Here is a 72,089-nt window from a genome sequence, read left to right as displayed (position 1 = left end):
AGTATGAATTCTGGCGGAATGAAGTATAATTTTTAGGACATGTGATCAATAAAGAAGGAGTATTGGTCAACCCCTCCAAGATAGAGGCGGTCTCAAATTGGGAAAGGCCAACCACACCCACAGAGGTAAGGAGTTTCATAGGATTGGCCGGCTACTATCGTAGATTTGTACAGGACTTTGCGAAGATCGCAGCTCCTTTGACACGACTTACTCATAAGACAGAGAAGTTTGAATGGACGGAAAAATACGAGAATAGTTTTCAAGAATCAAAGAAAAGGTTGGTAACGGCCCCGGTGTTGGCATTGCCAGACGGAAAAGGAGATTTTGTGATATATAGTGACGCGTCACACAAAGGATTAGGGTGTGTGCTTATGCAGCACGGTAAAGTGATTGCGTATGCGTCGAGATAACTGAAGGAATACGAGATTAGATATCCGACTCATGACCTTGAGCTCGCAGCAATAGTTTTTGCCCTAAAAATTTGGAGGCACTACTTGTATGGAGAGAAGTGCGAGATTTTCACAGACCATAAGAGCCTCAAGTACATATTTACGCAGAAAGAGCTCAACATGCGCCAGATGAGATGGTTAGAGCTAATCAAGGACTATGATTGTGAGATTCTCTATCATCTGGGGAAAGCCAAAGTGGTGGTTGATGCCCTTAGTAGAAAGGAAAGACTCAGAATGATAATTACTTCGGAAGAATTGATAAAGGATTTCGAGAGGATGGAAATAGAAGTAAAGGTAACCAGAACTAGAACTGAAAAGCTGTTTGAGATCTCAATGCATCCAGAGTTATTGGAAAAGATCAGATTGTGCCAAGAGAAAATAATGAATGAAGGCAGAGAGTCAATGACTGGAGAAGAGATCCATACTGAGAAAGATGATAAAGGGATAATGAGGTACTCCTACCGGATTTGGATTCCGAACATTCAAGAGCTTAAAGATGAGATTTTGGATGAAAGCCATAGTTCAAGATATTCCATCCACCCGGGAAGCACCAAGATGTATAGGGACTTGAAGGAATATTATTGGTGGCCCAACATGAAGAGGGATGTAGCAGAATGGGTAAGCAAATGTTTGACTTGCCAAAGAGTGAAGGCAGAGCACCAGAGACCCAGTGGACTCTTACGACCCCGGGAGATTCCCGAATGGAAATGGGAACAGATAGCCATGGATTTTGTTGTCGGTTTACCAAGGACGAAAGCCAACCATGATGCCATATGGGTGATTATAGACCAACTGACAAAGTCAGCTCATTTCATTCCTATCAATGAGAGATACACAGTCGATAGACTGGTGGACATTTACCTTAAGGAAATAGTGACGCGACATGGAGTCCCAGCGTCCATTGTCTCAGACCGAGACCCCAGGTTCAACTCCAGATTTTGGAGGAGCTTTCAAGAATGTGCGGGGACCAAGTTAAATATGAGTACCGCTTACCATCCCGAGACGGATGGGCAGAGTGAAAGGACCATCCAGACACTAGAGGATATGTTGAGAGTCTATGTAATAGACTTTAAAGGAAGTTGGGATGATCACTTATCGTTGATCGAATTTTCTTATAACAATAGCTTTCATGCTAGCATCAGAATGCCGCCTTATGAGGCCCTGTACGGAAGAAGGTGTCGATCTCCCTTATACTGGGATGAAGTAGGAGAGCGGAAGATGCTCGGACCTGAAGTGGTCCAAAGGACCAAAGACATAGTGGATCTCATCAGAGGACGGCTGGTAGGAGCCCAAGACAGACAGAAGAAATATGCAGACCTAGCCCGAAAGGACAAGGAGTATGGAGTAGGGGACTTAGTACTACTAAAAGTATCCCCTTGGAAGGGGTTAATGAGATTTGGAAAGAAAGGAAAACTAAGCCCAAGATACATTGGACCTTTTGAGATACTAAGACAGATTGAGAAGTTGGCTTACGAGCTAGCCTTACCCCCGAACCTACAACAAGTTCATAATGTGTTTCATGTGTCAATACTAAGGAAGTATCATCGGGATGCCAGACATATAGTGGAGTACGAGCATGTGGATATGCAACCAGATCTGACTTACGTGGAGAAACCAGTAAAGATTATGGATAAGAAGGAGCAGGTGCTTCGGAATAAAGTGATCAAGCTAGTCAGAGTGCTATGGCAGAATCATAATATGGAAGAATCAACTTGGGAACTAGAGAGCGTAATGCTAGAAAAGTACCCCCATTTGTTTTCTATTTGATTCCGGGACGGAATCCTTTTAAGGAGGGGAGACTGTAATAACCCCAAAAATTTGAACTTTTTGTAACCCTTATGAATAGTGTTTTTGCTGATATTGCTGAATAAGAAAACTGTTCATGCCACACTATGTGGGGGTTCTTTTATGGATATTCTGAGATTTTATTGGTACTCTATATGATATATAAGTGTATGTAAAGATCGTCAGAATCCAAATTTTAACCTTTTGATTTTTCCCGAAAATCCACCAGATATCGAAAGAATTGAGTATAAGGTAATAGGATAAAAAGGATTTAAATTCAAGGATTTTAATAGAGGATCATAAAAAGGAATATAATGTATTGAGAAAGGTTAAGGGAACCTAAGTAATAAGATCCCGGGTATGATCCCTCAAACGATAAACGAAAACGAAAGTTAAGCGAACCGTATAACAGATCAGCGGTCATTAGCCAAATAATTAAAAGCTAATCAAAGAGATTAGTGGGGATGATGTCATCAAACCAATGAGAAGAGGACAAAGGAGAGAGGGTGACATCACATGGTGACATAAGCATGACCAAGCAAAGTGTGTTGTTGGTTGAATTAGAACCACACAAAAAATTACCATGGTAAAAAGGTAACAAAACAAAATAAATCAAAAATCAACCAACCAAAACAAATCAAAACAAAACACAAAAACACAAAAGCTCTTCCCTTTCTTCAAAGAAAAGCTCTCGGCTTTTTTCTCATTTCAAGAAAAGAATTTTCAAAAATCAAGTTCCAAGCTTTGTTAAATTGCAAGGTAATTATCTAAGACTCCTTATGCATAGTTATGGATATCCTATAAGTTTGAGCTCCTAAATCATTCACAATCTCTTCCTAAAAATCATGGAAGAAGATGGTGAATAGTGTTTTTCAAGAACTAAATTTTTTATTCTTGAAGTTTTGTTTAGATTAAGCTTGGATAAGGACTTTAAGGGTGATTCCAAGCTATTCACTTGATTCTCCACTTTCCAAGGAAGGTATAACCCCTCCAAACCCTAACTTTATTTGAGTAATTAGGTTTAGTTTTGTTGTTATAATTCATGAGAGGCTTGCTAGTTGTAAATGTAGAGATTAGTTGATTTTGTGAAGTTTTTGGAGTGGTAGTTCTTGGATTGTTGATTAATGAACTTAAGTGTAGTTTAAATTCAAGTTTAAGAATAGTATAAATTGATAATATGGAGTTTTTGCGGCTGTTATGGTGATTTATGGATGGAATTTTGATTGGGTTGTGATTGTGGATTGATTGTGGGTTGATTTGGAGTGGTTTAAATTTGGGTAATCGCGTAAACATAGCCGTCGTAATGTCCGATTTACTTTAGGCTGTTTTTGTTCTTAACATTAGGACCCTTGAACTCACTGCTAGGTTTTGACCATTGCCATGATTAGATAGTTCATGTTACGAGCTTTGTTTTGATATGTAGTTCGTTTGATTTCGAAGTACGGTTTAGGAGAAACGGCCGTTTTAAGTAACGACGTTTCGCGAACGAATCATTACCCCTCGCCTTACTTTGAAACATAGGTTAAAGACCTAAAAGGACTAATTGGAGTATGAAACATTTATGTAAATTGTATTAGGCAGTTGGTAAGACACTCGCAAAAGAATCGCCTTAAAACTCGTAATGGTTAATTTATTAAAAATGGTGGAACCGAGGGTACTCGAGCGACTTAAGAGAATCATTGAGCGCAAAGCGAGCGTTAGAGTCTAAATTGGTTAAAGTATAGATTTATAAGTGACTTTGGTTTAATTCCAACTTATATGTTGTTTATAGGTTACCAGACTCATCCCAAGCCATTTATAACCCCCAGTCGCTCAGGCAAGTTTTCTATCCGTTATACTGTTGTTGTGATGTATATATTGTATATGCATTATCTTGTGATAGATGCATGATGGTTATTTAGCAAATTCTTGCGATATATTGTAGCATGTGATTTGGTATATATGCATGCCTGTTTCGTATTCTTGATACATATATCTGTTGATTTAGTTGATAATACATATGCTAGAGATAAGCGGTAATTTGCATATACCCTTAGTATAGGGGACCCAAAGGTGAACTTTTTCTAAAACCGGGAGTCGAGGCTCCCGAGTATAATATATATATTAATATATATATATATATATATGAATAGTTTTCAAACTATTATTCGAATAAGGTTTATTCGATAACTTTATTTTATTAATGAATATTATTTTGAATATTCATTCAAGGGCTCGTGACTCCGTATATTTTATTAATGAATATTATTTTGAATATTCATTCGAGGACTTATGACTCCGATTAATTACTAATTATTATTCTTTATTTTATTAAGAAATAATGTGTCGATAATCAAACTTACTTTTGATTATTCAAATAAAGATATTACTTTCGTATAAGTACATCTTTGATTATTTAAGATTCATTTCAAGTATAAGTTTTACAACTTCTACTTCAATTATTTTTATAAAGATTATTCTTTATGGGAATATTATTTAAATAATAATATTCAGATATTTTCTAACATATTGGGACTGATTTATTTTATTAAATCAGCATTACTCCAAACATTCTTAAAAATGTTTGCGAGCCTTCAAAATGATTTTTAAAAGTTAGAGTGGATCCCAAAAACTCATTTTTATATATTTAAGATCTTCCTTTCAAAGGGGATTTAAATATTCACTCCAAACCTGAGGGATCCGGCTCTGTGGTATGTTTTATATTCGCAACAAGGTTGCTATTTTGATAAAGAGTTTTTGATTACTTACCCAATACTCGGGAAGTAAAATTTTTAGAACAAGTTAATCCATTAACAGGCATCGCCTGGGAAATATCGGTGAATTTTCTTTTCCAACTAGATACGACTTCTTGGTGAAGCCGTATCAACAAGTTTCTACTTGGGGAAAGTGGGGACGAGCTTTACGTTTCAGAGTCATGGATTTTATCTGAACTAGGAGTGGCGTAAGTGGTCGAGTGGCGCCGGCCCAGCCTAATTATATTGGCCCAAATGGCCTGGAAGTTCCGCTAAGACGGTCCATTCCTTAGGAGTCCAGTGTTCGGTTGACAAGTAAATCCGACAGGTTCTCCCCTACATGTAGAAAATGGTGGGGTTGCACTACTACGACTGATCATCGTAAGTGGTCTTCCTGGCGCGACAAAACTCCCGTAATGAGTTCATCATCCAGTTGGACAATTCTGCAACACTACCCAGAGCATTTCGATCGAAAGGCTAGGAATGGGTGGTTGCCGAAGCTTTGACAAAGTCAAATAATTTTAAGGGTGTTCCCATTGAATGAAGTATCTCGTAACTTCATTTCCTTTAAAAAATATTTCAAAGATTGAATCTATTCAAGTCTTAACTTGTGGTCTCATCTATGGGATGACCTTTTGAAACTTATTATACTTTGAATAGTAATAGTTCAAGTAGATTTTTAAAAATGGTATAAGTATAATGAAGTAATTGGTAACTTCATCTTCCTTAAAACTTATATCCAGTAAGTAATTACCTTACACTTGATAAAGGATTCTAGTAAGTTATCCATTTTAGATACTTGCATTATTGTTTACACTATATATTATCTTGCGAGCTGTAATGCTCACTCTTGCTTCATTTCTTCATCACACAACAACAGTTAGGAAAGATGGCCAGACTCAAGCAGACCCAGCGCAAGCGCGTGGGAAGCGTCCCGCGTCTTCCCGTTGATGTTGTAGCTGCTATAGCTGCAGAGGTAGATCTATTGGTAGATCAGGCATTCTACTTTTGGGAACCAAATATTGTATAATTATAACTTGTGGCAGATATTGGCAATTAACTGTAAATTTATCAAGTAATCATTTTGGGTTGTAATAACTTTTAAATTGTGGATTCAAGGACTTGTACTTATTTCAATTTCATCTCTGAGACTATAACGGGTTGTGGTGTGTGTGTTAGTGTGGGGTCACAGCATAAGGTTATTTATTATTAATTAAGTGAAGTGATATTGTGGAAAGAAAGACCGTGACGACCCAGATCCCTGACCCCGGATCTGGGGGTGCTACAGAAATGGTATCAGAGCTAAGCGTTATAAACCTCAGAGATGATGCGACGATGTAATAATAAACTCACAAAGATAATAAGAACTCTTGCCAAGTTCAAGGTCGGACTACTTAAAGTAGCGCTGACAGTTAAAACCCTTACGGGAACCCTTATAAGTATCATGATAGTAACTTAGCTCGTTTAATATGTAGGCGCATGAGATAGAGGACCCTGAGATGTTCGAGCGTGAGCTTGATGAGGCACTGCTAGATGTCGAGGATCAGGAGGAGCCCGAGATGGAGGAGGATGAGGAGGACCCCTCAGAGGAGTCAGAGACAGAGGTTGTTACTATTTCAGATGAGGTGGACCCGGATGAGGTCCCAGTGGCTGAGGAGCGTGTCGGAGCTATGGTAGTGTACACTGGTACCCTTTTACCCACTTTCTCCTCTTTTCAGCTAGCAAAGCTCTATGCTCATCTCTCATCTCCTCTCTGTTAATCACAAACACTGCCAATACTGTTCTCCATGCCTTAGTGGCTGAATCTTTACCATTCATCAAGCTTAGTACCCTTTTCAGTTCAACAATTGAGAGAGAATCCATTACTCTATTTCCAAGCTGTTCAAAGGACCCATCACAGTAGTAGATTCTAACTTATTTGATGTTAACAACCCAAACTCTGACCATTCTTTCAGCTAGCTGTTGGAAGTAGTCTTCATCTGACTCAACAACATTTAGAGGTTGGAAATCATCTTGATCATATCTGTTCCAGATGGTCTTTTTACCAAATCCATGATCATTGAGAAATTCAGCTATCAGTTGTCTTCTTCTTTGTCTTCTTTGTCTTCTGAATCTTCTCTTGACCTTGGCTTCTTTTGGACCTATTCCAACTGTTTTGAAGTGTGTTTTATGGGGTGGCTTGAATGAAGGTACAGTTTTGAGTCTTTTCAGAGAAGTATGGCTGTGAGTGATTTGAGTTTTGATGAGAGAGTTTGCAGCGAGCTTGTAGAAATATTTAGACTTAAAGATTTGAGGTTGAGCAATTTTTGATGAGGTTGAATGTGAAGGTTTATCAATTGGTATTTGGATATTTAGGGTTTGGAGGGGTTGTGAGGTATCATTCTTTTATCTTTGTCTCCTTCCACCCCTCCTTTGAGTCTCAGATCCACTTTTCTTCTCCTTCTCTTTCTTACTATCACTTTTTCCACCAATTGCCTAGCTAGATTGACTTGAGTTTGAGCCAGAAGGGTTTTGACCATCTTTCTTCTGCTCATCATCACCCAAGTCATCTTTGTTGATTTGAGTTTTAGGCAAATTGGCTTCAGGGTTATCAATGTATCTCCTCAGAATCTTGATCATAGCTTCATCTTCACTAGTCTTCAATTTCTTACTTTTCAGCCCAGACTCAAGCACCATTATCAGTCTTCTGTTGGACATGACACAGTTTTTAGGTACTTGGAAATGTTTCAGTTGCTTGGTTGTAGAGCAGATATAGTGCACCCCTTTGCTTGGATGTAGATAGGCTTCTAGGAATGCAGCTTCATGAGCCTTCTTCAACTCTGCTAGTAGCATTTTCTCTTCATTGGTGATTATCCTGACCTTGTTAATCAAAATATCCACCTCAGATGCTCTTCTAGATATTAGATAATTGATATTGACTTGCATACATCTGTCTACACTAGAATCATTAAGATTGATCACTATCCTTTTCTCCAAAAACTGGTCCTTGACTGGGATCTGCAGCACCTGATGTAATTGATAGTCTTTTCCAAGGCCTTTTTGTAAGTGAAGAAGTTGTTGTTGAGAGAGTTCCTTAGTCCAGTGAGCAAATTGTCAAACTCTTGTGTCATTCCTGGACCTTGGGCAGCCATAAGGAGTCTCTCTTATTCTAGACCTTGTACTTGACTTTTGAGTTTTGATTGTGCTAGCCTTGCATCTATCTCCCCTTAGTCTTGGTGACAGGCATGGGTAGGGGAGTAGGAATCTCAGGTCTTATAGCTTCAGGCAATGCTGGCAGTGGTATGTTGAGTTTTCCCATAATGGCTCCCAAAGCAACTGTATTCTGTATCTGTAAATGCTTATGGGACTCCACTAGGGCCTGAATATCATGTTGTTGATTCTCAACCAATGTGGTTAGAGCTCTGACTTGTGAAGATAAATCTGAGTTGGAAGCTTGAAGTGAAGAAATTTTATCTTGAAGTTCTTTTATTTGAGGAGTAGAGGTAATGGAGACTGTTGTAGCTGAGAAGGACCCAAAGTGTTCATCAACAGCTTTTCTGACACCCTCCATGAGAAGAAATGAAGCCTCATACCTAGCAGTATGCATTTGATTTAGCTTGACCCTTGTATCATTTGAATTTGTGATATGAGCTTGAACTTGTTCACATAGGGCCTTGAAAGAACTCTTCATATTTGACACTTCCTTCTACATGGAGGCCAGATTCATCCTTGACATTTGCTCAGTAAAAGACTGGAATTTATTCTTGATGTCCTTTTGAGAAGGCACAATGTTATCTATCTTTTCCTTGATCAGCTTCCTGATTTTATCTTCATGTCCAGTCAATTTTACTTCAAGGGCCTTTCCAAAGAGATGGAAAGCCTTGAGTTGAGCTTTGTGCACATCCATGATGGCATCATAGACTTCAGGAGGAGTGAGAGATTTAGCATTGCTTCCCATGATAGTTATGTACTCCCTCCTGAATCTAGCTAAAACTTCATCCATTTCTGCCACGGTCATCAGACAACCAGGCATCTACATTGCCATCCTCTTCAGCCTCATCTACTATCTTCTCATTCTCTTATTCAACCTCTTCATTGAATCATAACAGTATAGCTTGATAGTCCTGGTTCCCCATGTCTGAAGTGAGCAATTGCTGAGAGAGATTGGCCAAGCCTGAGATTTGATCTACCAAAATGTCATCAACTGTAGAAGGCAAAGCTTCTATATCTTGTAGTCATTGAGCCATGACATGTGGTTGGCTGGATTGAGATGTGGATGGTTGTTGAGAAATGTCCAGATTACCACCTGTGACTGAAGTCACAGTTTGACTCACAGATAAATCTGTGGTTTGACAGTTTGTTGTTCACCACATGTAGTGGGAACCTCCATTGGAATTGGAGAGGATTTGACTAGGTTATTGTCATGGACACCAGCCTCAAACCTTTGTGCACCTTGCAGAGCACTGTCACATAAATGTGATGAACTTGCCTCTCCCATAACAGGGTCATTGGCAATTGTACTCCTAGCTTCAACTGCCAAGGCAATTTCAGCTAGGGTTTTGAGGGGAGTTATCCCTTCTAGAGGAACCTCCAATTGAATTGGAGAGGATTTAGATAGCTCTCCCTCAAGAGTACTACCCTCAAACCTATTCATCTGTGAAGATGATTGTGCACATGAAGGTGCAAGAGTGACCATGGGGTCTTCAGTAAAAACTGATGAAACCCCCATGTTTTTTATGGTGTCATCAAGGTCTACCCCAACTAGTAGCCTATCACCATCTAGATGTTGGTTCTGGGTGGTGATCACAGTTTCATGAACCATGTCACTTGAGTGTTGGTGCCCTTGAGAATCAGATTCAAGTGCTCTATATGATGAAAAAATTTGAGAGATTAGAGAAGTTTTCTCAGTTGTGAGTGTTGGCAGCTCCCCCTGAATGGATGAGGGAGCTTCAAATGATGTTCCCTCAATGTGTGTGCCATCCTTATTTCTTCTACCATACACTCTAAGTGCAGGTTGTGCTGACTCAGTACAGGATGCATTGGGGTGAATGCTCTTTTCAATAGATACACCCTGTTGAGAGGATGTATCTAGTAACTATTTACTCCCCATTTGTTCAACTGTGCCCTTTTGATAGGATACAGAGGTGTTTTGAGTGGTCAACTCAGGTATCTTACTCTTCTTTGGTCTCTTGACCAAGGGTGACTCTGGTTCAGTTTGAACTGTTTCACTCTCATTTACAACAATAAGGGTTGGTTCCTTTCTCTTCTTTTTACTCACTTCAGTCTTTTGAGAGACTAAAGTGGTTGATTTGCTAACATCTAGTGGTTTAGAAGATGGGGTTGCAACTTTGGAAGGTCCATGTTGGTGTGCCTGTGTTTGTACTTCCATAGGCTCAGGAACCATAGCTGAACTAGCAAATTAAGGAGCCCTCATGTCTCATGTCTGGCATAGGGTAAAGATAAGTCCTGAATCTCTCCAACATAAATGGAGTGATTCTAAGACTTACACTCACCTTATTCTTTGTAGTAAGTGAGCCAAATATTATTTTGGACACTTGCTTACAATTGCCAATTCTACTACTATCAATACAGCTAACAAATGTATATCATTTACTTTATGAGCTAAAGTAGACATACTAAACCTTGGCAAAAAGATTTCTTTACCTCTATTCTTTAAAGGCATAGTAAGCCTGGTAGCCAGCTCCTCCAGAATTAGAGCCCCAACATTCAGATGCCTGTTGTGAGCTATTGAGAACACCAGCTTCTGCACCACACTTGAGATATTGTCAAAGCCAGTTTTTCTGCAAGTGAAAGCCCTCACTACAGAATCAAACACAAAGGACCATTCCTTCCTAAGGTTTGTCATATTCAGGCTTGCCAAGTTGATTGAGCCACTATAGTTGATGAAGTCCATGAATTCACTCAGCTCATCTGCAGTTGGCATATCTCCATAGTTCTCAGTTGGCAATCCCAGGGCTGTATTCACATCAGCAGCTGAAAACTCAATTTCTTGGCCTCCAATTGTGCAGGTGACCACCATAGAAGTGACATTCTCTAGAACAATTGTCCTAGGTATAGATGATGTCCAAAATTCATGAAGAACGTCCAAATACAGCACAGGACTTGCAGTTAAAGCACCTGCAATATAGGATTCAGAAAGAAACTTCATAAACCCCTTGAAACTATCAGGGGTTTGGTTAGCATCAAGAAAAGCAATAAAGTTGGTTCCCTTCTCTGGAATGATAGCTCTAACAATGTTTTGTGCCATTTTAGTGTTTAGAAGGAGTGGGTAAGAAAAGGTTTTGAGAAAGGAGCAAAAACGAGAGAGAAATCGCCTTTTGTCTGAAAGCTAGGTCACTTGAGATCTCAAAAAAGTGTAAGTACAGTGTATGTATCGAGAAGTCTGGGTATTTATAGAAAAAGTAAAATACTTATCGAGAAGTCAAATAAACATTTGATATTAAACTTATCGAGAAGTAATTTTGAATTTGAAAAGGGTACATTCGATAAGTCATTTTATTAATTCTTTTCGAGAACTAAGAAATGATTTATCGAGAACTCTGATAAATGCCCAGTTTGTCCGAAAATGGACTAAAAATGATTCTAATTTATTTGAATTGAATCAAATTGAAATCAGAATAAATTTCCAAAAGTATTTGTCTAAAATAATTCATTGAATTAAATTATTTTAATTCCGAGTTATTGATAAGTCTCAAAATATCCTTGTCGAGAACTCTGTGAATTAACACTATTAGAGAACTCTACATGGTCTTATCGATAAGTCATAATAGAGCTTATCGAGAAGTCATTCGAGAAGTCTGTAAATAGACTTATCGAGGACTCACTCGAGAACTCTAAAATGACTTGTCGATAAGTCATTTTGACTTATCGATAACTCAGTTCTCGGTACCTTTGAGTATTGTTATTCTGCCTTGTGTTAATTTTACACATTTAAGATGTAAATTAACAACTACGCAGTTTACTTAGAATTTAAAATATTCTAAGTTAATTTTTGAGTTTTTTAAAAAAAAAAAAAATATACAGAGATTCTGAAATATTTATAATTCATATTTCAGTTAATTTCCAATTAAATCAAACTAGGTTGATTTATTAGAAATTAATCTGCTGCAACACATTAGTTGAGTTCTTGCCTTAGGATGAAGAATTGAGCATTCCAATTTCACTCACAAGTCTAGTGAAGGTTGCTTCATCCAAAGGTTTAGTAAAAATGTCAGCTAATTGTTTCTCTGTTGGAACAAAAATGAGCTCAATGGTACCATTTGCAGCATATTCCCTGATAAAATGGTACCTAACATCAATGTGCTTTGTTCTAGAATGATTAACTGGATTAGCTACTATATATATGGCACTAGTATTGTCACACATAATAGAAATTTTGTGTAACACTAGACCATAGCCCATTAGCTGATTTCTAATCCAAAGCACCTGAGCACAACAACTTCCAGCAGTTATATATTCAGCCTCAGCTGTGGAAGTTGACACATATTGTTATTTCTTACTATACCAGGATACAAGTCTTTGACCAAGAAATTGACAGCTTCCACTAGTACTTTTCCTATCAACCCTGCATCCAGCAAAATCTGCATATGTGTATCCAACAGCTTCAAAACCGGTTCCCTTAGGGTACCATAATCCCAAGTTTGGAGTTTCCTTTAAGTATCTGAAAATCCTTTTCACAACCATCAAATGTGATTCCTTTGAATTGGCTTGAAATCTAGCACATAGACAAGTAGCAAACATGATGTATGGTCTACTAGCAGTCAAATAAAGCAATGATCCAATCATCCCTCTGTAGCTTGAAATATCCACACTCTTGCCTTTCTTGTCTTCATCCAACTTGGTTGTAGTAGACATTGGTATAGATGCAGGTGAGCTATCCACCATACCAAATTTCTTCAATAAGTCATTCACATATTTGGTTTGGCTGATGAAAATACCATCACTTCTTTGACTAACTTGAAGGCCAAGTAAGTAACTCAATTCTCCCATCATGCTCATTTCATACTCACTCTGCATTAGCCTAGAGAATCTTTGACAAAGCTTTTCATTTGTAGATCCAAAGATGATATCATCCACATAGATTTGAACTAGGATCATATCTTTACCATGCTTCTTGTAGAAAAGAGTCTTATCAATAGTACCTCTGGTAAAACCATATTTGAGTAGAAATTCTGACAGTGTGTCATACCAGGCTCTAGGTGCCTGTTTCAATCCATATAGAGTCTTGAGTAATTTGTAAACAAAGTTAGGAAATTCGGGATCTTCAAAGCCAGGTGGCTGTTGCACATAAACTTCTTCTTCTAGTTCACCATTAAGAAAAACACTCTTGAAATCCATTTGATACACCTTGAAATTTGAGTGTGCAGCAAATGCCAGAAAATTTCTTATTGCTTCTAGTCTTGCAACAGGAGCAAAAGTCTCATCATAGTCAATTCCCTCTTCTTGTGAGTAGCCTTTAGCAACCAGCCTTGCTTTGTTTCTAGTAGCAATTCCATTTTCATCCATTTTGTTCCTGTACACCCACTTAGTTCCAATTATACTTCTGTTCTTTGGTGCAGGGACTAATTTCCAAACTTTGTTTCTCTCAAACTGATTCAGCTCCTCCTGCATAGCACATATCCAATCAGGATCCAATAGGGCTTCTTCAGTTTTCTTGGGCTCTACTTGAGATAGAAAACATGCATGTAGGCATTCATTAGCAGTTGCACTTCTAGTTCTCACACCACATGAGGGATCACCAATAATAGCTTCTACTGTGTGACTCTTATACCACTTTCTAGTGTGTGTCTGTTGACTAGTGCCTTCATCATTTTATTCAGTATTACCATGACTGTCATTTCCATTCTCTCCTTCTCCCCCTGAGTTTGTGCCATCAAATTCAGGTGTCTGAAGAGAGCTTTCATTCCCATGATTTTGTTCAGAGGTCTCTTCATTTGTCATTTGTTGTGCCACAATTTCATCTTCCTCATCAGAATCACTATCAATGGTTAGATTCTCAAATGCAAGGGCTTCAACATCATTTACATCAAGGCATTCCAAGCATGGACACTTGTCATCATCAAAAGTCACATTTGTGCTTTCCATAATTTTCTTTTGATCAATCACACAAACTTTGTAGGTTGTTCTTTCCAATGAATATCCCGGAAAAATTGCTTCAAAAACTATAGAGTCAAATTTTCCCACATATTCAGAGTTGTCTTTTAGAATATAACACTTGCTTCCAAACACATGTAGATGCTTCACTGTAGGCTTCCTGTTAGACATGATTGAGTAAGGTGATTTGCCATGAGCTTTGTTGATGAGATATATGTTTTGAGTGTAGCATGCAGTATTAACAGCCTCTTCCCAAAAACTAGTTGGCAACTGAGCATCTTATAGCAAGGTTCTAGCAGCTTCAACCAATGTTCTATTTTTCCTCTCAACTACTCCATTCTGTTGAGGTGTTCTAGCTGCTGAAAATTCTTGAACAATGCCTTTGCCTTTGAGAATTCACTTAATGTTGAGTTTCTGAATTTTGTTCCATTATCACTCCTCAATCTTTTCACACTAACTTTTCCTTCAACTTGCTTCTCAATTTTCTTGATGTGCTCAATTATAATGTTTGGAGTTTCATCTTTAGAGTACATAAACTCAACCCAAGTGTATCTTGAAAAATTATCAACCATGACAAGGGCATATTTGTTCCTTGAAATGGACAAGACATTTACTGGCCCAGACAAGTCCATGTGAATAAGTTACAGATGTGCACTTATAGAATTCACAGATTTTGACTTGTGACTTGATCTTTTCATTTTTCCTTTCTGACAAGCTTCACAAACTTCCAGTTGAGCAAATTCCAGACTGGGCATGTCTCTCACAAGCTCCTTCTTGACTAAGGTATTGCTTGCTTTGAAATTCAAGTGAGATAGCTTCTTATGCCATAATTTGCTTTGCTCTTCTGATGCCTTGGTGTAGAAATAACACACTTCATCCTTATTTGTTGAGTCTAAGTCTGCAACAAATAAGCTTCCCTTTCTTACTCCTTTAAGAGCAATTTCACCTGTCTTTTTGCTAATAAAAGCACAATCTTCTTTGTTGAAAACAACTTGAAAACCTTTGTTTGCAAATTGACTAACACTTAGAAGATTTACTTCTAATCCAGTAACTAGTGCTACATCTTCAATGACAATATTTCCAGAAACAATCTTGCCATATCCCATTGTGAATCATTTGCTGTTATCTCCAAAGGTCACCAAAGGGCCAACCATCTCCTCAAATTGTGATAGCAGAGCCTTATCACCTGTCATATGCCTGGAACATCCACTATCAATGATCCATATGACCTTCTTTCCTTTGCCCTGCACACAATGAGGATTAAGTGTGTTTAGCTACCCAAGCTGTGTTGGGCACTTTCTTCTTATTAACTGATTTTGCAGAAGTAGAATGAGAATTTTCAGATAAAATGGAATTCATAGACTATTGAGCATTTTCCCTTTCAGATATAGAACCAACTTTTGATTCTATGAGATCAATTCTCAATTTATGGTAACTCTTCATCACTTTCATGTTGCAGGGAATGTTGTCAAACTTGTCACAGAATGAATAGGGATCATTAGCCTTAGCTTCATTGTACTTGTAGACTCCTTCAGGTGGATTGCTAACAATATTTTTACAATGGTGAGTTAGGTGATTCATTGATCCACAATTCTCACACCTCTTTCTAGGAGCATCTGCAATATAAGCAAAATTATTGCTTTTATTTATCCCAATCTTTCCATTTCTATTCTTCTTTTTCTTTTTGACCTCTTCAGCTTTAATCTCCTTCACGGGCTCCTTAGTTTCTTGATTGGCTTTTAGTGTTTCAACAGAGATGGAAGACTGAGTTGTCTCATCATTTTTCTTTTCCTTGTCCTCATCAGCTATCTCCTGTTTGATGATCAACTCTTTTTCACTGAAGTTCACCTCACATGCCTTGAACAAAGGTGATTCAACTTTCTTCAAAATAATTGGAACATTCTCAGTTTCAGTTGATTTTCCTTTGTCACTGAAAGACTTCTTTTTTTTGTTCAAACCCTCATAATCAAGACCAATGGCAATGTTTGCACATGGCTTGTTCTTTTCATGATATTGGCCAATCAACTCAGAAGCATTTTTGAAGGATTTCAGCTTCACTTCATTCTTCTCCAGCCTTTCTCTCAATATTGCTTCAATTTCACTTGCACACTTTAATTTGTTCTTTAAGTATGCATTTTCTTGCTTAGCAGCATCAAGCTCAACCAGCAACAATTCAGTCTCTTGTTTTTCACTCTCAAGTTTTTCATTGATCTTTTTCAATCTGCTAACTTCCTCATTTGCAGCAACCATGCTTGTATGAATGTGGAACATTTCTGTGCTCATCTTTTCAACAGTTTCCTTATATTGACTCACATTTAAATCAATTGTGGTAAGAGTTGGTACCCGTGATTTAGATGATGAAGAATCTCCTTGCTTCAAGGCCATGAGTGCATAGTTTCCAACTTCTTCATCTTCATCATTATCTGAATCATCCCAGCTTTTGCCCTCAGCAATGTAAGCTTTCCCTTGTTGCTTCTTTAGAAGAGCATCATACTTTGCTTCCAATTCAAGATAGGCTTTGTCTTTCTTTGCCTTCTTGGGTTTCCTACATTCTGTAGCAAAATGGCCCAACTTATCACAGTTAAAGCACCTTATGTTTGATCTATCAACAGATCCAGTTTTGTAGCCAGTTTTGCTATCAGGAGTGTACTTCCCTTTTCCTTTCCAGCTGCTGTCTTTGTTGAAGGACTGTCCTTTGCTCTTGAAAAATCTTGGTTTCTTCACTCTAATGTTAGAGAATTTTCTAGCCAAGTAAGCCATTGATTTGTCTAGCTCATCAAGAGTGTAGAACTCATCTTCTTCATCCAATTCCAGTATGACTTGCTCTTTAGTGCCATTGACTCTTTTCTCACTTGTAGAAATTACTGGAGTTTGGGATCTTTGTTCATCATTAGAGGTCTGGCCATCATTCACAATCAGTGCACTTGAGCCATCCATTACATATCCTTGACCAGCCCTTAATGATTTCTTTTGAATCATTTCAAGTTCATAAGTTTTCAGAACCCTATAGAGCACTTCCAGTGTGATTCTACTCAAATCCCTTCCTTCTCTGATTGCAGAGATCTTTTGTTCCAAATGATCAGGGAGAGTAAGCAAGAACTTCAAATTCACTTCTTCAACATCATAAAATTTATCATGAAGCTGCAAGTCATTTATCAGCTTATTAAACCTTTCAAACACATCAGTAATACCTTCCTTTGGTTTAGCCATAAAACCCGCATACTGAGAAATCAATATCCTTCTTTGATTTGACCTAACCTCCTCAGTTCCTTCACAGAGTATCTCAATCTTTTCCCATATCTGTTTAGCAGTGTCACAGTTGACAATGTTATTATACATTACATTGTCAAGTGACTCAATTAGTATCAGTTGCAAAGCACTGTCTAGGGAAACTTTCTCTCTTTCAGTTTCGGTATACTCAGAGGCATCCTTGGGAGCATAATGAGCTGGAATAACCATGTCTCCATCTGTGGTTTCCTCAACTCTAACCATAGGAGTGAAGGGCCCATTCTTGAGGATCTGGATGTAAAAGTGATTGGCCATTCTTATAAACAACAATATTTTCTTTTTCCATAAAGTGTAGTTGGCCTTATCAAAGGGAGGAATCTTGATACTACTGATTTTATGTGTATTCATTTTTCCAAGATCTAATATGTTTACTTTCAGATTTTGCTCTGACACCACTTGTTAGATATGAATACAACACAGAGGGAGGGGGTGAATGTGTTTTGGCTTAAATGTTTACTTTTTGATCGACTTTGGGTTTAGCAGTTGGTTGTTATCAATGATTTTTTAGAATAGATGTTAAACATAAATAACAATGCAAATATGTAAAACAAAGATCTTCAAAACTCACTTAATTTTATATTAAAAATCAAGCAGTGTTTTGCTACAAAATCTCTAAGTTCTTGGTTTAGAACTTAGCTTCTTTCTTGAGAGAGAATATAATTTCTAATCTGTTCAGTCCTTATCTTAAACAAAGGACCTCAGTTAACTTTATATGATAGTTAACTTTGGTTTACACAGTGAACAATAAGAAGTGCTAATCGCTTTTCTAACCTGTCACTAATCACTTCTATGTAAGGGAAAAGTGAGATTTCCATATCTAGATTAGCATATCTTCATCCAATGTGTATTGGTTGATCCTCTTTTGTTTAATCTTCACTATTAATCTTGCACATCTCTCAAGCTGCTTTTTGTAGACTTGGCAATCCAGCTATGTGAATTGTTTGTTGATTTGCAACCTTGGATATTGAACTGTTCTGCAATTCTGTACTTAGAGAAATTTCTTCACTTCGAGATCTCCAATTAAGCTGTAGAGAACTCGACATCTCGATAGGCATGTTGGCTTGTCGATATCTCTGAAACTTCATTGTTGACTTAACTTATCGACAACTCTGAGTTCTCTAGTGAATTTTGGTTTATCGATAACTCAGAGTTCTCTAATGGACTTTGGCTTATCGATAAGTCAGAGTTCTCTAATGAATGTATACTTGTCGATATCTCTGATTTCTCGAATGGGCATCTGACTTATCGATATCTCCAATAGCATTTCCTGAGTTCTCGATAGACAATTCCTGAGTTCTCAATAGGTCTTTCTGAGTTCTCTAATGACTTCTCTATAACACTAATTCTGTGATTTGTAGAGATCTTGACTTAGAATGTTTTTCACCAAACAGAATTATTCAACTCCAAGCTTCTTCATAATTCTTCTGAGGCATGACCTTCTTGATCTTCTTCCAGATAGAATTCTTAGGCTTGACACTGTTTAGGGAAAAATGCTCCAGTCTGCTCCACTTACATTTTACAGACATTAAGTGTTACAAGTATAAATTACAGATTAAGGTTACAATACAACTAATCTTAGGGTTGTCAATATGACTTAGTCTTATTATGATACAGGCATGTCTTGCACAACACCAGCAATGCACTGGGGTCTTCCCTTTCACATATTTACTCTAGATCTCAAAGGAGTACCTGACTTCAATTTTCTTTTCTTTTCTTTTCTTCGAGTAAGTGAGGCTTATCAAGCATGTAGTTCATCCTTAAGATTTACTGACATCAGAATTTGACAGATAAGAAGCAAGAATCTAGTTTGTGACTTAGTAATAAGATACACAAAGTAAATTTGACTAAGCTCAAAATTAGAATTTGCTTGTGTTAATGAAATTCCACATAAACAACTAATTCAAACATGGGGTAACAGTTTGTCAAAGACTACTAAGTCAGCATCTTACAATTAATCCTCATTGGAGTGAATAGTCACAGAACATTCAAAACACTATCAGAGTATATAGAATCACATCAGATCACAATCATTATTTAATATATTACAGTTTAAGTACAAATTACATGGAGATAAGACAATCTGTAAACACTGATCATAAAGTCTGATGCATGAGAACAAAAACTAAGCAGATTTTGAGAAAGAACCTGAAACCATTCCAAGTTTATTTACCAGTCTTGTAAAAGTAGCTTCACATAGTGGTTTTGTGAAGATATCTGCTAGTTGTTGATCTATTGGAACAAAATGCAATTACATTGTACCTTTCATCACATGTTCCCTTATGAAATGGTACCTAATGCTGAGGTGCTTTGTCATTGAGTGTTGAACTGGATTACCTGTCATAGCAATAGCACTTTGATTGTCATGGTAAATAGGTATTTTAGAAAATTCTAACCCATGTTCCATTCTGTAGTTGATGTGGAAATTGATTTATGTTTCTTGCTAAACCAAGAAACCAATCTGCCTCCAAGAAATTGGCAGCTTACACTAGTGTTTTTCCTATCTATTTTGCATCCTGCAAAATCTGCATCTGAGTAACCTATTAGCTTAAAATATGATTCTCTAGGATACCACAATCCTAGATCAGCTGTACCTTTGAGGTACTTGAAAATTCTTTTCATAGCTATTGGATGAGGTTCTCTTGGATCAGCCTGAAATCTTGCACAAAGACAGGTAGCATACATGATATCAGGTCTACTTGCAGTTAAATAGAGTAAAGAGCCAATCATACCTCTGTAGTTAGTAATATCTACTGATGCTCAAGTATCTTTATCTAACTTGGTTGCAGTGGCCATGGGAGTGGATGCAGTTGAACAGTCTTGCATTCCAAATTTCTTGAGTAAATTTCTGGTGCACTTGGATTGATTTATGAAAGAACCTTCTTCATTTTGCTTAACTTGAAGTCCCAAAAAATAGCTAAGTTTTCCCATCATACTCATTTGATATCTTGACTGCATTAGCTTTGCAAACCTTTCACAAAGTTTGGCATTTATAGAACCAAAGATGATATCATCAACATATATATGTACCAAAAGTAAGTCCTTTCCATGGTTGAGGTAGAACAATATTTTATCAATTGTGCCTCTATTAAATCCACTTTCCAGAAGAAATTGAGCTAAAGTCTCATACCATGCTCTTGGAGCTTGCTTAAGGCCATAAAGTGTTTTGTCAAGTCTATAGGCATGATTTGGAAATTTTGGATTACAAATCCTGGAGGTTGTTCAACATATACGTCTTCTTCCAATTCTCCATTAAGAAAAGTACTTTTCACATCCATTTGAAAGACCTTAAACTTCTTGTGAGCAGCATAAGCCAAAAAGATTCTTATGGCTTCCAATCTAGCAACTGGAGCAAATGTTTCATCATAGTCAATACCCTCATATTGAGAGTAACCTTTAGCAACCAGCCTTGCTTTGTTCCTTGTAATTATGCCATCACTGTCAGTTTTGTTTCTGAACACCCATTTTGTGCCAACAATTGATCTGTTCTTTGGTCTTGGCACTAGGGTCCAGACTTTATTTCTTTCAAATTCATTTAACTCTTCCTGCATTGCTTACACCCAATCAGCATCTTGAAGAGCTTCTTCCACTTTCTTTGGTTCAGCCTGAGATATAAAGGAATGATAGAGACATTTATTTGATGTTGCTGTTCTAGTTCTGACACCTGCTTCAGGATCTCCAATTATTAAGTCAGGTGTATGTGCTTTAGTCCACTTTCATACAGATGAAAGTTGTTCTCTAGAATTGGATCCTCCCCCATGATCCATGATGTCTCCATCAGCATTTTCTGATACTCCCCCTGAAGTTATGCTCTCTGAAATTTCAGAATTTGAGTTGGATCCTTCAGGAATTGAAGAATCAGAGTTTCCAGAATTATCAGAATTTGGCTCATCAGAACTTGATAAATCAGAACTTGAAGTGCCAGTGAAAGGTTCGGATGCTTCTTGAGAGTCTTGAGTTGTGGTAGGATCATCAGCTTGCTCCCCCTGAACAGGTGCATTTTCCCTTGGAGTAGTTACCACAGTTTCAAAGACATCAGAATTTAACCCGTCAGAACTTACAGGATCAGGATTTAAGTCATCAGAATTTACTGAATTAGAATTTAAATCTTCATTTTCAAATCTCAGCTGATCATGATCATTGAAATCTTCAAGTCCAGTAATCTTTTTATCATCAAAATATACATTGATAGATTCCATGACAACCCTTGTTCTTAAATTGTAGACTCTGAAGGCTTTTGTGGAAAGTGGATATCCAACAAAAATTCCTTCATCAACTTTTAGATCAAATTTTGACAGCTGTTCAGGATGAGTCTTAAGAACAAAAAACTTACATCCAAATACATGAAAATATTTCAGATTTGGCTTCTTTTTCTTCACCATCTCATATGGTGTTTTTCCATGCGTGTTTATGAGTGTAGCATTATGTGTAAAATAAGCAGTCTGCACAGCTTCAGCCCAAAAGTAGGTTGGTAGCTTTGCTTCATCAAGCGTAGTTGGTGCAACTTCAATGAGAGTCCTGTTATTTCTTTCTATAACTCCATTTTACTTTGGAGTTCCAGGTGCAGAAAATTTATACTTTATTCTATGCGCTTTGCAGAACTCTTCCATGATAGAATTCTTGAACTCAGTTCCATTATCACTTCTTATGATTTTAATAGAGTCTTTGACCAATTTATCCAGCTGTCTGACATGATTAGTTGGAATAGATGCAGTTTCATTCTTCTTGTGCAAGAAATACACCCAAGTGTATCTTGTAAAATTCATCCACTATAACCATAACATATTTCTTCTTTGCAATAGACATGACATTGAATGGACCAAATAGATCAACATGCAGTAAGTGATAAGGCTCAAGAATTGAGGATTCAGTTTTGCTCTTGAAAGAAGATTTTCTTTGTTTTGCCTTTTGACATGAATTACAAAGGCCATCAGGAGCAAATACTGATTTTAGAAGTCCTCTCACAAGATCTTTCTTTACCAGCTTATTTATATTGTTGAAAATTAAATGAGAGAGTCTCTTGTACCAATTCCAACTTTCTTCAATTGATGCTCTACTCAACGGACATATTGCAGAACCATCAGAATTTGTTGAAAGTCTGGCTTCATATATGTTACCATGTCTGTAACCTTTTAGAACCACTTTGCCTGTAGAATTACTTACAACTTCACAGTGTTCTTCAAAGAAATCCACATGATAACCTCTGTCACATATTTGACTCACACTTAGCAGATTGTGTTTAAGTCCTGAGACAAGAGCTACTGTTTCAATGATGACATTCCGAAGATTGATATTGTCATATCCCAGAGTTTTTCCCATATTTCCATCTCCATAAGAAACTCCTGGGCCAGCTTTCTTCACAAAGTCTAATAACAGGGCTTTATTTCTAGTCATATATCATGAACATCCACTGTCCAGAACTAAGATGTTTTTTCTGTTTCCCTGCAATCACAAAGACCACTATTGGTTAGTTTTAAGGATCCACACTTGCTTGGATCCTTTGGCCTTTTTAAGTTTGTTAGCATTTGCAGCGCATTTAGTTTCAGAGTTTATGCTAACATGTTGTTTATCAGACTTTATATCAGACCTTGCATCAGACTTTACACTAGAAGGAATTACACTAACTTTCTTCAAAGAAGGTTTTATTTGATAATAATCATAGTACAAACTATGATATTCCTTACAAGTATAAATGGAATGTCATAAACTACCACAATGAAAACAAGGATTTGGTGGTTTAAACCTAACAGACCGACTCTTAACTCCCGATCTAGGAGGTAAAGAGTTTATATCTTTATTTTTCTTGCAAAAAGAAGCAAGATTGTTAGAGTATCCACAGTTATAGCATTTCTTTCTAGGAGCATTAGTAACAGGCATATAATTATTGCTTTTATTCACACCTTCCTTTTGATTCCTATTTTTCCTAGATTCCTTTACCTTGTTCACATTTTTAATCTCTTTCAGCTTATGTTTAAGCTGCTTCTTAGTCATTAAAACTATGTTTACTGAAGCTGGTTTGTCCTATTTTAATTTGTCAGAAGTTGACTTTTCTTTGACTTCTATTCTAGAATCTTTCATCTTTTTAGAATCAGACATTACAGTATTTGCTACAAACTTAACAAGATTAACTTTAGGCTTTTCAGCTTTCTTGATAAAGTTTGGTTTAGATGACATATTTTCCTTTTCTACTTTATCATCTTCATAACCTAAGTCCTCTTTCCAGTTTCCACTACTTAGTATATTCTGAGTTGTTCTTCCAGAGTTAGTCCAAGTTTTGATGATTTCTCTTTCTTTTCTAATTCAGATTTAAGAGATTTATTCAGTTTTAGCACTTCATCTCTAACATACAAAACATCATCTCTTTCTTTCTGAGTTTGATGGAACATAACTAACTCTTTTTCTAAATAGTCATTTCTGTTTCTAAGAGAAAGACTTTCAAATGTTAATCTTTTATTTGTTAAAGTCTGATCTCTAAAACTAATGAATATGGTTTTAAGATATAATCTCAACTCAGTAATATCATCAGTATGAAAAGCAAAAGTTGTTTGAGGTACCTTCAATTCAGCAGTTTCAGGACTGCTATCAGTATTTTCCATCAAGGCATAGTTCACCTCATCTTCAGAATCTGAAGTGTCTGTCCAGCTTTTCTTTTTTGTGACAAGTGCCTTGCCTTTATCACTTTTTCCTTTCTTGCAGTCAGGAGATATGTGGCCTCTTTCACCACAATTGTAGCATTTGACATTTGAGTTGTCTCCTCTGTCAGACTTTCCTCCTTTGCCTTCAGACTTTCTGAATCCTTTTTTTTCAGAACTTCCACCTTTCCTGGAAAACTTCTTGCCCTTTCTGAATTTCCTGTAGGCTATCTTTGTGATACCCTTCACCATAAGAGCACACAGTTGCATCATCTCTGTATCAACATCCACTTCAGATAAATTTTCAGTTTCTGAATCATCATCATCAGAATCTGATGATTCTGAATCAGACTTTATGATGAGAGCCTTTTCTTTGCCCCTCTTTGAGACAACCACTTTAGGAGATTCCTCCTCAGCTTTAAGAGCAATTGTCCTTGACTTTCTTCCATGCCTCTTGCTCCTTTGATTCATCTCAATTTCATGAGTCTTGAGCATACCATAAATTTCATCAAGAGTAGTTTCAGTAAGGTCATAGTTGTCTCTTATGGTAGTAGACTTCAAATCCCAATTTTCAGGAAGAGCTAAAAGGAATTTTAGATTTGAATCTTCAAGATCATATTCCTTGTCCACCAGTGACAGATCATTCAAGAGTTTGGCAAACCTGTCATATAAATTAGTTAATGACTCATCAGCTTTTGAGTCAAAGTGTTCATACTCTTGAGTGAGTATAGTCTTCCTGTTCTTTTTGATTGCATCAATTCCCTGACATCTTGTCTCCAAAGCATCTCATATCTCCTTTGCAGTTTTGCATCCAATTACCCTGTTTGACATGACATTATCAATTGCACTATGCAGCAAATGCCTTACCCTTGCATCCTTGGCAATAAATGAGATATCTTTAGGTGTGTATTCATATTTCTCCTTTGGTATGGTCTTTGCTGGTTGATCAACAACTGCAACAGAGAGCTTTGTAGGCTTATATGGTCATTCATTAATTCTATCAAGGTATTCTGGATCTGTAGCTTCCAGAAACATAACCATCTTTACTTTCCATATAGGATACTCAGATGGTCTCAGTATGGGAACCCTAATAGTCTCACATCGACTGTGGGTTTGAGTGTTTTGAGTATCTTGAGTTTTGGTGGGCTTAGTTGGAGTTTTTGTTTCTTCAGACATGATTGATTATTTGGATCTTACTGTATGTGTGTTAATAGAAAGGCTCTGATACCACTTGTTAGGTCACACAACACTATAAAAGGGGGTTGAATATAGTGTTTATACAATCAAATCGATTTCGAACACAAGTATGTAACAGTAATCAAGTATATTCAATAAATTTTGTTATAATAGAACAATTGTTCTCTCTCAGTGATGAACAATATCACTAAGAGCTGCTAAGTTACAATGTATAATCTTTCTCGTGAATGATAACACTTATAGTGTAAACCCTAAGATGTGTTTATATAGTATACAGTTACAAGATATCTTCTAATTGATATAGAATATAATTATGTCTCCTAAAATATATCAATCAAATATCTTCTACATGTCTTCTAGTCTTCTAACTCTTCATGCATATCTTCAATTGTTTTAGTCACGATCACTTCCTGTTAATCAGCTGATTTCCTTATCTGAAGTATCCGCACTTAAGTCCTCATATAAATCATGACAGCCTTAAGTTCTGATATATGTTCTGACTTCAGCAAGTTCTGATTTCCAGTAAGTCCTAATATTAAGTTCTGAAAACTAAATACAACAGATTAGACATGACATCTCAAATATATCTAACAGAAATAAAAGTTATAAAATAGGTGAAAAAACCGCGCTTCGCACGATCCCATTACATGTTTATAAAAAAATTAAGATCACATGTAAAATATGTAGATTGTATTTTGTGATTACTTTTAAAATCCTAATAGCAATCATAAAAATAATATTTCCTGATTTTTTATATATATTATAAAAAATGAGTTTTAGAACGTTCATGTTTGCATGATTTTCAACAAAAACAAAGCAGTTTTAAAGAGAAAAAAAAATTGTTACTAATTTGTTAAAGTTATTTTTGCAAAATATGATTTTAAGTTTCTATTTGCAAAAAGAAAGAATAACCGAAATATTTCAATTTTCAACTAAACTACCCAGAATGCCTAAAGTTGTTGGACACATCTCAAATCCGCTATGTCTACATCTGTGAGATGTGTATTGATGTTTCTTCAAATTTTTAAAAAGTGCCAAATACGTATTCCTTTTTTTACTTATAAGTAACACGCATTAAAACTATGCGTATATGGAAGTTCACAAAGTGGAATGCGAATGAACCTAATACGCACTCTTTACAAATTTTAATGAAATCTCAAATCCGCTATATCTACATATGTGAGATATGTATTGATGTTTCTTCAAATTTTTAAAAAGTGCCAAATGTGTACGCACTCTTTACAAATTTTAATGAAATCTCAAATCCGCTATATCTACATCTGTGAGATGTGTATTGATGTTTTTTCAATTTTTTAAAAAGTACCAAATGCGTATTCCTTTTTTTACTTATAAGTAACACGCATTAAAATAATACGTATATGGAAGTTCACAAAGTGGAATGCGAATGAACCTACTACGCACTCTTTACAAATTTTAATGAAACTTAATTAGCATCTCCTCTATGTGCATTCCATGAATATTTAGGATGGGTCGACCCTCACATATATAATAATACCCCATGCGAAATTATTTTTTGTGGCCTGAAATTATATCCTATATATAATTATAATTAGAGTAAAGGAGTTTTTGCGGTATGGTTTGGTCGTCAGGGATAAAATAGTAATTTACCTAAAAAAATAAAGACGGGCAGAGTGGTACACAATAGCCAATACATATGTTGATAAACCTAAAACTAATATGATAGAATGTACAAATAAAATATATAAATATTCAATACATTTCTAAATAATTAAAAAAACTTAAGAATAAGTAATAACAATTGTTTTGGTCGTCATGCCTAACAATATCATTCATATGTGTTAAAATCATATAAGACTCTCCCGCCCCTACTTTCAAGTTTCACCACAGTGTGAAAAAGTAATTTCACAATAAACTGTAATTATTTCAAATATATTTATAATTAGTAGGTATTGATAATATAGAAAAAATAATTAACATTAAAATATTATAATATATCAAAATATTATTATAATTAAAATATATAATACATAAATAAATATAAATTCAAAAAAATACTAATATGTAGATAATCCAATGTTTAATTTAAAAAGATATAAATAAGATAAAATACTAATAACAAATATTTAAAAATAAATTTTAATATATCGTTTTTAGTAAAATAATAATCACCACATAGACATGTTATTAAAAAAATTAAGCAGACTTTAAACTTTTAGTTACAAATTTCAGTTACACATATATTTCCAATCTTTATGCTAAAAAAATTAACAAATAAAATATAAAATTCTACAAAAATTACAATTAGATATTTAGATTTATTGAAATTAATATTTTTTAAAAATATAGTTGTAAATAAGTTAACAAATATAAAAAAACTTGAAAATACATTATATATTACTTGGCATGTTTAAAAATATATTTTATACAATATAATTTAGAAATATATGAATAAGAGAAAATAACAATAACAAACATGTAAAGATTAATTTTATTACACCATTTTTTGGTGAAATAATAATTAACAAATAGACATGTTATTAAAAAAAACTTTTAAGGCGACTTTAAATTTTTAGTTACAAATTTCACTTACAAATATACTCCCAATGTTTATGCTTAAAAATTAAAAATAAATTTGCAAATATAATGTAAAATTATACAAAAAGTAGATATTGAGATTTATTGAAATTCTTTTTTTGCAACAAAATAGTTGTAAATAATTTAAAAAGGGTGAAAAACCAAAATAACCACCATTTGGGGAGATTTGCCCAAAATACCCACCCCGAGAAAACCGCCCAAAATACCCACTGAATACGCATTACCATCAAACGTATTCTATTTTTTTTTTAAAAATACAAATAATACGTATGTGAGACATGCATATTTATTCATAGAATACGCATGTCTCACATGCGTATTCTTCATATTTTTTTTAAAAAATAGAATACGTATTTGTAACATGCGTATTCGGTGGGTATTTTGGATAGTTTTACCGCTAGTGGGTATTCTGGGAAAGTGGTGTATTTTGAGTATTCTTTCATTGTAAAAAAAATATAGTTTATACAATATAATTTAAAAATATAAATAAGAGAAAATAATAATTATATATATATAAATTTTACCACACTTGATAAAATAATAATCACCACATAGACATGCTATAAAAAAAACTTTTAAGGTGATTTTGAATTTTTAGTTACAAATTTCAGTATAAAAATATTCCCAATATTTTTACTAAAAATTTAAACACAAATCAACAAATATAATGTAAAATTATACAAAAACTATATATTTAAATTTACTGAAGTTAATATTTTGCAAAAATATAGGTTTAAATAATTTAAAAAATAATAATTTCACCAAAATAAACGGAAAAAATATTGTATAATATATGACAATGATACTAAAAAAATATATTAAAAAACTACAAACATCGTTAATTTTAAAATTACAAAAACACAGAAATACATCAAAAACAAATTCTTAAAATTAACTAAAACTATATACATATATATATATATATCATCATATATCTATTACTACAAATATAAGTAAATAAAATCAAATTATAAATCTAAATTAACTAACATAATAATTATTAAAAGAAAATTAAAAATTATAAAAATATTTATAAATCATCTCGTGCATCGCACGAGTATAAAATTAGTATACATAATGTTTATATAGGTACAACTTAGTGCAAAAAAATAGTAAGTGGTATTTTAGAATAAATATATGATTTTACAGCACGATATATTCACATGTAAAACTCGAATGCATCAAAAAAAATAATTATTTTTAGTAAAATAAGTTGCCTACCTCGGTGTCTTTAGTTACAACCTGTATTTTTGTAAAATATTGTAAAATCATGATTTTTTTTATAAATTTTATTTTTGATAATTTCTCATTTTTTTATAAAATAAATAATGATTTCTTGAAAAATGATATTTATAAAAATAAATATTGATTTTCTGAAAAATGGCATACCTAGGAGAAATTATTTTCTAAGATAAATATTTCACATATTTTTTTTGTAACTTCTTTTATAATATAAAAGTAGCTATATTTCACTAACTACATTTTTTGAAAAACATATTCTAAAAAAATATTTGTCAAAAGAAATAATTTCCTAGAAAAAAATGAAGATTAAAATAATAAATATATCATATTAGTTGGATCTATAAAATTCAATTTTAAACACTCCATCTTTAAACACTTCATCTCTTATGTAACAAATAAAAACTGACATGTTATAAAACTTTAAAATTAAACTAATGCAGTTTTCATTCGATAATTAATAAATATTATTAAGGTAAATATAAAAAAAATATGCAAAAAAAATATCATTGAATCATAAATTCATGAAATTTATTATTTTAACTTAAAATTTTGTGTTTTCCAAGTAATCAATCCAATTTTCTCTTGCACTTGATTTTTCTTCTTTCAATTTTAAGTTTGAGAATTTATTTTTGTTAGTTTGAACACGATGACTTTGAATATACATTTTTAAATACAAAAATTTGTGGTGCATATAACCTCTATGGATATATGTGCCTCTTGTCCCTAGATAGGAAAATATTTATTAACTTTTTGTTAGTATTTGTGAATAAATAAATTCAATTTAATAAATATTGTCTTTTTTTTGATAAATAAATAAACAAATTTTGTTATTAATAATGTCAATTGTTCTTATATTGCTATTAATTTTATCATATTTTGAACTATATTATATTTCACTTATATTTTTATGTTATTCAAAATGAGATAAAATAATTGAATAATTTTTTTTTCACACTTGTAGATTGAAAAAATATAAATCTATGTTTCAAAAAGCAAAGAAATTTTGAACTTCATAACATAAGTCTATTAAGTATATTGTGCTCCTGGGTTAAATATCCCTGACTGTTGTGGAAGTCTCATTTTATACAATAAGAATTATTGTACCCGCATGCGCTGCTAAGCTTAAGTCTCATTTTATATCATATGATTTCTCTCTAGACTTGAACATTGATTACAGTGGTTCAGTTTTGAAAATTACAAAATGTTAACTTAAGATCTTATTAAATATACGATATTAAATTATTTCCCTCTTTTGTATTATCTTTTACATTTTTTTAGTTTTATACACAATTATGTTTTACATTTTTTTAGTTTTGTAGTGTTTGTTTTTTTCCATGTTACGCGTTTGGATTACTTACTCCCCAGGGCTGTAAACAATATTTTAAAGGCCTTCCACAATTTTTTTTAAAAACAAAAACTTAAATGATTTTAGAAATCCTCAAAATCACAATATACCAACAATCAAATGTGTGATAAACTAATTTACTACTTAACTATTTAATTATCTAAAATTCCTTGAATTTCGAACCAACTCATCTACGTGAAATGTCAAGATATTTGGTAAACAAAAAAATATTTTACATACCAAATATATGTCATGATATCACTGTAAATCTTAATCTGAGACCAGAAACAAACTTTTGCCCCGAAATTTAAATACTTTTGTGCCTGTAATTCATATCTCAAATTTTAAGGTACTCACGTCCATGACTGCAACTATTATAGTCATTGTACACATGAATATGTGAATTAATGTTTTTGCTTCAAAATTGTGGAAGATGTGACCCAAAGACTGAGGGAATTTGTCCGTAAAACCATTAAAAATTAGTAAAACCAATTATATATTAAATGACATGTTAATCAAAATTCAAGACCTGTTATAGTTAACAATTGACTATGCATAACCTTTAGCTTACAGAGGTCATGTCCGAGAAATCTTGATGCCATAATGGTTAAAAAAGCCAATCACAACGACTTGCTTTTGAGTTCAAAAAATTAAAAAGAAGTTTTCAAAATTAGGATATAACAATCACATTTTAATCCTAATTTAGCCAAAAATTTATTATTTATATTTTTATAACATGTTTAAGGTTTAAATATATAATATTATAATATGAAAATGATGTATATATTTTCATAATTATTATATATATAGATGTATAGATGTACTGCTTGTATTTTTCTTTGTAAGTTTATCTGGTATCTGTAACTCCTTAGTTTTGATGATCACAACACAGCAAGCCATCATGTTGTTATTTGAGAATGTTTGCAGGATATAACAGCTTGATATCAGTGCTGTTTAAGTATCATGACAGCAAGCTATCATAAGACAGTAATCTATTTCAGCAAGCTATGATCACGATTGTCAGAATAACAGCAAGCCAAGATGCACAGTCCAGATTCAACAAGGAAGTCGAATTTCTTGGAGATTTTATAGGATCTTCATATATATCAGTTGTAAGGACTTCTCTAATATAATAAACGTGCATGATATATAGAGAGCTCATTTATAAAACGTTTTTACTTATTCAAATTGATTTCCTAAAGAATAGGAGTTTGTTTCTCTTTCAAACTCTTTCTTCTATCTTCTGATTAAAACGTTTTATCCTCTACAAAATAGAAGAGATATTTTCTGTACGTTGGACATCTTTCTTTCTCTTCTATCTAACGTACACATGAACGTTGGAAACCATCCCAACGATCTTAAACGGTAGAATTGGATTCTAGCCGTTGTAAGTTGTTGAGAATGTTTCAAACGTTAATGTGTGGTTATATATGTGGTTTCTTGCAGTTTTATGACTGACGATTTTGCAAGCAAGAACACATACAACTCCTGATCTTTATTGTTTCTAAAATACTCTCGAGCTCTAAATATATACACGTGTTTTATCTTAGAGAGAGTCTATAGTTTGAGTTGTAAACTTTATCACTGATTTGTATTGTTCAAATTGTATTGATTAGTTACTGGATAAGTTGGCTGGGGAAACAAGGGTTTAGTGGTACTTGCTAGAGGAGTTTGTACTACGGGATAGTATAGTACTTAGAGAGCAGGTTCTTAAACAGGGTTTCAGCAAGCCATTATCAGCAGTTGGGATAAAGGGAGATATATTGTTGTATCTTGTAGTTGTAACCTTCATTGATCAATAATATATTCTCTTACCAAGTTGGTAAGGGACCAGGACGTAGACCATAGGGGCTTAGGGGTCGAATTTGGCTAAAATTCTTGTGTGTTCTATTTACTTTCATGCACATTATTTTCTGCATTGCATTTAGTCATATCAGCTTACTATCATTGTTAGATTATAGTTCTGTTGGTAAAATCTCAATAAGCTATTTTTGGGTAAAATTTAAAAGTAATTCTAATTAGCCATAATCACCTATTCACCCCCTCTAGGTGTAATTTCAGTATCCATTTTTGTACTTTATAAATATGATTTAAAATGGATTAATTTTGTTGTCTGTTTAAATATGAAATATGATAGTCAGACCTTATATCAGGAGATGATTGGTGTATGAACCATTGTTTCTCTTAAAGCTAGCCTTCTACTCCCTCTGTTTTTTTATTCGTCAGCTTCAACTTTTGCACACATTTTAGTGTGTTTTAATCGGCTAATTAAAATTATCATTTTTAAAATTTTCTTTTTGTAAATAAAAATAGGTAACTTATATTTTAATTCACAAAAATAATAATTTAAAATCATATTTTTAAATAGTCGATCAAAACACATTGAAATACGCAAAACGACAAATAAAAAAAACTGGGGAATACTTTTTAATGTTTCCTTCAGCTGGTGACTTCTGTCCTCTTCGTAAACCTGTCTTTTTATCAGATTTCAGTTGGCTTTTTGTTGAAGACAATAATTATGTATAATTTCTACTTGATTTTTATAATCAATACTAATCCTTGCTTGACTATGACGTTGTTAATTAGAATTTTAATCGTTTGTCCGTGACATTGTAGATTAGAATTATAATTGCATGATGATACTGGCTATGATGGTGAATCAAAGATGATGATGATAAGTTTTTTTTTTGCTGTAAATGGAAGCGCAAGAAAGAGAGATGAATGTCTTTAGCATCTTGCAGATATGCGTGTCATGATCTAAATGCTTGTGGTTGTTTGGTTGAGTTCACCTCGTAGGAACTTGACTTGTTACATTTTTTCCTTTTGGGAAAACAATAACCCAGTTTTCGGTAAAGAACAACTAATAAAAGAAAAGGACCATTCTAATGGGTGGCCAAACACTACCCTCCTCACTGTCAAGCATTATGTTATTGAATTCATGGTTATGTTATGTTAACTTTGACTTGGGAGTAATTTGAATTTAAACGGGAACAAATAGCTAGGAAGTTGCAGTGTGAATTTAAGAGTTAGGACTAGGACTCCAGGAGTATCTTTAAGAGCAATTCTAACAAGTTAGCTATTTAATATCCTAAACTAAAATATTTAAGGAATTTTGTATAAAATAGAGCTCCACAGCATCCAGTGTTTTCTTAAAAAGTTAGTATCCTCCACTCATGTCTTATTTATAAGTAATCATTAGTGATTTCTTATCTTCATTTTAATAATAAAAAAATCATTTCTCTCTACTTCTCCGTATCAAATGCATAACTTGAGTTTAAAAATAATATTAAAATATTACTAGGATACATTTATAAGAAATGTTGTTGAAGTTGACATACAAATAAAAATTCTAAAACATTATAATTCATTTTTATAATAATATTTTTAAGAAAAATGTTAGGACTCTATTGGAATTGATCCCAAGAAAATTAATCTTTCTGAAATCTTGCTTTATTGTGCATGTTTGGCTCATCATTCTTGGGGCTCATTTGAGTCCAAAACCCATTATACTATTTGCTTACCTGTTTGGCAGATTAACTAATGGGTCACACAGAATTCATTTTGAGCCATAAATGGAATGTCAGAAATCATAACATTTTCTTTTCATTCTTCATTTTCATTTTATCACAACTCATGATTTACTCTGTCTCCTAGTTTCTTCTTTTTAAATTTATATTAGTTTAAAACTTGTATGATATATTAAATATTTTTAATAATATTAATTTTTCTAAAATTAATTTGATGAATTTTTTTGGATATGAAATTTGTACATTTAAAATTTTAAATGATAGTTAGTTATCTTTGATTTTAATTTTATTTTAAAACTCATTCCAATCGTATAATTTTATTACTTGTTTTTAGATTTTAGATTTTAGATTTTTTATATTCATGTATTAAAATTATTAATTTATGTAATTTATAATTTAAATTTTATTTTCTTTTTAAAAAATTATAACTTTTAAGTTACAATTTACCAAACACATTATCAACTTATAAGTAACTTATACAATGAAATTATCCAAACACTTAAATAATTTATAAGTTATCAAGTTCATATCACTTATACGACACTTTCCAATTTTAAGTCATTAGTTTTATTTTTTAAGAAACCTCAAACGGGCCCATTATTACTCTTTTTACTTGGACTTTTATCCTCCGATTCCACGTTTAAAAAATTAAACATTCTCCTGACAAAAAAATTTAAACATACTAAGAAAATTTAATGTAAACAATAAATTTTCATACGCATCAAAATTTATTTCATATTAAACTCCCTCTTGTTTCTTTTTAATAGTCGAGTTTTTTGCACTATTTTCAAAGTTCTTTGACTGCATAGTTCAAATAATATTTTTTAATTTTTTTCTAAATAAAAATATATAACTTAAATTTTATTTATAAAATAAAAATTTTAAAAATGATAATTTTAATATGCGGTCAATACATTTTAAGAAGTGGTTAGAAAAGTCAATAAAAAGTTAAAATGAAAAAGTGAAAAAGAGGGAGTACGTGAAATACTGTATCCGACAAAAAAGTAAGCCAAATAACATCGGTCTTTCTAATGTGTGCCAAAAGCACACAATAAATACTAAATTTTATGAGTTTGGTGTATTTTTATTGGTAGAGTTCTAGTAAATGCAGGGTCCATCAATATTTATGACGACAGAACCAATCAAAATACACCAAACTCATGGTAGTGAGTACTTATTGTGTGCACTTGAGGACACATTAGAAAACAGGAAATAACATAGTGAGTACTTATTGTGTGCACTTGAGGACACATTAGAAAACAGGAAATAACATATGTGAGAAATAGTTGACTTTGAAAATACTATACACTAGAGGGTAGTTAATAAAATTATTTGAAAAAATTACATTGAAATTTGAAATGTACACCTAATTTGAACAATCCTTTAAAAAAACTGGACAAATATTTTGAAATGATTTATTTTTTCGCATTAACACTTGTACTAACAAAATAAACAAGTATTACATAAAAGTATCACAGGAATTCCTATATAATAAAATAAATAAATTGCTAATATAACAAAAATATAATTGCACGTTAAAAGAAAGTCAAAACTAAAGACATAATTTCCATATAAAAAATCTCCTCTGTTCCTACTTTTGGGGGGAAGCTACAAAATTCACAAATCCTGTCCAAAAACCCTAACTCCACTTCTCAATCACCTCACTAATTCTCCAATTAAACCATCTATTAATCCAATTCAACACTTTCAAACTCACCTTCTCCTATCACAAAACCCTAATTTGATGTTCATATAGCTTGATGTCAACATGAATTTCACCGAAAACAACAAGGACGACGACGACAAGGCGGTATCGGAGTCTCCACGGCTTGATTCTACTCACGAGGTAGTTGAATTTTACATTTCTCAGAGTTTTTAGTGATGATTTTTTTGGTTGATGATATAAGGTTTGATTTTGTTAGGATGAGTCTGTTGATCGTGTTGGTGATGGTACTCGGTCTTCTTCGGATATCAGAAATGCTGATGGTATAGTCTTATACTCTTTATTGTTGCGTATTATTTGTTTGTTGTGTGGCGCATCACTGCACATCTTGGTGGCTAACTAAAATTTTGCGCAATGTGGCATTTGTTTTGTGTTTTGACTACATTATTAGTGGTAATGTCGGTGATGTTTTTGTTATACCTAGAGAATGTAATTTTTGTTGTTCTTATACTCTTTATTTTTCTAGTAACTAATTGCTCATTGCATATGCATATCATCTGTTGGCTGTTGCATTGTGTATTTTCGTGCCACATGCACATCTTGGTCTAACAGTTATGGCAATGTGCGGTTTGTTGTGTTGTGCTGGTAATTTGGGCCAATTTTTTGTGAAACGTGACATTTTGGAATTTTTGTTAATACCTAGAGAGTAATTACAATGTACAATTTATCTCAGTTTTCTTTTCTTACGCGTTGTGTCATTATTTCAGATTCTCTTGATGAAACAGTATCAGATCATTCCTTTGATGATTGGAAAACGGTAAACAGTCGATATTGTTTTTTTGTTTTGCTTTATTTTGCGCCTAAACGGGTTCTGCATTTTTTAGTTAGTATGAGTGAGTTTCGAAAGTAATCAGGATACCTTTGTGCAATTAATGCATGTTTATTTGTCATATCACATAATCATTGTTTCCTCTATGTTGTTATCTCATGTTGTACACATTTTTTGTTATTGAGAACACTGATGCTTTAGAAATTTTCTCATAGGTACTTATTCATTATTTTTGTTTTGCATTTTTTATACATGTTTGATGATTTGTGTGGTATTGTCCATTATGTTAGAAATTGCATTTGTATTAAAGGGGGATAAATTTTTAATCTAGTTTGGTGTACTATTGGAAATTTACTTACCTTTTATGTGGCCTCCACGCTGTACACCCACATATGGTTAAAAATCATTCTTTTACCTGCTGGGTCCTTCATTATTACTCTGGCTCATGTATATTGTTGGTATACCATATTTTATATATTTTATGTTGCATTTGGGTGCCTAGGGCAGAAAATTGTTTGATGTGGTGAACACATCTTAAAATAAAATGTTATGGAGGGACAATTATCTAACTCTGGTTAACTAAATAAGCTAGTGCACTGTATTGCCAAAACAAAATAAAGCACTTCTTCCAAAATTTGACATCATTTGCATTTTACCCACATGGCCACATCTTTTTGCAGTATAAGGTTATTTCATGATTAGAATGTTGTTTTAGCAAGTGTTTTATGGTTTATTAATAGGACTTCTCTTCAGTATCCAATTCGAATTACTCGAATAGAGTAAGGATGTAGCCGATGTTCTAGAAAAAAATCTTTACATATTAATAAATTAATAATAGTTGGGTAGAGGGAGGCTACTATTTTTTTTCATTAATTTAGACAAAATTTAGTGGCAAGGACATAATCTCTATTCTACTACCAGTGTCTTTATTTACAAAGACTTGCTCTAAAGAACTTCTAGCTAGGTAGTTTTAAATATATATTTGACCTAGTATGGTGGCCAGAATAGGCCTCCTTCTGATAAGAGACTTATTTTATATCTTCTATTTTTTTAGGATAAAAGCCATATCCCAGAAAATACAATTTCGAGTTGTGCTTTTTTTTGGTTAAGAAAGATTCAGTAATGCAATATAATGGATTGAGATTGTTTCCAAACAAAAAAAATTGCAAAGTTTGTTGTCGTGAGTTTCTACAAATTTTGAAGGCAACAAGTGGATTTTGGTTAATGAGAAATGATAGAGGTACCAAAAACTTGTCCCAAATAACACATGTCAAGAGTTGATTGGTAATAACTTTTATAGAATGATGGGTCCATCATGCATACCTATGCGCCCACAAATGCTAATTCGCCATGTGTCATTCGGGATAAATTTTGGGACCTCTAGCATTACTCTTAGTTAATATTCCTTTAGACTCGACTCGACTAATTCTTACCCATTAGTGATATGTTGGTTTAGTTAGATGTTATAAAACCATTCTGTTGAGCTGAGAGTTTGAAAAGAGGCTTGGATGAGTTTAATCCTTAAAACTTAATGTTCGTTTGTGTTTTTAGTGGAGCCATTTACTCCTGTTCAATACTCCCTCCGCCCTATCTATTTTTTTAACATTTACCTTTCTAGGGTGTTCCTCCTGATTCTCTACATCACTGTAAGCGGAAAAGTTTTCTGTGTTATTTTGATGGAGCCCACCAATTTATCTCCCTTTCTTCGTTTTTTTGTTCACCGTGTCGTATGTAAGGAAATGTGTGGAATGGAGGGAGTACGGAGCATTCTATTTCCTTTTAGTTTGTCGCAAGTACATTATTTTGAAAAAACAGGTAGATATTTATTATACTAATTTTTGTTTCTAGTAGCATTCTCCAATTGGTTATGAAAAATCATTTGATATAAATGCACATGAAATTGATCAATCTCTCTTTTTTGCTCATCCCATAAAATTAAGACTCTTTCTGGTGAAAATCTGATTAAAAATTTCATTCTTAGAGAAGAGAGACTTTTTCAGTTGTAATTTAATGGACAATGAATACATTTTAGACAGAAATTCATGATTGATTCAAATTAAGCACAATAGTTAATTGCAAATCTAATAAGAGGAGAAATACAATAATATGATGATTTCTCAAAAAAGATTTTGAAATGCAATAATGAGGCAGTATTTATTCCAGAACTAATAAAAAATATTAAAATTTTCTGTTTCTAGAAAGATACATTAATACTACCAATAATTTTGGGGGTCATAAATTAGGTATGGTAGATAGTGCCAATCTTATTGCAATACTAATTATACTGAATGCAGTTGCATTGTTGTAGAATTTGCTAGGTAGACCTACGTCTTTGAGTGTGAGCCAAAGGGCTAGCTCATTTTGGTCCAGTCCAAGAAGGTGGTATTATTCGTTATCTTTTTGCGATATATGTATTAGAATGTAATAGGTTATAAGTAGACCTTCTAACTGTCATAGAGTTTCGGTATCTTTGATAAATGAGCGACGGATAATTTATTACAGGCAAGAGACTCGGCACTAAGTGAAATCATGTCATTACAATCAGAGCCTAGGCAAGCTTAAGCTTAAGCTTAAGCAGACACGACACTCTCTAGTCTCTGTAGAATCATTATTTTGTAAATATATTATTATAGTACAAACATACCCGAATGATATAAATAATTAATTCAAGATTTTTATTAATACATTTTGTAGTTTTGTAAGTGGTTCTATCTTTTGTTTATAATCTGTTCAAGTCCAAATGCATAGTTGTCCTCCAAAAGTCTTTTTTGGCAGCTTGTGGCAGCTGCTATAATCTTAATCTGTTTTTTAAATTATCAAAGAAATCCTTGGCTAGTCAGCTAATATTCAGCAAAGTTCATCTCTTAGGTTCAGTTTTGGGATTTTACATTCCAAAGTTTTTTTCTTTGTAAAGGTTAATTACGAAAATTGAGAAACACTACTGGGGTTCAAAACCTTGACCTCTTATTACAAACAGGATGTGTGTGTGGATGAGTCCTTAAGAACAATTTTAATAGGGGTGCCAAGAAAAGTGCCAATATCTGGGTGGCATGGCTCCCTCGAGTAAATTCTTATTGGAGTTACAAAAGTGCCCAAAAAACTGAGAGAAGGTTGCCAACTCCCCCCCCCCCTCAAAATGGATAAAAACAAACCTCCGTTTTAAAAGCATGCCTTCATTTAAATCCATTTTTACTTTTTTTGTGGGACCATGTAGGCACTTATTTAGGGTGTCAACTATTGGAGCATATTCTTACTAGAAGTTGCCAATATGACATTGATGAAAGAGAATATAAAAAATATCATATATAATGATTGGCACCCATAAAGGATGGTGCTTCTGTTGAGTTTACTTTATGTGAAGAGATTATGTTATCCGGGGATCCCATTTATATATTTATTTTGTCTAGATTATGCAAAAATGTCCTACCTAGTTTTTGTATGTGCATTTCCTTTTTGGAATTTTAGCGCTGTGATATCTTTACTTGTTTTTTATGGTCTGTGTGGCATTGCTTGTTCTTGTATTGTGAACTCTTTTTATACGTGATCGCAGGTCAGTCGGGATACTATTGTTGAATGTCTCCCTGATTATATTGTATATCGTGATAAATATTCTACAGACTCCGTAGTGACCTTTTCAAGCAGTTGCATCAAGATTGAGGGATATTGGCAAGCTGAAATGTTTGAATTTCAGTGGGGAGTTGATCATATCATGAATATTGAATGTCACTGGTGTGAGAGAGTAAGTTACTTCTCATATTCTATATATTTGGTTTATTTTTATCTTTTTTGACACCAAAATTTTACACTCTCGGTATTATGATCTTTGTTAGCTTGAGCTGGCAACTGTAAAAATTATAGTCAATTCAAAAGGAACAACATCAACCGAAGACATACAGGGCCATGCAGGTTCGATAATGCAACACTTAGCTTTGTTTTTCTTTGCATTAAGGCATCCTTATGACTTAGGTTCTAGACCAGAATAATAAGAAGACAATTTAATTTCTTAAATGATTTATAATTTCACAAGACATCTTCTGTTTCTTGTCTTTTCTGCGTGAGCTCGAATATACACCATTGTCTACAAAGTGAATAAAATGAATGATTAAATTTGTTAGGTGCATAAACTATTCTTGAGGCCCTTTCACGCCAATAATTTTATATGCTTATACTGGACTTAGGTTACCATTAAATGTTAGGTTCCTATGTCTTCTTTTCTTTATCAACTGGACTTAAACTAAATTTTGACAACATTTCCAAAATATTTTAATCTTTTGTTGCAACTGATTTTTTTATTCTTACCTCATATATAGATAGTTCTTATGATAAACACTGAAGAAATTAGTTGGTCAGTTCTTAATATTTCCTAGTGAATTTTTGCAATATGGTTATTTCTTAGACTTTGTTAAGTGACATTACCAAATGGTGCATATTCCCCTCTTATGACTTATCTTCATCTTTGTTTGTTAAGTAATAATTGTTTTAACCCAAAAAAAATACATAATACAAGGGCATACCCTAGGACAACTAACAGATAGGGACAACCTCCTTATTAGGTAATGACTAATTGCTCCAGACACCTAGATCACAGTCAATTAACTACAACCAAATGATTACATAAGAAATAAAAGACTAAGTAAATGAGCATCCCTCCTGGCGGCTTGTTTGAATTCCTTGCATCTAAACAGCCCCCAACTATCTTCTTGATCTCACCAATTATAAGACTTTCATGTAACTGTTTCCCCGGATTATGCAACCGATAGTATCTTCATCTATTCTTGTTTTTCATGTAAATTGATATTTTTGTTCAAGTTTCTACCATAGACTTTTAATAATTTATTTATGCTATCTTTTTGTTTATACAATATTCAAAAAAGATTAAAAGATAGCTATTAGAGGGTCCTTGTATCAACCTTCTTATCGAATTCATAGAAGATAGGTTCCAAGCACTCGTACCACTAGATGTTGACATCTGTGTAAAGTCATTTATTGGGTCCTCCTAACGGATTCATAGGAGACAAATTTCCACATACCTCTACTGATTAGATATACCGAACCAGAGTACCTGAGTATACGAAAAACTTTAAAGTCAATCTATGTGCATGTTTAATAATCCCAACTCGAAGTTACAAACTAAAAAGTGAAACCTGCATTACTATTTTTTTTATACTTTAATTGTTTTATTGTTTTATAAGCATTTATTAGATTGGCAAGGCTGACTAATGTGGCAAAATTTATTAAGGTATTGAGGAGTTCAAGTTTGCAATTGTTGAAGACTGGTACAGGAAACAGGATGAGATTATGTCTCTGGATGTGTACCAGCCTTTGTGGAATATTGTGCTAAGGTAAGATACCGTGAGCTGCTTATTGGGTTTTGGCCCCTAGTATCACAATTTGGGAAGAAAATGCCCAAAATCTCACACGCGCTGAAAATGGCCCTTTCTATCACACAAACGCAAGTAAAAATTGCGTTCCCTTATTAAACAGACAACACATATTTTATTTGCGTTTTTCTCTGAAATTTAAGATTGGAAACTCATTTAAAATATTCGTTAGACTTAAAACGCATTTAAAGAAAGCGTTATACTGAAAACCTATGATGCAAATTAATTTTATTATTTTAATTCAAAAATTAATTTAGAGGGGCAAACGCACTTTAAGTATGCGTGGCAGCAAAAACGCATTTCTATTATGCGTTAGGATAGAAACGCTGGTTTTAATTTCGTTTGTATGTGATAGTTTGGGTCATACAACCAACATGTGATGTTTTGGGCCATTGCTCACAAAAATGTGAGATTGTGGGCCTTTTTTCCTGCTTATTACTCCCTCCGTCCCTTTTTGGTTGTCACATTTCCTTTTTTAGTGGTCAAATTGACCAATTTTTGACCAAAAATTAAAATTACTCTTACATTATTTGAAAAAACTGAAAATTATGTGTTAAAGTTGATTAAATGTACTTTCCAATGATATAATCTTTTTATTTTATTCTATTATAAAATATTAATAGACTTCAGTCGAACTTTGGTCAATCCGGCTTCCCAAAAGTCAAATGTGACAACTAATAAGAGACGGAGGGAGTATTATATTGCATCTGTAAATTTTTTATTGCACATATACACATGTTTATTAAAACTTGTATGCACTTGTTTTTAGTGATGCAACCAGTTGCTTTTGGAATTGAAGTTTATGTCTTTGTAAACAATATTATTAGGTGAATGGTGTAATTTAATCTAGGCGTAGACTCGGTTTGAATACACCCTTGCTTGCAATTGGGACAATATATATATGTATGTAGTCTATTCTTTAAAATGCATAGTTATGATTGTAACATATTTTCATATGCCCATCCGGGTCAATTATCTCTGTTTGTGTTTATGACAGCTATGCTAACATATCATGGCCTGTTCTTTTTATAAACTTTTGTTTAATTTGAATAATTAGGCTTTTATGTCTTACAAATGAGTATCTGTTATAACAAATCTCGGGTTGAGCGAGAATCAAAACTAGAACCTAGGACGACAAACCCTTACCACTTGAGCCCTTGCAAACTTTAAAGTGTGTGGATTCAGATATCTGATTTGAATTAATCCCTTTATGGATATTCAAAGAATTAACCTAAGTCTTGTCAGTTTGTGGCTAGTGAAGATCACTTGGCCAATGTATTCTAGTATGCTTGTTTCTTTGTGCTACCCAATGTACAGTAGGATTTTGGAACCATGCCTGAGACCGCGATTCTCTTGCAATGTTTTAGCAAGTTCGTTCCTATGATCTATGAAGTATGGTTCTTTTTGTAATCTACGCAAGCAAATAAACTGAGTGAATTAATTTCTAGATCCTTGGTTGCACCATGTGCTTTAAGTTCCTTGGGATTTTAATAATGAATACTTTTCATCCTTCAAAGTTTACCTATGGGGGTTGTCACTTTAAAACTCTGGCAACTGCATCTTTGTGCGTTAGGTTTGGATAGTAATTGCATTTAAGCCTCCAACAATTACCCGTCTCCATCATTTGTGTCTAAACATTGTATTTTACTTATTCTGATGCTGGGTTAGGCATACGGGGAACCACTAGACTGAGCCTTGAGTGCTGGCGTCTTGAGCTTCTGAGTCAATTGTATTCTATTTGGAAGCAATGGCTGGTATTAGCTGATCAATGAAATCGGAATTTGTGTAGACAGAGGTTTAGAAATTGGTTTGAGCAATGGAGTTGAAAGTAGAGTACCAGACTTAGATATTATTTCTTTTAAAGATACACACAAACTGTAAAGAGTTTTTTATAGTGCTTGGAATGCTAATTGATTTTGTTTGGCATATCACCATTTAATACATGTTTCATTTTTTTTATTGGACAATCCAGCATTTTCTGCACTACTATTTTAATATTCAAAACAGGTGATATTTAGGCTAGAAGCAATTCTTTTTTCTAATCGGTTGGAAGCATCTTTGTTAATAATAATACATATTTGCAGAGTAGTCTATCTCCATATTTTATTAACACATTATTACTGGTCTGCTTTGTTGTAGTTCTGACATGGAGGGGGATGCAACTGTGTTACCTGGTCAGAGTAAAATGTTTCCTTCAAAACGCTATTTTCCTTCGTAAGTGATAGTAATCATGCTCTGCTTTTAATATCAGAATTTTTTATTATGATGCTTCTTCAGCTATCAGTCAAAGTTTTTTTTGTCTCCTGGAGTCTTCATCATGTTCTGGTGTTAATTATGAACTTATGATGTTAATCTATATCTGTGTTTACTGTGGTATAAGTTATAATTATGCTCATTTAGTCAGGACAGACCTTGTATTCACTTTTCTTCCATTACATATGTGGTATGTACACATGAATATGTTATCCTGATTACTTTTACCAATGTAATATATAAAACATGAATTTTACTTTTTAACCTGGGACTTCTCTTGGTAGAGATTCAGGGTGGCATGCATGTGTGAATATGTAAATTTTTTGTAATTGAGCATAACTTAAAAAAATAAAGGTCGAGTGTGGCATGTGCGCATGGGTATATAAATTTTTGTAAGTTCCCATAACCAAAAAAAGAAAGAAAAGAGTTCATCGGTTCATCGTTGCGTTGCTGCAAAATGTTGCAGTTTCGAGGACTCTTTTGAAGATGTTATCTATCCGAAAGGGGATCCTGATGCTGTGTCAATAAGTAAGAGAGATGTTGATCGGCTACAACCAGATACATTTGTCAATGATACTATTATTGACTTCTATATCAAGTAAGTTTGCTTTTTTATTTTTTTTACCTTTTCAAGACTCTGTGCAAACAAGCTACCTGTACTTTTTGTTGTAGGATGATAGATCTACTCTTGAATTAACCTGTATAGTGTTCTTTTTTCTGACAACACTAGTAAGAAAAGTTGCACAAATGGTAGTTTGAAACTTGTGTAATTGTTTCCTGAACCACAACTTGTGTTTGTCTGTCTTTTTACCTCTAATCTATAAATGATAGCTTTTTCTTTTGGTTAGAATTAGCATCAGCAATCTGCTGTTCTCCATTTCCTTTATCCCGTTCTTTCTCCACCCTGTACTTCACAAGTGCAAGTGTAATAGATATAGATAATTGACTCTGTGAAGTTTTTAAGACCTTGAATACAGATTTCAGAGAAATTTGGTGCAAAAGATGAAATGTTTGGCACATTAACAAAGGAAGTGAAAAATGTATTGAACACAACTTGATGAGCTGGCTTTTTAAATTATTGGCGGTCTCCCCATGATATACTTGTGTAGTTCTGTGTATTGATTTCTTGTATTTAGTTTTTTACTCTATCAGGCTTGATACATTTAAATATGTAGTACTGTAATATGCAAATAACACATGTTGGGATTTGTTATGTGATGTCTATCACCGTATACAGTTATCTCGTAAGTAATGCTCTCATAAAAAATTTAGTCCATTTATTTAAGAGTTCTTCATGACATTAGCTCTTAGGTTATGCTTTTAAAAATATATATTAATTCATTTATTTTTATACTTGCAGCCGGTCAATATATATTTACGAATTCTACAACTTGATAATATTATGCTAGGTGTTTGAGATTATATTATACTTATTCTAATGGGTGTTTTTGTTATGTTCCTGTTTCATACAGAGCCACAACTTTATTGAGATTATTATATGTTAAATCATACAAAATTAGAAGTAATAGGTTGGTAAACCAGAAGGCAGAAGCCATCTCCTGCTCTTCTAATTTAAGTGCCTATTATATCGTTTGGTACCAAAATTGCAAAAACATTTTTTATTTGACATGGCTTCCTATTTTAAATTAAATGTTCATTGTATAACAATATAAGTATATAACTATTTACGTTTTCTGAATTTTCCTATATGTTCTCTGATGAATATCTTGATTAATGTTTAGATACTTGAAGAATAAAATTGACCCTTGCGAGAGGCAAAAGTTTCACTTTTTCAACAGTTTTTTCTATCCGAAACTGGCTGAATTTGGTAAAAGTCCATCTAGTTCTCTTGAAGGCCGAGCTGCATTTCGGAGTGTTCGTAGGTGGACACGAAAAATCAGTTTATTTGAGAAGGATTACATCTTTGTTCCTGTAAATTTCAAGTAAGACTTTATAAATTTCTGCAAACCATTTGTTCCGACAGAAACTTTCTGCCTAGACTAAGGTTGTCTGGGAAATGTCTGATTTTAATGACAGTTACCACTGGAGTCTTATTGTAATATGCCATCCTGGTGAAGTTGCTGACTTTCAAGGCAAGTTTCTTCCGTATTGATCTGTGAATGATTTCTTATCTTAAATCTAGAAATTATCTGATTTTGTGTTTCTAAATTAGATCTAGATCCAAGAAAATCTCTGAAGTTACCGTGCATATTACACATGGATTCAATCCGAGGAAGTCATTCTGGTCTGAAGGGACTTATTCAGAGGTATTTACATGCCATTGTATTTGCATTTTCAGTCATTGTTTTGTTAAGAAATTAAGAAATGTTCGACTAGGTAAACATGCCAAAATGTGGATAAAATCAGTAGAAATAAAAAGAAACAATTGAACTCTACAAGATGACTTTATTTTTAGCCGACAGAAACATGTCGGTATAAAACATGCCAGTTTTCTTGACTGCATTACCTTTCTGATTTTTTATAAGAATGCTTGTGTAAAAAATCATATATACTAGCTTAAAACCCGTGAGCATGTATAAAGCATGTACAGGTTATTATATTTGATATTAAAATTCAGTTTAGTTTGACAATTTTAAAATATTTTATTTTAGTATATTCTGTTGATTTGTCGCCGTGAAAATTATGATCCTGATAGATTCTTATTATAATAGAGATTAATTTTTTTAGAAGTTTGTACGTGGATATTTATCTGAAAATAGTACATATTAAATAATGTGTGTGTGTATATATATATATATTAATATAGGGTCATGTTTCTCTTAGAATCATACATGTTAGGAAAGGTATCTAAGATTCTCGAGCAGAATTCGCCTTACTTCGTAGTTTTGTATTCTTCGACTGAACTTTATATTTTATATTGAAATTATGAGATATTTTAACAATTGAATTTAGAGAGTTTATTCAAAAATTAGGGTTCTGCAGCAGCATTTGCCTTATTTGTAGTATTAATTAGGGTTCTCTCGCAGAATTCGCTTTATTACGTAGTATTAATGTGCTATTTTCGTAGAGTTCAGGTATTTAACATAACATTCTGCATCAAAATTCGTTTTATTATGTAGAATTAATATGCTATATGCATAGGGTCCAGGTGTATTTGTAGTATCAATTAGAGTTCTGCAACAGAATTGCGTATGGAAAATGTCGTGTTTATGTATTATATTTTGAAAGCATTTTTTGGCATACACAACGATGCAAAAAACATGTATATAGGTTTAGATCCCGAGAGTCTATTTAAAATATAGGGTTCTGCAGCAGAATTTGCCTTATATTGTAGTGGTTCTAAGGTTGTATTTTAAGGACCGGTTATAAGTTGAGCGCGACCCTATTAATATAAATAAATAAATATATAAAAGGTTTACAACAAATTAGAATTCAAAATATTAGTTGCAAAAATATTTAGTTCAAGTATAGTAGAATTCTGAAATTATGTAATGTTTTTAATTTTACTTAAATTTAATGTACATCAAAGAGTAGTATCATTGTAATATTAAGGAGATTTAATGTGAAATTTGAGTTGTAATTCTAAACTGTCACCTCTTAAATGCAAAGAATAGGAATTTAAGCGGCAATGACACTGAGATGTAAATGCTGTACTTGTTAAGATCATATTATAAGATGTTAGATTGTAAGCGGCATTCTTAAGTTATATTATATATTCTTTAGGAGATAATTAGATATAAATTTGATATTATATATTTATTTAAAAAGAATTTGGCTAGACTGAGATATACTGTTAACAGGGTGGGGAAGAGCTAATGAACTGAATATGGGGTGACTCGGAGTTTTTGGTAATAGGAGAAGTTATTTTGACTTGGCCATTTTATAAGATGTACTCTAAGTAGGCTTTAGTTGTCAGTGATTTTGTGGCAATAGAATTGTGGTTTGAGTGGGTCCTTGCTTCAGAAACACTCTACACAGCCTTCCATATCCATTTTCGTACCATGTTTCGCACTGAACCTGTCCAATGTAACATTGGTCGTATCTATTTATAAAATATGTATATGCCATGTCTACTTCTGCAGTGTATTCAATTATACTCCCTCCGTCTCATCAAATTGTTAACATTTGAATGGGTACGGAAATTACGGCCTTGCTCCCGAGTTTTTTTAATGGGAAGGAAGTATGTGATTAGGAAGTAAAGTACTTTCATCCCATTTTTGGAGTGAAAATTTTGTAATGAAAGTGTGTTAAATTCACATTCATCACCACTTACTTTCGTTCCTTTTTAAAACTCGGGAGTATGATTACGAGGGAAAGTGAAATTACTTTACTTACCTTACACTTGTTTTCCTTGCTTTTTAAGACTCGGGAGCAAGGGCTAAGAAAGGTAAAGAAAAGAGAAGACTTTGGGTAAGTTAGCGGGACCTACTAAAATTAGTGAAGTAGTAACTACCAACTACATAACCGTTTTAGTATCCTCATTAACTTATAGGCTTTAGTGAACATATAGGCTTTGGAAAAACAACACTCAAGAAACGCTTGTACTACATAACTGTTTTTACTATCCTCGTTAACAGTGTCCTAGTCGACTTCCAAACGCTTAACCAGCCTTTCTAGATGAATGTCCTAATCCCCCCTTTTGAGGCTAGCTTATTATGAGGTGAAACGATCAAATTATTTTTTCCCGATTGGAGGCAGGTGTCTGTTATTTTGGCATTGGCACGTTAATAATGTGAAAATTAAGGATATTCTCGATGGTACCCTGTTGGTTTTGTCTTTTTCAAATGGTACCTTTCCTTCCTTCTTTTTGACTTGCCAGTGGTATACTTGTATCTTAAGTTTTGTGCAATTTTACATGGAAAGGAGTTCGATGCGAAACAGGGAATGAAAACGGGTACGTGAAACTGTACATATGGTGAACCCGGGAACGTTTGGGTACGGAGGGACGTATGGGTACGATAAGATGTCTGATTTCTTAATATTAGCTGAAGGCACATAAGGTTTCAAAATTAAATATGTTGGATTTTCATAAACTGATTTTTTAGTTAAAAATATTAACGATAAATATGTAAATTGAAGTTCTTGATGATTCTAGTGCTAATTTTCAGTACTATTTCACCAATAGTAGTAAAAACAATTTTAAATTATTAAATTATACAGATTATACAAATTTTAGTTATTATTTGAAATAAATTATATAATAATGGGTGAAGGCCCTAAATGACCATATTTTAATAAAAAATGGCCCAAAATACCCACCAGTTCAGCTGGCCCAAAATACCCACCAGTTCAGCTGACCCAAAATACCCACTAGATACTTCAGTGTCAGTTAGAGTGGAGTATGAGGGTGATGCGCTACTGGCAGATAATGGAGTATCTGATACTCCTATCAGGCCGGATACTCCACTGTCAGTGGAGCATCATGTTTTTTTTACATCATTTTTTTGATTTTTTTTTTCTGATATTTTACAATTTTTAATATTTTAAGATTAAAAAAATAGATGAAGTGGAGTATTAGGCCTGATGCTCCATTGACAGTGGAGTATCCACGCAGATATTCCAGCAGATATTCCACTGACAGTGGAGTGATGAGTGGAGCATCACTCCACTGTCAATCACTCCACTGTTAATGGAGCATACTCCACTAGGTTGGAGTATCACGCCTGATACTCTACTGGCAGTGGAGTATTTGGTGGGTATTTTGGGCCAGGTATTTCTAAATGGGTATTTTGGGCCAAGGGACCTCCAAAATGAGGTATTTTGGTCATTTTTTCTATAATAATTGTTATTCCAGTTTTTATAAAAACCGTTTATTTTCATGTCCAACAAAAAATTTAATGTCAATAATAATTTTTTTTTTTAAATTCAATTTTATACTATTTGCTTGTTACACTCTACCCGAAACAGGTCAATCAGTACTTAAAGTTCAATCACAATAATAAGTATTGTGCATACATATAGATACACTCATAGATACATATAACTGTCCTTGAACAAGAATCAAGGCATCATCTTCTTCGTTTTCTCTACCTTTCCCAACAATTTGCATCTTCTTTCTTGTGCCTTTCCTCTCTGTAAAAAATTTAAGCCTTCATATTTATATCTTTTGAACTACTATTAGTCCATTACCTGTTAATAAAGGGCAAGATTGTTCCTATGCTATATTTGAATGTGCAGCTTAAAGTTTTGGATATCAGTATGAACCTCATTTATGATCGAAATCCTCTAGTGTCCTGATTTCTCATTCTATAATTTAGCTGTTTTTATTTGACTTGCTTATGGACTTGAAATCACAGTTATCTGTGGGAGGAATGGAAGGAGAGGCAAGCGGATACATCTGAAGATATCTCCTCAAAATTCTCAAATATGAGATTTTTCTCACTTGAGGTAATGTGTCTTTTATGCGTTGCTTTATGAGATTGCGATGCAGCTTTATTTGAAACTAGTTTTTTTAGGCTTAACTGCTTAAGGTTTAGTTTTTGTTATTGTGCAGCTTCCCCAGCAGCAAAATTTATATGATTGTGGACTTTTCTTGCTTCACTATGTGGAACTCTTTTTGGAAGGGAATCTTATTAATTTCAATCCTCTCAAAATGTCAAGTTTCTCAAATTTCGTAAGTGAACTCTACTCCATTCCCCCTCCTTTCCTGCTAATTTTAATTTATAGCTCTGTTATGAAAGACAAATATTGCCGAAGATACAATGTATTCCTTGACATTTGATGCGGAACAAAGAATTATAAAATTAGTTTGTATTTATTTTATGTTATTAATTAGGAATAGATTTACATAGATTTGGTTAAGAATAATATTATATATAGTAGGTAAGAATTATTAGGTAGTAGTTATTAATTAGAGTTTGTTTGCTATTTTTAGGATCTTACTTGTTCACCAAGTTTTAGGATTTTTATATAATCTCATATAATCTTCATTAATCGATTGATTATTAATTGAGAATTGTCTCTCTCTTGTTATGGGTTGTTCCGCGGTTAAGAAATCTTAGGGATAGTGATTGTTCTTTGGTTGGATCACCTTAAGTGTGGAAAATCTGCGTTTAATCCACATAATTTCATCCTTTTACTTGTTTTTAATACCTGTCCTGCATCAACATTGCACTTAATGTTATATTACATCTGCGTAATATTCTGGGAACCCTACCAAGATTCATCAAACATCCTGTTATCATATTCAAATTGTGGATATTTGATCTAATTCACCAGAAATTGGTCAGTTAATTTTTACAATGCTACATACGTTGTATCTACATCACTACATGTTCAAATCCATTTAGTCTGAATTAACACCGTTTGCTTCAGAATCTCTGTTAAATTCTAATTTCTTGGTATCTGTGATGTCACTGCTGTTTGTTTTAATACCACAAAATTATAAGTCTTATATATGGATGCAAGTATGAAACTACAATGAGCTAACTAAGCTCCGCAAGTTTCCGCACATGCAAGAAAGAAAGAACAATGGCTACTTGGGCTCCACGTGTAGGGAAATAGGTTTATTTGATGTGATAGACCATCTTCTATCTAAGCGGCTCAGAACGACGCTGTTCTCTAAAAACTTCGTAACATGCTTTGAGATAAAATTGTAAAAACTTTAAATCTATTCTCTGCCTACCTATTTTTTATTCTGTTTTTCTGCTCACTTTGTTTCTCATTTCCCTAAATTTTGTGATTGATATTATACAGTGCCAAAAGTGTCCAACTGTGTGTTATAGTTTTACTCGATTTTTCTTACTTTGAGTAAATAAATGTAGTAGTGTATACACGTTTACACTCCATTTGGTTGGAGGGAATGGAATGAATTAATGTAAAGGATGTTGAGGTTTGAAGACATGAATTAAAGAAAAAAAATGAGAAAATGCAAATATGCTATTGAAGTATTGATATAATTTATGGAATAAAAAGATGGGTAGGAGGAGCAATGCGTATTCGTTATCTTACTGGTGGCATAAAGTTCGAGTTTAGATTTGTGTCAGTGGAAGTGGAATGGTCAAGGGAATGTAATTTTTAATAAATATTCATGTATTTATGAACAGCTTATTCCATTCATCTTTTCATTCCTTCCTGCCAATGGAGCATTAGATCAGAGAATTACCTTTTATAAAAAAACACGAGAAAAGTAGATTAACGTGGTTTTGGTATTCCAAAGTAAAAATATTTGGGGGGAGGGGGAGAAGATGTCTACGATCATAGAAGGTTGTGTATAGTGACAAATGCAAGACAGGATAAATATTGACAAATTATTAGTCACACTGTAATTTTTTTACGGAGGACCCAAAAAATGGGAAAAACTGCTAGTCTAGTAAATAGATTAGTATTAAATACGATAATAGAAGTGATGCCTGAATGCATGCTCAAGGATAAATTGGGGTACCTTTGGAAAGTAAGAACTCTTGCACTTCCACGTGCATGGTGTGCGGCTGTGCACTGACAGTAAACACATTAACTGATACTTTAAACATTAGATCTTACACCAACTCCATTGATCATCACTCTTTTGGATTAGGCATAGTCATCAAGTAATTTGTTTCAATCCACTGATTGTTTCCAATGGTGGTTGTGCATTAGCTAATATATTCGCATAGCAATGATCAATCACAAAATAAACTAAGCAACACTTTAGTTTCTAGCAATTTAGATTAAAAAAGGTTATACTGAGTTGTCTGTTCTTCATTCTGCCACATGATTAACTTTTCTGGATACTGGAACCTTTTTGGACTTGAAGTCTGAACTGACATTGGGCTGTGTGGTGCTATGATGTCAATATTCTTTCTCAACTATTAGTGTGGTACTATGAGTTCAATAGTCTATCTCAACTATTAGATTAACTATTTCCATTGTACTCCAGTGAGTAGTTTCTTTTTCATTTTGGATTTGAGCCTAAAATCCATTCTGGCACATGATTAAGTAAATGCGGATGCCGGTACCTCGTTTGGACTGAAATTTCTGAACTAAGATTTAAGTAAATGCGGATGCTGGTACCTCGTTTGGACTGAAATTTCTGAACTAAGATTGGATTGTATAATAAGATGGTGTTGGTAGTCAAGCTCAACTGTTGGCTCTAAACATTTTATCCCCCGTTGAAAAATAAGATAAATCATAACTCATTAAGTTTTTCAATTTACAAGTGTTTCGGTCATTTGTAGTTTTATGCAAATGAATTTGTTAAATTTCAGCTCACTGCTAATTGGTTTCAACCTGCTGAGGCTTCTCTTAAGCGAGCCTATATCCAAAGACTTATATATGATATCTTAGATGATGGTTCTTCTGAGTCTTCACCGAGCGCTGGAGGAGATGAGAATTGCACCTCCTTGTATCCCAGATCTCTTGATGAAAATGGAGCTACTTTAGAGTTCCTCTCGGACAAAAGCAGTTTTCCAAAGGTTTTTCATGAGAGTGTACCTTGTTCTCAAGCTGGACAGGGGCTTGAATTAACCATGTTACAAACATCTTTTGCGGAGGGTATTCAACATATTAATGACTCTGGCTTCGCTTCAAGAGGACCTGCTGAGACACCTTGTTCCCAAGCTGGACAGGGCCTTGAATTAACCATGTTACAAACATCTTTTGCGGAGAGTGTTCAACCTGTTAATGACTCTGGCCTTGCTTCAAGAGGACCTGCTGAGACAGAAGATGCTGTAGAAACTTTTGGTCAAGCTTTTGAGCAGACAGAACCTTCCGAGGAGTTGAAGAACGCCATGCTGCCAATAGAGGTATTTGCAAATCCCAATGCTGTTTTTTTGGTCACTTACATGTTATTATGAAATAGGTGGGACGGGTAGATTGGTTTTTGATATAGTAACATGCTCTTTAATCTTCTCTTTCGGAAAAGTAAGCTGCTAACAGTCGCTTTCTTTAAACTTTGTTGGTTGGGAGATGGGTAGAGGCTCTTGACTTTCCTGTTGTGATGTCATGACGGTGAATGTGATACAGAATTTCCTGTACTAATACGTAACCAAAAATATGCAATCACTTACAGATCCATAATTGACAATCATACAATCAAATAAGTTTATAACTATTAGTAATCAACGAGATTGTCAAAATAAAGGGATTTAGAAATATTGAATAAAATTTGAAACCTAATTCAGTCATCGGGGTTCTCTTATTTATCTGCAATTTTTTTTAAATGGGTTCGAAAGCGGCACTGTTGTGAACCTATGGCATTTTAAAGGTCAATGGAATTTACGCTGCCCTTCTGATGCTCAATTGATAGCATACCTTGCCATTATATTCTCTATATTTTTTTTCGATTTCTTCGATTCTTTTGAGGTCCTTTCATGAACCATGTGTGTATTCAATATACACTATATGAGAAACTTGAACAAATTCAGACACCGTAAATGTGATACAAGTTTGAACAATCTGAAAAACTTATATGTTTGGCTTGCTTCTGCTGAATTCTAACATAATGGATCAAGATAAATGCTTATATTTGACTGATGCTAGGACAATATGTTGACCTGTTCTGTGCTAATCTTTTAAAATTGATCATTAACATATCTAATTATCGTTGGAAACAGGAAGATTACGGGAGTTCTAAGCATTTCCACCAGTCATTAGGTACTATTGGTTTTGAGGAATCTACCACAATAACTTCTGAAGCATCTAGTGCTTATTTGTCCAATGAGTCAAGAGAAGAACCCTCGTGGAATCCAGGATCTGATATATGTCAGAATGCGCACATGGACATTGGCTCATTTAAAGAATCAATTTGTGCATCTAATGATCCGTATAAATCAGAAGACGTGAATCATAGTAAAATTGGGGCAAATCTTAGTATGGAAGTTAAACTTGATCATCATCAGCCCAATTTCTCGTCACATGATAACTTGGAACTTATTGTGGACTTGCGAGTGCACTCGTGTAGTGATCATATGCTTAATGGCAATGACGACACATACTCCAAAAATAATGGATCACCTCCCCAAAATTGTGATGCTCAAGAAGATGGGTCTGCAGCTTGTGAGCCAATGAATTCCATGTGTGATGCCTCAGGTAACTTTGTGCAGCAGGCTACTAAGAGAAGGAGGATGGAAGAGGGACCAAGTTCAGATGAGGTCTTACTTTAGTAAAATTATGTTTTTGAGGTCAAAATTGCCATTTGCATAACACTCTCCATGCTAAGCTTTTTGCTAGGCTGGGAAGTAATTGTACGTGTAATTTACAAGCTTCCATCAATGTTTTGTTATTCTGGAGACCAGGTGGTTTGCAAGCAAATTTGAGAGTGAGATAGTTGTGGCGTATGGTGAAGGAAATGCAAAAAAGTACATGGTCAATGGCAAGATGACACAGTTTGATGGGAGGACTATGTTAATGATTGCATCGCTAAATTTAGTGTAGTGGAGTGGTAGTCCTGTACAAGTCAGCAATTCATATCTAATGCACACAAAGTAAAGAGTTTTTGCCTGGCAGTTGTTTCGAGTTTCGACACCTTTTGGGGTTATATATATATTTTACTGTAGCATGAGAACTTGTTTGCAGTTGGATTGTTGTCTAGTAAAACTCTACAGTGTAGTAAGAGTAGTAAAAGCTGACTTGTACTTTGGTATCAAATTTGGTTCCACCTATTTTATTTGTAGATTTCTATTTCACATGCAATTTTACTTCTTTTTAGTAACATCATATAATTGTTGAAATTCTATTATAATTGCATTTATTTCATTATGTCAAACCAAAAATACCCAGCAAAGCAAACATTAGCCCTCCCTGAAAAGTAGGTGACCCCGCCGCACCTTTGCCCCCTCTTTGCGGTTAAGGTAACGGCTTCGTGCACAAGGCCCGGAACAAATTCACCCCCGTATGGCTGACCGGCAATTACTAGCGATTCCTGCTTCATGCAGGCGAGTCGCAGCCTGCAGTCGGAACTGAGGATGGGATCGCGACCCTTTGTCCCGGCCATTGTAGCACGTGTGTCCAACATTTATTTATTTATTATTTATTTTTATTCCTGTCAACAAGTTTCATAATAAGTAATTTTATAAGGTTCTTTTAGTAGAAATCTAAAAACTTAATAAAAAATTAGTAGGATGAAATATGAAAAGCGGAAAGCATTTCAAAAACATTACCCCTCCCCTTAGAGCATCTTTAACCCGTTACACTATTTTGGTAGGCACTATTTTGGTAGGCGTAGAAATTACATAATTCTCAAATTCCACTACAATCCACTAACACTAAATTTTACACTATTTTAGTAATATATAGATTATTTTATTACTAGAATACAAAAATAAAGTTAAAAGTAATAAAGTGATTGTATATAAATGAAACAAATTTGATTTAGTAAATGAATACGAGGATAACATGATAATATACAAAAAAAACTCCAAAAAATTGATGTAATGCCAAAATGACGTAAAACAGTTTTATCTCAAAATAATATAAAAGTACCCTATTTATAGTTGGGTCGGAGATGGCCTCACAGACACCAACAGTTAACAACTACGCAACGCCGCATGACATAAGTCTGCATGCTTATTATTTAACAAAAATAAAAGAAGTTCTGCATGCTTACATTACATCCAAGGTGAATAAATACAGTTGAGTATCATGTCTTATTATTATTGTACTATACTAATGCAAGAATTTCACCATCATCACCCCTCTTCCAACTTGGAATGAAGCTTTTTCGGTGCCCTCTCAAGTTGCAACAAACCAGATCTAGAGACGAAGGTAGCGATAAAGACGGCAGCGAGCATCAAGATGACAGTATTCGGAAGAAAAGCGGAGTGACAAGCACCTCCTTTTGTGTCATCAATTTTGACGATCTCGACTTTAAATTGCACAACATGAACAGCATGGTTTGGGGTTGGCTGGGTTCGTGATCCTGATAGGTGGAAACAAGCAGACAAAGTATGGAATTTCCCAGATGCAATAAACCCCCACAAGTGCGTAGATGTAGATAAGATTCATAGGTGTCTAAAAAAGCAGGTGACGCTTGAACGATTAATCATTGTTTGGTGGCTAAATCAAATGCCTTAAAGAAGCCATGAATTCCGCGGTGATGAACATGCCAGGTTCCTGAACTAGGCTGAACCGAAGTCTTTTCGGTTATGGTTAATGTTAGTTTTATGATAATACTAGCTTAAATCTCGTGACATGAAATTTAATATTTAAAATTTTTATTTATCCCTTCATATTTTATTTTTTAAAATACTTTTGTTAATATATAATAATTATAAATTTATATTAAAAATAGTAGGATAATGTTAGTAAAATAAGTAGACTCCGCTTAGTGGTTTAATAACTTAGTAAGTTTAGCGAATATATATAACATCATTTATTTAATTTTTAATAATAGAATACGTTGTGTTCGTAGTTTAGTATAATAAGTAGACTATATCTAATAGTTTAACAATTTAGTAGTTTAACGGATATATAACACTATTTATTTATTTTTTTAATAACCAAAATTAGGGGATAATCGTTGAACCAAATTACACCTCATTCCGGTTATTATAGTATAACTAGCTTACGGCCCGTGCGATGCACGGTCTTGATTAATATATTTATATTTTTGTTTCTATTTTTTTAAAATTTTATCAAAATGCTATATAAATAATTAAATACTAAATAATGATTATATACTTATAATTTCATTGTGCATAATTTCAAATTAGGTTCAAATAGTATAAATAGTATATATGATTGATGAGATCTTATTCATAAATAATAATGTAAATATTTGTTGTTGGTAAGATTTGAACTTGATAACTTATTTGTATTTTTATAAATAATAATATAAATGTTTGTTGTTGACGGGATTCGAACCTGAAAACTTGTGGAGTGTATTTTTTTAGTATTTGAATCTAATGATTCTGATTATTTGATGAAGAATATCCGATGGTCATGATGAAAAGGATAACCAAAATGAGGGCTAACCAAACTACAATTATACACCTTTCCAGTTATTATAGTATAGTATAGATAACTAGCTTAAATCCCGTGCATTTATAAAAATTATTTATTTTCGTCATATTATAATTTTAAAATATTCATATAATATAAAATAATTATAAATTTAATTATAGGATAACATATGGTCGTAAGTTAGTAGGATAAGTAGACTATGTTTTAGTAGTTTAACAATTTAGTAGTTTAGCGGATATATAACACTATTTATTTACTTATTTTAATAGGATAAATTGTGATCATGGTTTAGTAGGATAATTATACCGTGGCTAGTATATTAATAATTTAGTAGTTTAACGGATATATAACACTATTTATTTATTATTTTAATAACCAAAATTAGGAAATAACCGTTAAACCAAATTATACCCCATTACAGTTATTATAATATAGTATAAATTAGTTATAAGCAGGTTTATGTAATATCAGTTATTATATCAGTTATTAACAATTATGTATTTTAATTTCAAATTATTGAAATTATAGGGGGTAGTGGTAGGTATGTACGTTGTGGGTAGGGCAGTTAAAAGGTTATGCAAAAACTTAATCAAATATTTTCCTTTCCTGTCCTGTTTTTCTCCTCATATCTTTCTCAATTTCTTTTTCTCTCTTAATTCCTAATTTTTTCACAATTAATCACCGTAGCAGTTTCATTTAGTGAATTGTTACAATTGATGTAAGTGCACTATTTTGTGACCCTTGCAGTGGTTTCGAAACACGATGTTAATCCCAAAATATTGTAGAGGGAAGTTGAATACGATACCTACAAATTCTTTTCGACTCGTTTCAAGTTTTTTGTCAAAAGTACATAATCAAAAATAAACAATTCAAGAAATATTTTTTTTTATAAATATAAATTTTAAGGTTGTTACACTCTAATCAATTACGATTAGCTACAACAAATTTGACAGCATAACGATATAATTTCAAGTTTAACACTCCCCCATCTCATTTTAATTGTCATGTTTGACTTTAACCCAGTCATATTCACTAAAGTTTGACCGAAGTTTATTAATATTTTATAATTGAACAAAATAAAAAAATTACATCATCGGAAAGTAGATTTAATCTAGTTTAATATATAATTTTTAGTTTTTTGAATTAATATAAGAGTAAAGTTTAATCTTTGGTCAAAAATTGGTCAATTTGACTTCTATAAAAGGAAATGTGATAAGTAAAATCAGATGGATGGAGTAAATAATACCTTCAATGGAGCTCCGTAATAACACAGTTGGTTGCTGAGAAAGATGAATGGATAATGAATTCATTCATCTATTTAAGTATAGACTTCTCACTTTCTTCCACGTGATAGATTAATGGTCAAGTGTATAAAAAATGCTTCACAAATTTCACAGTTGAGATGCAAATCCAATGCGTCGACAGAAGAATGTCGACATGAGCCTTGTAATGTGTCAACAAGAATTATCTTGAATGTTTCGACCAAAACCTAACTTAGAAGCTGATTTGTCGACATGTTTTGATATGTTGACATATTCTTGTTTATGTCTTGACATGTCTTGATCTGTCGACACATTCTTGTTTATGTGTTGACAAGAGCCTTAGATTTGTGTTGACACATTGTGGACCTTCAGTAGCCAAGCTTTTTGGAATGTGTCGACATGCACTTTGGAAAGTGTCGACACAAACCATAACTTAGACATTTTACTTGATTTGATGAATGACCTTGAACTCATGTTTTCAATCAACTTTCTCCCGAATGATTATCAGTCAACTCTATTCATGATATGTTGACGCCTAGTGCACTGTTCTGTTCAGAGGCGACTAGCATTAAATAGAACATCATGATTTAGATATTTCTTCAGCTGTTAAATATCTTCAGACTGCTTTACTTTACTGAAACCTTTGATCTCTAATACTAGAACCAATCAACTTCTTTAATGCTAAAAGTCCTTGGACATATTATTCTTCATGAAAGTTTGAACATTTACATGAATTTATTTCCATGACTTGGATATGGACTTGGAGCTTTAATTCCATATTTTGTTTTTTTTGTGTTCTTCCAATCTTCTCTCTTTTGGATTCCTGTGTTTCATTGTTAATATTATTTATCTATTTCTTTTTCATGTTGATTATATATATCCTCAGTTAGATATTATATTACATTATGCTTCATACACGAGCACATGCATAAAGGGATGGGACTTAGATAAATAAAACTGAAGCACCTGTGATAGAACTACAAGAATATGCACGAAAGTCTGATGAAGAGATGCACGGGTTAAATAGTAGGATGGACTCGGTAATGCATGTCTTAGCCGCGCTTACTATAAAGATAGATGGATTAAAATTACCCTCTAATGATGGAGGTGGTACCTCTAGCAACGACCTTGGTGAAACATCATAATTGCGAGCTTTGAGAACAAGAAATATTGGCGTAGATGACAGTATACGACACGATCGCTCGTGGTTCCAAGCAAGGGCTCATAAATCAAAATTTCCATATTATGATGGTTCCTAGGCTGGGAAGTGGATCAATACAATAAAATAGTATTTTGAACTTTTTCCAATGTCAGACGATGTGAAGGTAACCTATGTTACCCTTCATCTACAAGGTAAGGCCAAGTCGCGGTACACTGCATATAAAGCAAATCATAAAATTATAAACTGGTGTCAATTTTGCGATGATGTGATGAACCATTTTAAGGAAGATTCGTATGATAATGTGATAGAAGATTTTACTAAATTACATCAAGATGGTACAGTAGAAGGATACCATATAAGGTTTGGGGAATTATTACCTCTTGTGCAAATTCAGAATCCACAATTGACTGAGTTGTTCCTCAAAAAACTTTGTGTGAGTGGTCTAAAAAAGAGTTACAAGGTATGGTGAAATTGTTTAAACCAACAAATATGGAGCAAGTTTTTAGCATTGCTAAGATTCATGAATCAAAGCTGGAGTTACAAAGGCGATCACGGGCTTATATCGGAAACTCTGGAGATACTTCTCAAGGGAGTAACAAACTGCCTCCTTTATTACCAACACCACCATCAAACAGAAAAATGGATGCTCCTCATAATTCGGCTATTATAAACATGAATCCAAACAAGAAAACCACATCCTTGCCCTATAAATATATATCTAACCAAGAAATACTATAAAGGAGAGACCTCAATTTATGTTACTATTGTGACGAGAAATACATGTCGTGACATAAATGTAAATGCAAACAACTGTTTGTTCTTATTGAAGAAGATGAGGTAGAAATTTTTAAAGAGTCAACAACTGACAAGCAAGATAGTATGGAATCTGAATGCAAAATTTCTGTTCATGCACTGTCTGGATCCTCGTTTGCTAATGCATTGAAATTAATTGGGGAAGCTAGCACTCACCATATTAGTATATTGGTGGATTCAGGTTATACACATAACCTTATAGATGTTGATGTAGCTTCAAAATTCCAATGTAACGTGAAGCCTATAAGGAGAATGATTGACCACACTATTACAGAAAGTCAAGTTGTTTGTGATACTATTTGCAGGGATTTCAAGTGGGATATGCAAGGTTATTCATCTCAGACAGAAATGCGAGTTATTCCTATGATGGGATATGATGCTATCTGGGGAATGAGGTGGCTTGAAGACATCATCCCGGTTAGTTTTGATTTCAAAAATAAATATTTTACCTTTGGGCATAATGGAGAAAAAATAAGATTGCAAGGGGCGAAAGTAAATCAATCAAATTACGTTGCTATGATTTACGCATCAGATCTGAATAAGCAGTTTATACATGGTAAAGTGATGTTATTAGGGTGTTTACAAGCTACTTCTGAAGTGAAAGAAAGTCATGTGAATCCAACGGATTTAGAGCAGCTGATCGCACGATTCACATTCGTGTTTGATGAGCCACATACTCTTTCGTTAGTCAGGGCTCTTGATCACCAACTACTGCTCAAAATAAGAGTGGAGGCATTTAAAATCCGAGCTTACAGGTATCCTAATGTGCAAAAATTTCAAATTGAAAAGTTAATGAATGAAATATTGGCATCTGGTATTATTCAGCCAAGTAAAAGTCCTTTTGCATCACCGACACTAATTGTAAAGATAAAAGACTGAACTTGGAGTTTCTGTGTGGATTACCGAGAATTGAAGAAGATTATAATTAAAGATAAATTTATGATTCCTCTAGTTGATGAATTGTTGGACGAATTATTTGGGGCCAAATATTTTAGTAAGATTGATTTGCTTGCTGGTTATTATCAAATTCGAGTATACAACCATGTGATATATTTAAGACAACATTTTGTACTCATTTAAGACTTTATGAATATCGTGTGATGTCATTCGGTGTAACAAACGCACCAACAACGTTTTGTACTCATTTAAGACTTTATGAATGAGGTCTTTAAAAAGCACATAAGAAAGTTTATCTTAGATTTTTCGATGATATATTGGTGTGTAGCTCTAGCTGGTCTGAACATATGTAGCACATGAAGACTATTTTGAAAATACTAAAAGAGAATCAATTTTATGCCAAAAAGACAAAATGTGCTTTAGGGTAGAGGCAAGTAGAATACCTAGGTCATGTAATTTCTGAAAAGGGGGTAGAGGTTGATCGGGATAAGATAAAAACATGATTAAATGGCCTACTACGAAATCTGTGAAGAGTTTGCGTTGATTTTAGGCCTTACTAGCTACTATCGTAAATTCGTGCAAGATTATGGTATTCGAAGCAAAATTTTAACAGATTTGCTAAATAAAGACAATTTTAAGTGGAGTAATGTAACACAAGCTACTTTTAAATTCTTAAAGGCAGCCATGTCAAAAACACCGATATTGGCGGTACCAAAATTTTCAAAGCAATTTAATGTGGAAACTAATGCAAGTGGGGATGGAATGGGGATCGCTTATTTAAGTAAAAAGTTTTCTCCAAGATAGAAAGGGTTTTCTACATATGAGTGTGAGTTAATGACCATTGTATTTGCAGTGAATAAGTGGAAATCATACCTTCTCGGATGAAGATTCAAGGTTAAAGTAGATCATCAAAGTATTAAATTCTTTATTGAGCAGCGGTTGTCGATTTTGATGCAGCAAAAATGGTTAAGTAAGCTCCTGGGTTTTGATTTTAAGATTGGATATAAAAAGGGATCGACAAATATTGTGGCTGATGTTTTATCTAGGTGTAATGATGAGTCAATTACCGTTTCTGCACTTTCAAACATGGTACCTCAGTGGAAATTAGATATGGCTGCAACTTATGAGGGAGATCTGGTAGCGACTGATTTCATAGTTGAAGCTACTACTCCCTTTGTTTTTTATTATATGACGTTTGACTTTTCTGCACACATTTTTAAGTGATTTGATCGCATAGTTAAAATAATAATTTTTAAAATTTTCTTTTTGTAAATTAAAGTTCTAGTTGTATATTTTTATTCAAAAAAGGAAATTTTTAAAAATTATTATTTTAACTATGCGGTCAAAGCACTTAGAAATATATGCAGAAAAGTCAAACGTCATATAATAAAAAACAAAGGGAGTATTAGGAAGCCTAGTATAAACCATGTATCAGTCAAATATGGAGTTGTTATTATTGAATCACAAATATATGTTGGCCCATAATATTTGCCACTACAACTAGTCCATGAATTTCATGAGAGCTCCTAGGGTGGGTACATTAGTATTCTTCCAACTTACAAGCGCTTTTCATCCATGTTTTATTGGCCCAATCAAAAAGAAGATGTTAAAAAGGTAGTGATGGAGTGCAATATTTGTCAAACTTGCAAGAGTGAAAGGGTCCCATATACATGCTTGTTGCAACCTCTAGATACTTTTGATCTTCCTTAGTCCGACATTGCTATGGACTTTATTGATGGCTTACCAAATTCCAATGGGTTCACCATAATTTGGGCCATTGTTGATCATTTTTTCAAGGCTACATATTTTCTGCCTCTAAAGCACCCCTACCATGCACGAGATTTAGCTAACATGTTAGTGAAGCAAATTTTTATGTTACATGTTATGCGTGCAAGTATTGTGAGTGATTGAGATCTAAATTTTTTGAGCTCCTTCCGACAACAACTCTTTAACAGATTTGGAACTAAACTAAAGATGAGTATCGTGTATCACCCTCAATCGGATGGTCACACTATCTTGAATCTTGTTTCAATATTTACCTTGCACAATAAAATATTTAAACTCACACCTCTACAACCTCACACTTACTATCATACACAATCACATGTTATTATTTTGGAAATGAAATTAATACATCACTAGAGTTGTTAATCCATAAAATGATGGTTATTACAACCCCAAAAGTATTTAAGTTATGTCGCGGTTGTAGCCTCTATTTGAGATTAGATCGGCGACCAAATACACTTTTGTTCATAAATGTCTTACACAAGTCAAACTAATATATGAGCCGGACCATAAACAACTGAAAACTGAACCAGCTCATATGTTCTACCTGCGGCATAGCCCCAAACAATCTACGTAAAAGCTGCGCATTTCCAACGCGCTTCCTGGTTGTCAGCTTGCAGATCGACATCTTGGTTAACTATCGTGTCGTGTCATTTTTAAGGAAAACGAGTGTGAGCTATATTGCCCAACCATAATAATCAACAGTATGAAAAGAATGTTAAATAAATTTTTATTGTCTCGTGTAATGATATACATTCAAAAGTATTTTTCTTGGTGATACACACCTTTTATAAAATAACGTCTTTTATTAACTTAATTATTTTGCGAATACTTTTAGAGAACCCATCACCTAAGTTTGAGTTACAGTATTGCATATCAATTTTCAATTAGAAGAATAGGACATTAGTTGGGGCCACCTATATACGATGATCTGTCGTACATCGGAAAATATGTAACATTTTCTACTAGTAGAAGGGCGACACATAAATACCGGACATTACCCTGGCCGCATATGGGCTATAGGTCCCATTCTTGGTATTCATACTTCACAGATCCTTGAGTACACCTGGTACCTTTTCCTACGACATTGGTAGTCTCCCTAGTACCCGTAGTACTAGAGTTTACCTCTCCTAATCCTTTTAAAGAATCATATCACATACTTGGAACTCGAATTAAATAAGAGTTCCCTAAACGTAATGCTTGTTGATAGGAACAACTCATGCCATATATATATATATATATACTTCCGGGAATTTTTGGGAAAGTACTATACATAATGTGGGTTGACTATTGTCAATATATATATATATGTATATATATATATTAAAGGGGACTTTCTTTTGAAAATATAGTCAAATTATTCAAAATGAGTTGAAATAAAATCTTCTGAATATTTTCATAACTCCTAAAGATACAATTAAAGGTTCAACTCCCTTAATTGGGTTAGGCCCTCAATGATAGATTAGAAAAGTAGAGAAATCCCACTACAATCAAACAAACATATATCACCAACGAATATTACCTAATTCTCGGATTAGAGAATTAGTTACTCATGATTAAGAAAAAAAAATACATGTTAATATCCAAAATCATGATTACAAGAGAATGGAATTAAGAAAGATAAAACTTGATGAAATCTCTCAAACTTGGAGTGAATCCCTTCAATCCTTGCTCAAGTTCTCTCTACTTCTCTCACACTCTTTCTCTCAATAATACCCTCTCTCTAATCTAAATAATAATATATAACCTAATATAAAAGTGTTTTAATTATTTCCTAAATAAAATACAATTCGTGTTAAGGTTGGATAATGTTATAAAATTCGTAGGCTGAATTGCAGGCCTATTTCTGATCTGATCCAGTCTAAAATTAAAGTATGAGACTACCTCCAAATTGAAGATAATTATTTTACCTTCGTTTGGATTGGTAGATGGCCCAAATTTGACGTCCATAACTCGAGTTAAGGCCCAAACACCGATTGATGCGCAAGCCCTCCAGCAAATCCGAATTTTCATATAATTTTAGCCCAAATAAGCCAAATTCCTTCAAACTTTGAGAATAAATAAGGGATTTACACATCTTTCTTTATTTTTACAACACTACTACTATAGGTACATATGGTTTTTTTACTGCTCGGTCTAAGGTTGGGTGGCTCCTCAGTATAAGTGAGTTACGACTTCCATCGGACTTTGCCAACCATATCATACACGCATATATATATATATATATATATATATATATATATATATAAGTGGTTTATTTAATTGTGCAATGGTTAAAATCCCTAAAGATTTATGCACTAATACCCATGTAGCGAGTGTTGGGTCAACAATCCCAAACCATAAAAGGCTTTAGGTCACTAGGCACAAAGTCCCCTCAGACTTAATTACTTGAGTATTAATGAGCTCAACCTAGTCAATCATACCACAATTTTTAACATATACTTTATTTATTACTATTCATAAATCTATTTTTTTACATCTATTTTTTTTCTTTTTTTCTTTTTTTTATAAAGAAATATACACCCCCATTGTTTTCCCCAAACTTAAGCGTTTACTTACTAAACTCAAAAGAGAATAGTCAAAATTTTAATCATCAACAAGTGGCTACCCATCAAGAAACAAGTATATCTAAGTCTCAGTTTAAGAGTACAATAAATTTGTTTTAAGAAATAAACTCTGTACAAGTGACACTATGCATGCAATATCTTTAGCATGTGATCATAGCAAGACTTAGTCACTAACAAGGTACACATAATATCATTACAGGTCAGCAACTTGGACTACTACTAATTTGAGATCATGCTATGATATGAAATATAATGTAATGCAACTAGCATACAATATCACTATATGATACAATACAATCTATATGAACTATTTTACAAGTCTATAATTATTATTCTTTTTTTATTTTTAAATTATTATTCTTTTTTTATTTTTTTATATCACACTAGAACACAATTGTGAACACATCCCCACACTTAAATGGGTCAATATCCTCATTGACACACACACTATACACAGAAAGAAAAAAAAAGACTCCCCTGTGCATAAGCATGAAGTGCCGCAATAGCGGTTGAGGAAAGTGAAACTTCATGTAGTCGAACATCTCCTTCAACAAGTTTTGTTGATTTGCCATCTCGATGCAAAATTTTTTAATATATGCATGTAATTCCTCAATTTTTTTAATCTCTAATTCAGATTCTCAGTTAATTAAAGACTCGTCAGTAGCCTCCAATATTTTTCTCTTCTTAATTGTGTAGGTATATTAAGATTTTCTCTTCTTTTCAGCTTGTGTAGGCTTCATAGCAGTGATCTATTCAACTCCGAGACTCTTACAGCTAATGAATTTCAAAACAGACCCCAGAAACAGAGATGCAAGGGTTAGTCTGGTGTTTTAATGTCCGTTGTAGGTTGTTATATGCTCACAGGCTGAAACCCGAATAATAGACACACGTGTTGTATCTATAAACATGACCCAGGGTTTTATGTTGCTATGTCTTGCATGACCGTGTAAAGAATCGACTTTAGCATGCTAAATCCCTTAAAAACAAGGGAAATAATTGTTTTAAGTAGCATGGGAAAGTTAAAAACTTGTATGGTCATGCTCTCTATATTGAGAATTAGTAGTTTAAACATTGCATGAGCATGTCATCTTGATGCGTGACCATGCTGAATAAAGAAAATTTGCATGTAGTATCTCTGGACTTGCTGCATGATCATGTGGTACATGTGTGATCATGCTAATTGCTGCAAAATTAATCGATCATAGCTCTCATTTTTGCGTGAGCATGTCAAGTAGGTGCATGAACATGCTAAACTGGTGAAACTTAAGCGCACAAGTAAACCTTGGGTGCATGACCATGCTGTAGAGTTGCATGACCATGTCGAATGCCTAGAAATAATGCGAAGCAACCTGTACAATTGGCATGAACATGTTGAAGAGTAGCATGACCATGCTTTTTGCTACAAATTTAGTCGTTGGTCCTCATGTTCCTACTTGAGCATGCTGGAGTACTAATATAACCATGCCAAATATAAAAATTTCAGTCGAGGTATCATGTTGGTGCTGCATGATCATGTTGAAAACCTTTGTGATCATGTACAATATTGACATTCATAGCACCTTTTTTCAATGCATGGACATGCCAAAATAACTGCACAACCATGGAGTTGGTATGAGAATAAAGGTAGAAACTCAAGGCCGACTATCCACATAATAACTCCAATATCAAGCCTCCATAACTCAATTTGGGAGATTATTCTTCTTAATAAGCACAACCTTATCTTTATCCGCAACCTGTACCAAATTGCCAACCAGTTTTAAAAAAATCATTACATAATCATGGGGATAAAATTCTCTATCAGACACAATAAATACTCTACATAAGGACATAGAAAAATATATACGACCAGCATGGGTTGCCTCCCAAGAAGCGCTTGTAAAGATATGAAAGATAACGAGTCCTCTTGTATCTATGTTATTTGGATTCGAGTTTGCAAAATTGTATTACTGTTTAAATTAGTGGATATCTGGTATAGACGTAAACAACTATAAAATAGAGTTTATATGTAAAAATATATAAATACGAGACGTGGTTGATGTTATTATGTGAATACATGTTAATTGATATTTACGTGAGCGAATTTGTGATTCTAGAGTTTTTAAATATTTTTTTAAAAAAAATATTTAGTAAAAATAAGGGTTATTTGATCCTTATATATTTTTATAAAGTTATCAGAGTATGTCCAAATTATAAAATTTGTTTTATTATCTCTGAAATTGTCCTAGAGACTTTTTAAAAATGAGAGTTGGATTTATTTTAAATGTCTTGGTATTTTAAAATAATTTTTCAAAGGTTATTTTCATTATTAATAAATTATTTGCAAAGTTTATAGAAAACCAATCATTCGCTCAAAAAATATTTTAAAAATATGGAGAGAGAGCTAATTTTGTATTCTTTGTATTAACAATAAAATTTGTGGCATTTTCATATTTTACAAAGCTGTTTATATTGTGTTTATTGTATTTTGTATAAAAGAAATAGTAGAAAAGAAAAAGAAAATCAGGATTTACTAATTACCATTGTGCCCCTGCGTTATCACCACCTTAAATCTCCTCCTCCTTCTTCTTTTTTCCTCTCGTGCTCTCTCAATCTCTCTCTCTCTCTCCCTCTCTCCCCTATCTCTCTCTTGTTTTCTCTCTCGCTTCTCACCTGATTAATAATCCGAGACCATGGCCGAGTCACTTTTCGCTTCCAGTTGCTTGATTTAGACTTGCATGTCATTTTCGTGTTGATTATTTTTGAAATCCTTAAACCCTCTTCGAGTTTAACCTCGAATTTAAAGATGTTGGATTCAATTTTGATGAGGATGAAGTACATTAATGTTCATCATCCATCGAATCTACATCCGTTAAAAGTCCTTAACCAAATTGGAATCAAGTTTCTCCTTGCTCTTTTTCCAGGCTTCATCACAAAAGGATTCTATATCTTGAACTTTAGTAATTTGAGTATGGACATCTCTAGATAATTTCCATGCCTTAATTACTTCCTATTCTCATTCAAGCCGCCTTCTTAAAATCTCCTTTTTCTTTAAGGATTCAGTTAGTTCATCTTTAGCAATCTTGTACTCTATTTTCAATTTTTCAAACTCAACAAATTGAGTTTCTAACACATTGTTTCTTTCACTTAAAAACAGATTGTTCTCTTTAAGTTTAAGTGTTTTCTTTAATGAGAGACTTGAGTGTGATGCGCAAATGATATAATTCAGTAGACATATCATTTATAGCATCATTACACTCATCTTTAGATAAATGTGCTAGATTAGTGGTGATTACCTGATTGCTGGATGAGCTGACGTCTATTTCATCTGATTTGGCCATGAGTGCTAGATTGACATAGCTTGTATCTTCATCCTCTTCTAATCCATCTGCAGCCCAGTCATTTTCTTGTGTGATGAAAGCCCTTTTCTTTTGTTTGAGCAGCTCAAAATATTTAGCTTATAATTAACATGCTCAAACTTCTTTTTACTAGAATCAGACTTTCTGCATTCACTAGCAAAATGACCAGCCAAGCCACACTTGAAACATTTGAATTTAGATTTATCAACCATATTTCTGTTTGACTTAGTTGCTCCAAAATTCTTCTTGAATTTGAGCTTGGAAAATCTCCTGGATAGAAAAGCAAGATGCTCATCTATGTCATCCATGTCATCTTGACTAAGTTGGTCTTCATGTTCAGCTACTAGCCCTTTTCCCTTGCCTTCACAAACTCTAGGGTTTGGTGCAGATTCAACAACTTCAACCTTTATCTCATTCTCTTTTCCTTGCTCAACAACCAATGCAATAAATTTTCCTTTCTTTCTTCCTTTCTCCTGCTTCTCATCTTTCTCTATTTCAAGCTCATAGGTCTTTAGAATCCCATACAGTCTATCCAAGGTGAACTCCTTATAATCTTGAGAATTTCTCAATGAGACTGTCATAGGCTTCCATTCCTTTGGTAGAGATCTAAGGAATTTGAGGTTTGAGTCCTTTGTTTGATAGACCCTTCCATGCAACTTTAGAGCATACAGTAGTTTTTAAAATCTACTAAAAATGTCAGTGAGTGACTCACTTTCTTCACTATGGAAATGCTCATATTGCTGAATCAAGAGTTGCATTTTATTTTCCCTTACCTGCTCAGTTCCATCACAAATAACTTGTATTGTGTCCCAAACCTCCTTGGCAGTTTTGCAGTTAATGATGTTATCAAACATGTCACCATCAACACCATTGAACAAAATGTTCATGGCCTTCTTATCCTTATGAACTTGTTCAATATCAGGATCAGACCATTCTGCTCTAGGCTTTAGGATGGATGGTTCATTTCCTGTAGCAGCTCTCATAGGGACATGTGGACCTTTTTCAATGCAGTCCACATATTCTTCATCTTGAGCTAGGAGATGCAGGTGCATCTTCACCTTCCAATGGTGATAGTTGTCTTTGTCCATAAATGGAATCTTTACTTCAACATCTTTTCTGCTCATCTTGTTAGTTGTTGTGATCTTTAAACTCTTTGTTCTTCAAGAGCTTGCTCTGAAACCAATTGTTAATCCCAAAAAATCTAAATGAGAATTACAGAAGGGGGGTTGAATGTAATTCTGGCTTCTTTTCAATTTTAAAAACAGTTTTTCTATGAATATATAACTGTGTTTGATTTAGCAATGGTGCGAAATGAAAGTAGTATTGAAATAAAAAACACAAAGCAATCAAATTCAAGTATTTAAAAACTTTCTGATGGATTGAAATTTTCCACCAGAGATATATATTAAGTAGAGAACTCTGTGTTACAAAATTATACACAGCTGCTTACAAGTTGAACAACAAGAATAGAGAATTTTTTTTACAGATGTAGCTTTATTTATTTCTCTGGTAATTGCTTACTAACTTGGATAGGTTATTATTCTACTTTCTACACTTGGTTTATATATGTCACCAAGTTTCATGATAAAAAGACAAGTAAATAAGACAAAACATTTCTAGTCTAATTTCATGCTTCTTCACTTCTATTTCCAGAATCTTTGAATATCTTCAGTTTAGCATGGAAATGGAAATGCTTCTTTATTCTCTAAACCCTGTAAATAGGCTACCACATTCCAATTGCATACAATCAACGCATGTGACTTTCAAGTCACTATCAACTGCTCTTTTGAATTTGAACATCCGTTGAAACTCAAATTGATCATCCGTTGAAACTTTGGTTGATCATCCGTTGAAAACCTGGTTAATATCCGTTGAAGCTTAAGTTGATCATCTGTTGAAGCTTAGTGAAACATCCGTTGAGACTGTCTTCATGGCAGTTAACTCTATTTTATTTATACAAGATTACAATGCATATAGTATATACAACTAACCAACCTATCTTGTATATCAAGCTAGTAGTCAACATGACTTAAACATTCTGCAATATCTAGTTCACAAAGGCATTGTAATATGCAAGAATGTGCTACTAAACTTATTATTACATAAGCTACTCTTTCAACGGATGTTGAAATGATCATCCGTTGAAAGCTGCAAACTTCACTAAAATAACATCTACTAAGTCTTTTGTTCAAGTTATCTGTTAGTCGCTAAACACGCGCTAATAATACACGCAAGTATACGAGTTCGCAAGTAGTATAGAATCTTTTCTAGTTCGTTCCCCCAAAGACTGTATTGGTTAACTATCTAATTAATGCACCTAAACAACAATGTATGGTTATTATCCAATGCTAAGACGATAACAAATTGAGATTGTTTATAACTAAGTATTACGCTAACAATTATAACTACGAGAATAAGATTGATTGAATTGATATATAT

The 72,089-nt window shown here is 33.6% G+C and overlaps 1 protein-coding gene across 3 annotated transcripts; it reads left to right on the top strand.

Annotated features, from left to right (window-relative positions):
• The first annotated feature begins 35,421 nt into the window (after positions 1-35,421).
• On the top strand, positions 35,422-55,582 carry LOC141720903 (putative ubiquitin-like-specific protease 2B). Of its 3 annotated transcripts, XM_074523583.1 has the most exons (15): positions 35,422-35,710; positions 35,787-35,850; positions 36,295-36,344; positions 39,907-40,095; positions 40,187-40,262; positions 41,596-41,698; positions 43,877-43,951; positions 44,457-44,588; positions 45,733-45,933; positions 46,028-46,083; positions 46,164-46,257; positions 50,248-50,338; positions 50,445-50,564; positions 53,137-53,673; positions 54,484-55,582. In XM_074523583.1, the coding sequence occupies exons 1-15, from the start codon at positions 35,633-35,635 to the stop codon at positions 55,030-55,032; spliced, it is 2,415 nt and encodes an 804-aa protein (XP_074379684.1). In that variant the 5' UTR covers positions 35,422-35,632; the 3' UTR covers positions 55,033-55,582. The 3 variants fall into 3 exon arrangements, with proteins under 3 accessions (XP_074379684.1, XP_074379685.1, XP_074379686.1); XM_074523584.1 differs by lacking the exon at positions 36,295-36,344; XM_074523585.1 differs by lacking the exon at positions 35,422-35,710 and having other exon boundaries at positions 39,974-40,095.
• Positions 55,583-72,089: the final 16,507 nt, after the last annotated feature.

The sequence above is a fragment of the Apium graveolens genome, chromosome 4 (assembly GCF_009905375.1).
Source record: "Apium graveolens cultivar Ventura chromosome 4, ASM990537v1, whole genome shotgun sequence".
In the NCBI taxonomy this organism is placed as follows: Eukaryota; Viridiplantae; Streptophyta; class Magnoliopsida; order Apiales; family Apiaceae; genus Apium; species Apium graveolens.
Note: the sequence above shows the minus strand (reverse complement) of the source record. Positions and strands in the feature narration are given on the sequence as shown.

Bases quoted from the DNA above. Each gene is read 5' to 3' on its own strand.
- LOC141720903 (XM_074523583.1), top strand. From the start codon at position 35,633: ATGAATTTCACCGAAAACAACAAGGACGACGACGACAAGGCGGTATCG. The intron at 44,589-45,732 runs GTAAGTTTGCTT...ATTAATGTTTAG, and splicing joins ATTATTGACTTCTATATCAA to ATACTTGAAGAATAAAATTG. The intron at 50,339-50,444 runs GTAATGTGTCTT...GTTATTGTGCAG, and splicing joins TGAGATTTTTCTCACTTGAG to CTTCCCCAGCAGCAAAATTT.